We start from the raw sequence: 70,171 nt of genomic DNA on the forward strand, positions 1-70,171 counted from the left end.
GGGATTAGACTGGGTGGGGAGTGAGGGGAGAGTGGGATTAGACTGGGTGGGGAGTGAGAGGGAGAGTGGGAATAGACTGGGTGGGGAGAGTGGGATTTGATTGGGTGGGGAGTGAGGGGGAGAGCAGGATTAGACTGGGTGGGGAGTGAGGGGAGAGTGGAATTAGACTGGGTGGGGAGTGAGGGGAGAGTGGGATTAGACTGGTTGGGGAGTGAGGGGGAAGTGGGATTAGACTGGGGAGTGAGGGGGAAGTGGGATTAGACTGGGTGGGGAGTGAGGGGGAGAGTGGGAGTAGACTGGGTGGGGAGTGATGGGGAGAGCGGGAATAGACTGGGTGGGGAGTGAGGGGGAGAGTGGGATTTGATTGGGTGGGGAGTGAGGGGGAGAGTACGATTAGACTGGGTGGGGAGTGAGGGGAGAGTGGGATTAGACTGGGTGGGGAGTGAGGGGAGAGTGGGATTAGACTGGGGAGTGAGGGGGAAGTGGGATTAGACTGGGGAGTGAGGGGGAAGTGGGATTAGACTGGGTGGGGAGTGAGGGGGAGACTGGGATTAGACTGGTTGGGGAGTGATGGGGAGAGTGAGATTAGACTGGGTGGGGAGTGAGGGGGAGACTGGGATTAGACTGGGTGGGGAGTGAGGGGAGAGTGGTATTTGACTGGGTGCGGAGTGAGGGTAAGAGTGGGTTTACACTGGGTGGGGAGTGAGGGGGAGAGTGGGATTAGACTGGGTGGGGAGTGAGTGAGGGGATGAGTGGGATTAGACTGGGTGGAGAGTGAGCGGGAGAGTGGGAATAGACTGGGTAGGGAGTGAGGGGGAAGAGTGGGATTAGACTGGGTGGGGAGTGAGGGGGAGAGTGGGATTAGACCTGGTGGGGAGTGAGGGGGAGAGTGGGATTAGACTGGGTGGGGAGTGAGGGGACAGTGGGATTAGACTGGGTGGGGAGTGAGTGAGGGGGAGAGTGGGATTAGACTGGGTGGGGAGTGAGGGGGAGAGTGGGAATAGACTGGGTGGGGAGTGAGTGGGATTAGACTGGGTGGGGAGTGAGGGGGAGAGTGGGATTAGACTGGGTGGGGAGTGAGGGGGAGAGTGGGATTAGACTGGGTGGGGCGTGAGGAGGAGAGTGGGAACAGACTGGGTAGGGAGTGAGGGGGAAGAGTGGGATTAGACTGGGTGGGGAGTGAGGGGGAGAGTGGGATGAGACCTGGTGGGGAGTGAGGGGGGAGAGTGGGATCAGACTGGGTGGGGAGTGAGGTTGAGAGTGGGATTAGACTGGGTGGGTAATGAGGGGGAGAGTGGGAATAGACTGGGTGGGGAGTAAGTGAGGGGGAGAGTGGGATTAGACTGGGTGGGGAGTGAGTGACGGGGAGAGTGGGATTAGACTGGGTGGGGAGTGAGGGGGAGTGTGGGATTAGACTGGGTGGGGAGTGAGGGGGAGAGTGGGATTAGACTGGGTGGGGAGTGAGGGGAGAGTGGGATTAGACTGGGTGGGGAGTGAGAGGGAGAGTGGGAATAGACTGGGTGGGGAGAGTGGGATTTGATTGGGTGGGAAGTGAGGGGGAGAGTAGGATTAGACTGGGTGGGGAGTGAGGGGAGAGTGGAATTAGACTGGGTGGGGAGTGAGGGGAGAGTGGGATTAGACTGGTTGGGGAGTGAGGGGGAAGTGGGATTAGACTGGGGAGTGAGGGGGAAGTGGGATTAGACTGGGTGGGGAGTGAGGGGGAGAGTGGGAGTAGACTGGGTGGGGAGTGATGGGGAGAGCGGGAATAGACTGGGTGGGGAGTGAGGGGGAGAGTGGGATTTGATTGGGTGGGGAGTGAGGGGGAGAGTACGATTAGACTGGGTGGGGAGTGAGGGGAGAGTGGGATTAGACTGGGTGGGGAGTGAGGGGAGAGTGGGATTAGACTGGGGAGTGAGGGGGAAGTGGGATTAGACTGGTGAGTGAGGGGGAAGTGGGATTAGACTGGGTGGGGAGTGAGGGGGAGACTGGGATTAGACTGGTTGGGGAGTGAGGGGGAGAGTGAGATTAGACTGGGTGGGGAGTGAGGGGGAGACTGGGATTAGACTGGTTGGAGAGTGAGGGAGGGGAGTGAGATTAGACTGGGTGGGGAGTGAGGGGGAGACTGGGATTAGACTGGGTGGGGAGTGAGGGGAGAGTGGTATTTGACTGGGTGCGGAGTGAGGGTAAGAGTGGGTTTACACTGGGTGGGGAGTGAGGGGGAGAGTGGGATTAGACTCGGTGGGGAGTGAGTGAGGGGGAGAGTGGGATTAGACTGGGTGGAGAGTGAGCGGGAGAGTGGGAATCGACTGGGTAGGGAGTGAGGGGGAAGAGTGGGATTAGACTGGGTGGGGAGTGAGGGGGAGAGTGGGATTAGACCTGGTGGGGAGTGAGGGGGAGAGTGGGATCATACTGGGTGGGGAGTGAGGTTGAGAGTGGGATTAGACTGGGTGGGGAATGAGGGGGAGAGTGGGAATAGACTGGGTGGGGAGTAAGTGAGGGGGAGAGTGGGATTAGACTGGGTGGGGAGTGAGTGAGGGGGAGAGTGGGATTAAACTGTGTGGGGACTGAGTGAGGGGGAGAGTGGGATTTGACTGGGTGGGTAGTGAGGGGGAGAGTGGGATTAGACTGGGTGGGGAGAGTGGGGTTAGACTGGGTGGGGAGTGAGGGGGAGAGTGGGAATAGACTGGGTGGGGAGTGAGGGGGAGAGTGGGATTAGACTGGGTGGGGAGTGAGGGGGAGAGTGGGATTAGACTGGGTGGGGAGTGAGGGGGAGAGTGGGGTGAGACTGGGTGGGGAGTGAGGGGGAGAGTGGGGTTAGACTGGGTGGGGAGTGAGGGGGAGAATGGGATTAGACTGGATGGGGAGTGAGGGGGAGAGTGGGATTAGACTGCGTGGGGAGTGAGGGGGAGAGTGGGATTAGACTGGGTGGGGAGTGAGGGGGAGAGTGGGATTAGACTGGGTGGGGAGTGAGGGGGAGAGTGAGATTAGACTGGGTGGGGAGTGAGGGGGAGAGTGGGATTAGACTGGGTGGGGAGTGAGGGGTGAGAGTGGGATTAGACTGGGTGGGGAGTGACGGGGAGATTGGGATTAGACTGGGTGGGGAGTCAGGGGAGAGTGGGATTAGACTGGGTGGGGTGTGAGGGGGAGAGTGGGATTAGACTGGGTGGGGAGTGAGGGGGAGAGTGGGATTAGACTGGGTGGGGAGTGAGCGGTTAGAGTGGGATGAGACTGGGTGGGGAGTGAGGGGGAGAGTGGGATTAGACTGGGTGGAGAGTGAGCGGGAGAGTGGGAATAGAGTGGGTGGGGAGTGAGTGGGATTAGACTGGGTGGGGCGTGAGGAGGAGAGTGGGAATAGACTGGGTAGGGAGTGAGGGGAAGAGTGGGATTAGACTGGGTGGCGAGTGTGGGGGAGAGTGGGATTAGACTAAGTGGGAGAGTGGGATTAGACTGGGTGGGGAGTGAGAGGGAGAGTGGGATTAGACTGGGTGGGGAGTGAGGGGGAGAGCGGGAATAGACTGGGTGGGGAGTGAGGGGGAGAGTGGGATTTGATTGGGTGGGGAGTGAGGGGGAGAGTAGGATTAGACTGGGTGGGGAGTGAAGGGGAAAATGGGATTAGACTGTGGGGAGTGAGGGGGAGAGTGGGATTAGACTGGTTGGGGAGTGAGGGGGAGAGTGGGATTAGACTGGGTGGGGAGTGAGTGAGGGGGAGAGTGGGATTAGACTGGGTGGGGAGTGAGTGAGGGGGAGAGTGGGATTAGACTGGGTGGGGAATGAGTGAGGGGGAGAGTGGGATTAGACTGGGTGGGGAGTGAGTGAGGGGTAGAGTGGGATTAGACTGGGTGGGGAGTGAGGGGGAGAGCGGGATTAGACTGGGTGCGGAGTGAGGGGGGAGAGTGGGATTAGACTGGGTGGGAGTGAGGGGGAGAGTGGTATTAGACTGGGTGGGGTGTGAGGGGGGAGTGGAATTAGACTGGGTGGGGAGTGAGGGGGAGAGTGGGATTAGACTGGGTGGGGTGTGAGGGGGGACTGGGATTAGACATGGTGGGGTGTGAGGGGGGAGTGGGATTAGACTGGGTGGGGAGTGAGGGGAGAGTGGGATTCGACTGGGTGGGGAGTGAGGGGAGAGTGGGATTAGACTGGGTGGGGAGTGAGGGGAGCGTGGGATTAGGCTGTGTGGGGAGTGAGAGGGAGCGTGGGATTAGACTGGGTGGGGAGTGAGGGGGAGACTGGGAATTGACTGGGTGGGGAGTGAGGGGAGAGTGGAATTAGACTGGGTGGGGAGTGAGTGAGGGGGAGAGTGGGATTAGACTGGGTGGGGAATGAGTGAGGGGGAGAGTGGGATTAGACTGGGTGGGGAGTGAGTGAGGGGTAGAGTGGGATTAGACTGGGTGGGGAGTGAGGGGGAGAGTGGTATTAGACTGGGTGCGGAGTGAGGGGGAAGTGGGATTAGACTGGGGAGTGAGGGGGAGAGTGGGATTAGACTGGGTGGGAATGAGGGGCAAAGGGGGATTAGACTGGGTGCGGAATGAGGGGAGAGTGGGAATAGACTGGCTGGGGACTAAGTGAAGGGGAGAGTGGGATTAGACTGGGTGGGGAGTGAGTGAGGGGGAGAGTGGGATTAGACTGGGTGGGGAGTGAGTGAGGGGGAGAGTGGGATTAGACTTCGTGGGGAGTGAGGGGGAGAGTGGGATTAGACTGGGTGGGGAGTGAGGTGGAGAGTGGGATTAGACTGGGTGGGGAGTGAGGGGGAGAGTGGGATTAGACTGGGTGGGGAGTGAGGGGAGAGTGGGATTAGACAGGGTGGGGAGTGAGGGGAGAGTGGGATTAGACTGGGTGGGGAGTGAGGGGGAAGTGGGATTAGACTGGGGAGTGAGGGGGAGAGAGATTAGACTGGGTGGGGAGTGAGGGGGAAAATGGGATTAGACTGTGGGGAGTGAGGGGGATTAGACTGGGTGGGGAGTGAGGGGGAGACTGGGAATAGACTGGGTGGGGAGTGAGGGGGAGAGTGGGATTAGACTGGGTGGGGAGTGAGTGATGGGGAGAGTGGGATTAGACTGGGTGGGGAGTGAGTGAGGGGGAGAGTGGGATTAGACTGGGTGGGGAATGAGTGAGGGGGAGAGTGGGATTAGACTGGTTGGGGAGTGAGGGGGCGTGTGGGATTAGACTGGGTGGGGAGTGAGTGAGGGGGAGAGTGGGATTAGACTGGGTGGGGAGTGAGTGAGGGGGAGAGTGGGATTAGACTGGGTGGGGAATGAGTGAGGGGGAGAGTGGGATTAGACTGGGTGGGGAGTGAGTGAGGGGTAGAGTGGGATTAGACTGGGTGGGGAGTGAGGGGGAGAGCGGGATTAGACTGGGTGCGGAGTGAGGGGGGAGAGTGGTATTAGACTGGGTGGGGTGTGAGGGGGGAGTGGAGTTAGACTGGGTGGGGAGTGAGGGGGAGAGTGGGATTAGACTGGGTGGGGTGTGAGGGGGGACTGGGATTAGACATGGTGGGGTGTGAGGGGGGAGTGGGATTAGACTGGGTGGGGAGTGAGTGATGGGGAGAGTGGGATTAGACTGGGTGGGGAGTGAGTGAGGGGGAGAGTGGGATTAGACTGGGTGGGGAATGAGTGAGGGGGAGAGTGGGATTAGACTGGGTGGGGAGTGAGGGGGAGAGTGGGATTAGACTGGGTGGGGAGTGAGGGGGAAAGTGGGATTAGACTGGGTGGGGAGTGAGGGGCAGAGTGGGATTAGACTGGGTGGGGAGTGAGGGGGAGAGTGGGATTAGACTGGGTGGGGAGTGAGGGGGAGAGTGGGATTAGACAGGGTGGGGAGTGAGGGGGAGAGTGGGATTAGACAGGGTGGGGAGTGAGGGGGAGAGTGGGATTAGACTGGGTGGGGAGTGAGGGGGAGAGTGGGATTAGACCGGGTGGGGAGTGAGGGGGAGAGTGGGATTGGACTGGGTGGGGGGTGAGGGGGGAGAGTGGGATTAGACTGGGTGGGGAGTGAGGGGGAGTGTGGGATTAGACTGGGTCGGGGGTGAGGGGGAGAGTGGGATTAGACTGGGTGGGGAGTGAGTGAGGGGGAGAGTGGGATTAGACTGGGTGGGGAGTGAGGGGGCGTGTGGGATTAGACAGGGTAGGGAGTGAGGGGGAGACTGGGATTAGACTGGGTGGGGAGTGAGGGGAGAGTGGGATTAGACTGGGTGGGGAGTGAGGGAGAGTGGGATTCGACTGGGTGGGGAGTGAGGGGAGAGTGGGATTAGACTGGGTGGGGAGTGAGGGGGAGAGTGGGATTAGACTGGGTGGGGAGTGAGGGGAGAGTGGGATTAGACTGGGTGGGGAGTGAGTGGGAGCGTGGGATTAGACTGGGTGGGGAGTCGGGGAGAGTGGGATTAGACTGGGTGGGGAGTGAGGGGGAGACTGGGAATTGACTGGGTGGGGAGTGAGGGGAGAGTGGAATTAGACTGGGTGGGGAGAGTGGGATTAGACTGGTTGGGGAGTGAGGGGGAAGTGGGATTAGACTGGGGAGTGAGGGGGAGAGTGAGATTAGACTGGGTGGGAATGAGGGGCAAAGGGGGATTAGACTGTCGGGAGTGAGGGGGAGAGTGGGATTAGACTGGGTGGGGAGTAAGTGAAGGGCAGAGTGGGATTAGACTGGGTGGGGAGTGAGTGAGGGGGAGAGTGGGATTAGACTGTGTGGGGAGTGAGTGAGGGGGAGAGTGGGATTAGACTGGGTGGGGAGTGAGGGGGAGAGCGGGATTAGACTGGGTGGGGAGTGAGGGGGAGAGTGGGATTAGACTGGGTGGGGAGTGAGGGGGAGAGTGGGATTAGACTGGGTGGGGAGTGAGGGGAGAGTGGGATTAGACAGGGTGGGGAGTGAGGGGAGAGTGGGATTAGACTGGGTGGGGAGTGAGGGGGAAAATGGGATTAGACTGTGGCGAGTGAGGGGGAGAGGGGGATTAGACTGGGTCGGGAGTGAGGGGGAGAGTGGGATTAGACTGGGTGGGGAATGAGTGAGGGGGAGAGTGGGATTAGACTGGGTGGGGAGTGAGTGAGGGGGAGAGTGGGATTAGACTTGGTGGGGAGTGAGGGGGAGAGTGGAATTAGACAGGGTGGGGAGTGAGGGGGAGAGTGGGATTAGACAGGGTGGGGAGTGAGGGGTAGAGTGGGATTAGACAGGGTGGGGAGTGAGGGGGAGAGTGGGATTCGACTGGGTGGGGAGTGAGGGGGAGAGTGGGATTAGACTGGGTGGGGAGTGAGGGGGAGAGTGGGATTGGACTGGGTGGGGGGTGAGGGGGAGAGTGGGATTAGATAGGGTGGGGAGTGAGGGGGAGAGTGGGATTAGACTGGGTGGGGAGTGAGGGGGAGAGTGGGATTAGACTGGGTGGGGGGTGAGGGGGAGAGTGGGATTAGACTGGGTGGGGAGTGAGTGAGGGGGAGAGTGGGATTAGACAGGGTGGGGAGTGAGGGGGAGAGTGGGATTAGACTGGATGGGGAGTGAGGGGGAGAGTGGGATTGGACTGGGTGGGGGGTGAGGGGGAGAGTGGGATTGGACTGGGTGGGAAGTGAGGGGGAGAGTGGGATTAGACTGGGTGGGGAGTGAGGGGGAGAGTGGGATTAGACTGGGTGGGGAGTGAGTGAGGGGGAGAGTGGGATTAGACAGGGTGGGGAGTGAGGGGGAGAGTGGGATTAGACTGGGTGGGGAGTGAGGGGGAGAGTGGGATTAGACTGGGTAGGGAGTGAGGGGCAGTGTGGGATTAGACTGGGTGGGGAGTGAGGGGGAGCGTGGGATTAGACTGGATGGGGAGTGAGGGGAGAGTGGGATTAGACTGGGTGGGGACTGAGGGGGAGAGTGGGATTAGACTGGGTGGGAGTGAGGGGGAGAGTGGGAATAGACTGGGTGGGGAGTGAGGCTGAGAGTGGGATTAGACTGGGTCGGGAGCGAGGGGGAGAGTGGGATTCGACTGGGTGGGGAGTGAGTGAGGGGTAGAGTGGGATTCGACTGGGTGGGGAGTGAGGGGGAGAGCGGGATTAGACTGGGTGGGGAGTGAGGGGGGAGAGTGGGATTAGACTGGGTGGGGAGTGAGGGGAGAGTGGGATTAGACTGGGTGGGGAGTGAGGGGGAGACTGGGATTAGACTGGGTGGGGAGTGAGGGGGAGAGTGGGATTAGACTGGGTGGGGAGTGATGGGGAGAGTGGGATTAGACTGGGTGGGGAATGAGGGGGAGAGTGGGATTAGACTGGGCGGGGAGTGAGGGGGAGAGTGGGATTAGACTGGGTGGGGAGTGAGTGAGGGGGAGAGTGGGATTAGACTGGGTGGGGAGTGAGGGGAAGAGTGGGATTAGACTGGGTGGGGAGTGAGTGAGGGGGAGAGTGGGATTAGACTGGGTGGCGAGTGAGGGGAAGAGCGGGATTAGACTGGGTGGGGAGTGAGGGGGAGAGTGGGATTAGACTGGGTGGGAGTGAGGGGGAGAGTGGTATTAGAGTGGGTGGGGAGTGAGGGGGAGAGTGGGATTAGACTGGGTGGGGAGAGAGGGGGAGAGGGGGATCAGACTGGGTGGGGAGTGAGGAGTGAGTGGGATTAGACTGGGTGGGGAGTGAGAGGGAGAGTGGGATTAGACTGGGTGTGGAGTGAGGGGGAGAGCGGGATTAGACTGGGTGGGGAGTGAGGGGGAGAGTGGGATTAGACTGTGGGGAGTGAGGGGGAGAGTGGCATTAGACTGGGTGGGGAGTGAGAGGGAGAGTGGAATTAGACTGGGTGGGGAGTGAGGGGGAGAGTGGGATTAGACTGCGTGGGGAGTGAGGAGGAGAGCGGGATTAGACTGCGTGGGGAGTGAGGGGGAGAGTGGGATTAGACTGTGGGGAGTGAGGGGGGAGAGTGGCATTAGACTGGGTGGGGAGTGAGAGGGAGAGTGGGATTAGACTGGGTGGGGAGTGAGAGGGAGAGTGGGATTAGACTGGGTGGGGAGTGAGGGGGAGAGTGGGATTAGACTGGTTGGGGAGTGAGGGGGAGTGGGATTAGACTGGGGATTGAGGGGGAGAGTGAGATTCGACTGGGTGGGGAGTGAGGGGGAAAATGGTATTAGACTGTGGGGGGTGAGGGGGAGAGTGGAATTAGACTGGGTGAGGAGTGAGGGGGAGAGTGGGAGTAGACTGGGTGGGGAGTGAGGGGGAGAGTGGGATTAGACTGGGTGGGGAGTGAGAGTGGGAATAGACTGGGTGGGGAGTGAGTGGAGAGTGGAATTAGACTGGGTGGGGAGTGAGGGGGAGAGTGGGATTAGACTGGGTGGGGTGTGAGGGGGGACTGGGATTAGACATGGTGGGGTGTGAGGGGGGAGTGGGATTAGACTGGGTGGGGAGTGAGGGGAGAGTGGGATTCGACTGGGTGGGGAGTGAGGGGAGAGTGGGATTAGACTGGGTGGGGAGTGAGGGGAGCGTGGGATTAGACTGTGTGGGGAGTGAGAGGGAGCGTGGGATTAGACTGGGTGGGGAGTGAGGGGGAGACTGGGAATTGACTGGGTGGGGAGTGAGGGGAGAGTGGAATTAGACTGGGTGGGGAGTGAGTGAGGGGGAGAGTGGGATTAGACTGGGTGGGGAATGAGTGAGGGGGAGAGTGGGATTAGACTGGGTGGGGAGTGAGTGAGGGGGTAGAGTGGGATTAGACTGGGTGGGGAGTGAGGGGGAGAGTGGTATTAGACTGGGTGCGGAGTGAGGGGGAAGTGGGATTAGACTGGGGAGTGAGGGGGAGAGTGGGATTAGACTGGGTGGGAATGAGGGGCAAAGGGGGATTAGACTGGGTGCGGAATGAGGGGAGAGTGGGAATAGACTGGCTGGGGACTAAGTGAAGGGGAGAGTGGGATTAGACTGGGTGGGGAGTGAGTGAGGGGGAGAGTGGGATTAGACTGGGTGGGGAGTGAGTGAGGGGGAGAGTGGGATTAGACTTCGTGGGGAGTGAGGGGGAGAGTGGGATTAGACTGGGTGGGGAGTGAGGTGGAGAGTGGGATTAGACTGGGTGGGGAGTGAGGGGGAGAGTGGGATTAGACTGGGTGGGGAGTGAGGGGAGAGTGGGATTAGACAGGGTGGGGAGTGAGGGGAGAGTGGGATTAGACTGGGTGGGGAGTGAGGGGGAAGTGGGATTAGACTGGGGAGTGAGGGGGAGAGAGATTAGACTGGGTGGGGAGTGAGGGGGAAAATGGGATTAGACTGTGGGGAGTGAGGGGGATTAGACTGGGTGGGGAGTGAGGGGGAGACTGGGAATAGACTGGGTGGGGAGTGAGGGGGAGAGTGGGATTAGACTGGGTGGGGAGTGAGTGATGGGGAGAGTGGGATTAGACTGGGTGGGGAGTGAGTGAGGGGGAGAGTGGGATTAGACTGGGTGGGGAATGAGTGAGGGGGAGAGTGGGATTAGACTGGTTGGGGAGTGAGGGGGCGTGTGGGATTAGACTGGGTGGGGAGTGAGTGAGGGGGAGAGTGGGATTAGACTGGGTGGGGAGTGAGTGAGGGGGAGAGTGGGATTAGACTGGGTGGGGAATGAGTGAGGGGGAGAGTGGGATTAGACTGGGTGGGGAGTGAGTGAGGGGTAGAGTGGGATTAGACTGGGTGGGGAGTGAGGGGGAGAGCGGGATTAGACTGGGTGCGGAGTGAGGGGGGAGAGTGGTATTAGACTGGGTGGGGTGTGAGGGGGGAGTGGAGTTAGACTGGGTGGGGAGTGAGGGGGAGAGTGGGATTAGACTGGGTGGGGTGTGAGGGGGGACTGGGATTAGACATGGTGGGGTGTGAGGGGGGAGTGGGATTAGACTGGGTGGGGAGTGAGTGATGGGGAGAGTGGGATTAGACTGGGTGGGGAGTGAGTGAGGGGGAGAGTGGGATTAGACTGGGTGGGGAATGAGTGAGGGGGAGAGTGGGATTAGACTGGGTGGGGAGTGAGGGGGAGAGTGGGATTAGACTGGGTGGGGAGTGAGGGGGAAAGTGGGATTAGACTGGGTGGGGAGTGAGGGGCAGAGTGGGATTAGACTGGGTGGGGAGTGAGGGGGAGAGTGGGATTAGACTGGGTGGGGAGTGAGGGGGAGAGTGGGATTAGACAGGGTGGGGAGTGAGGGGGAGAGTGGGATTAGACAGGGTGGGGAGTGAGGGGGAGAGTGGGATTAGACTGGGTGGGGAGTGAGGGGGAGAGTGGGATTAGACCGGGTGGGGAGTGAGGGGGAGAGTGGGATTGGACTGGGTGGGGGGTGAGGGGGGAGAGTGGGATTAGACTGGGTGGGGAGTGAGGGGGAGTGTGGGATTAGACTGGGTCGGGGGTGAGGGGGAGAGTGGGATTAGACTGGGTGGGGAGTGAGTGAGGGGGAGAGTGGGATTAGACTGGGTGGGGAGTGAGGGGGCGTGTGGGATTAGACAGGGTAGGGAGTGAGGGGGAGACTGGGATTAGACTGGGTGGGGAGTGAGGGGAGAGTGGGATTAGACTGGGTGGGGAGTGAGGGAGAGTGGGATTCGACTGGGTGGGGAGTGAGGGGAGAGTGGGATTAGACTGGGTGGGGAGTGAGGGGGAGAGTGGGATTAGACTGGGTGGGGAGTGAGGGGAGAGTGGGATTAGACTGGGTGGGGAGTGAGTGGGAGCGTGGGATTAGACTGGGTGGGGAGTCGGGGAGAGTGGGATTAGACTGGGTGGGGAGTGAGGGGGACACTGGGAATTGACTGGGTGGGGAGTGAGGGGAGAGTGGAATTAGACTGGGTGGGGAGAGTGGGATTAGACTGGTTGGGGAGTGAGGGGGAAGTGGGATTAGACTGGGGAGTGAGGGGGAGAGTGAGATTAGACTGGGTGGGAATGAGGGGCAAAGGGGGATTAGACTGTCGGGAGAGTGGGATTAGACTGGGTGGGGAGTAAGTGAAGGGGGAGAGTGGGATTAGACTGGGTGGGGAGTGAGTGAGGGGGAGAGTGGGATTAGACTGGGTGGGGAGTGAGTGAGGGGGAGAGTGGGATTAGACTGGGTGGGGAGTGAGGGGGAGAGCGGGATTAGACTGGGTGGGGAGAGGGGGAGAGTGGGATTAGACTGGGTGGGGAGTGAGGGGGAGAGTGGGATTAGACTGGGTGGGGAGTGAGGGGAGAGTGGGATTAGACAGGGTGGGGAGTGAGGGGAGAGTGGGATTAGACTGGGTGGGGAGTGAGGGGGAAAATGGGATTAGACTGTGGCGAGTGAGGGGGAGAGGGGGATTAGACTGGGTCGGGAGTGAGGGGGAGAGTGGGATTAGACTGGGTGGGGAATGAGTGAGGGGGAGAGTGGGATTAGACTGGGTGGGGAGTGAGTGAGGGGGAGAGTGGGATTAGACTTGGTGGGGAGTGAGGGGGAGAGTGGAATTAGACAGGGTGGGGAGTGAGGGGGAGAGTTGGATTAGACAGGGTGGGGAGTGAGGGGTAGAGTGGGATTAGACAGGGTGGGGAGTGAGGGGGAGAGTGGGATTCGACTGGGTGGGGAGTGAGGGGGAGAGTGGGATTAGACTGGGTGGGGAGTGAGGGGGAGAGTGGGATTGGACTGGGTGGGGGGTGAGGGGGAGAGTGGGATTAGATAGGGTGGGGAGTGAGGGGGAGAGTGGGATTAGACTGGGTGGGGAGTGAGGGGGAGAGTGGGATTAGACTGGGTGAGGGGGAGAGTGGGATTAGACTGGGTGGGGAGTGAGTGAGGGGGAGAGTGGGATTAGACAGGGTGGGGAGTGAGGGGGAGAGTGGGATTAGACTGGATGGGGAGTGAGGGGGAGAGTGGGATTGGACTGGGTGGGGGGTGAGGGGGAGAGTGGGATTGGACTGGGTGGGAAGTGAGGGGGAGAGTGGGATTAGACTGGGTGGGGAGTGAGGGGGAGAGTGGGATTAGACTGGGTGGGGAGTGAGTGAGGGGGAGAGTGGGATTAGACAGGGTGGGGAGTGAGGGGGAGAGTGGGATTAGACTGGGTGGGGAGTGAGGGGGAGAGTGGGATTAGACTGGGTAGGGAGTGAGGGGCAGTGTGGGATTAGACTGGGTGGGGAGTGAGGGGGAGCGTGGGATTAGACTGGATGGGGAGTGAGGGGAGAGTGGGATTAGACTGGGTGGGGACTGAGGGGGAGAGTGGGATTAGACTGGGTGGGAGTGAGGGGGAGAGTGGGAATAGACTGGGTGGGGAGTGAGGCTGAGAGTGGGATTAGACTGGGTCGGGAGCGAGGGGGAGAGTGGGATTCGACTGGGTGGGGAGTGAGTGAGGGGTAGAGTGGGATTCGACTGGGTGGGGAGTGAGGGGGAGAGCGGGATTAGACTGGGTGGGGAGTGAGGGGGGAGAGTGGGATTAGACTGGGTGGGGAGTGAGGGGAGAGTGGGATTAGACTGGGTGGGGAGTGAGGGGGAGACTGGGATTAGACTGGGTGGGGAGTGAGGGGGAGAGTGGGATTAGACTGGGTGGGGAGTGATGGGGAGAGTGGGATTAGACTGGGTGGGGAATGAGGGGGAGAGTGGGATTAGACTGGGCGGGGAGTGAGGGGGAGAGTGGGATTAGACTGGGTGGGGAGTGAGTGAGGGGGAGAGTGGGATTAGACTGGGTGGGGAGTGAGGGGAAGAGTGGGATTAGACTGGGTGGGGAGTGAGTGAGGGGGAGAGTGGGATTAGACTGGGTGGCGAGTGAGGGGAAGAGCGGGATTAGACTGGGTGGGGAGTGAGGGGGAGAGTGGGATTAGACTGGGTGGGAGTGAGGGGGAGAGTGGTATTAGAGTGGGTGGGGAGTGAGGGGGAGAGTGGGATTAGACTGGGTGGGGAGAGAGGGGGAGAGTGGGATCAGACTGGGTGGGGAGTGAGGAGTGAGTGGGATTAGACTGGGTGGGGAGTGAGAGGGAGAGTGGGATTAGACTGGGTGTGGAGTGAGGGGGAGAGCGGGATTAGACTGGGTGGGGAGTGAGGGGGAGAGTGGGATTAGACTGTGGGGAGTGAGGGGGAGAGTGGCATTAGACTGGGTGGGGAGTGAGAGGGAGAGTGGAATTAGACTGGGTGGGGAGTGAGGGGGAGAGTGGGATTAGACTGCGTGGGGAGTGAGGAGGAGAGCGGGATTAGACTGCGTGGGGAGTGAGGGGGAGAGTGGGATTAGACTGTGGGGAGTGAGGGGGGAGAGTGGCATTAGACTGGGTGGGGAGTGAGAGGGAGAGTGGGATTAGACTGGGTGGGGAGTGAGGGGGAGAGTGGGATTAGACTGGTTGGGGAGTGAGGGGGAGTGGGATTAGACTGGGGATTGAGGGGGAGAGTGAGATTCGACTGGGTGGGGAGTGAGGGGGAAAATGGTATTAGACTGTGGGGGGTGAGGGGGAGAGTGGAATTAAACTGGGTGAGGAGTGAGGGGGAGAGTGGGAGTAGACTGGGTGGGGAGTGAGGGGGAGAGGGGGATTAGACTGGATGGGGAGTGAGGTGGAGAGTGGGATTAGACTGGGTGGGGAGTGAGGGGGAGAGTGGGATTAGACTGGGTGGGGAGTGAGGGGAGAGTGGGATTAGACTGGGTGGGGAGTGAGGGGGAGAGTGGGATTAGACTGGGTGGGGAGTGAGAGTGAGAGTGGGATTAGACTGGGTGGGGAATGACGGGGAGAGTGGGATTAGACTGGGTGGGGAGTGAGGGGGAGAGTGGGAATAGACTGGGTGTGGAGTGAGTGAGTGGGAGAGTGGGATTAGACTGGGTGGGGAGTGAGGGGAAGAGTGGGAATAGACTGGGTGAGGACCGAGGGGAAGAGTGGGAATAGACTGGGTGGGGAGTGAGGGCGAGAGTGGGATTAGACTGGGTGGGGAGTGAGAGTGGGAATAGACTGGGTGGGGAGTGAGTGGAGAGTGGGATTAGACTGGGTGGGGAGCGAGGGGCGAGTGAGATTAGACTGGGTGGGGAGTGAGGGGGAGACTGGGATTAGACTGGGTGGGGAGTGAGGGGGAGATTGGGATTAGACTGGGTGGGGAGTGCAGGGGGGAGTGGGATTAGACTGGGTGGGGAGTGAGGGGAGAGTGGGATTAGACTGGGTGGGGAGTGAGGGGGTGAGTGGGATTAGACTGGGTGGGGAGTGAGGGGGAGAGTGGGATTAGACTGGGTGGGGAGTGAGTGAGAGGAAGAGTGGGTTTACACTGGGTGGGGAGTGAGGGGGAGAGTGGGATTAGACTGGGTGGGGAGTGAGGGGTAGAGTGGAATTAGACTTGGTGGGGAGTGAGGGGAGAGTGGGATTAGACTAAAATTGAACAAACCACTAACTACACATACTTGGGCTTAAAAATCAGTTCTGCTGGAAATTTTCATCTGGGTGTGAATGAACTGAAAGAGAAAGCAAGAAGGGCTTTCTGTGCCATTTAAAAAATCAATCCAAATAGAAATCCCAATTAGCATTTGGCTCAAAATTTTCAAATCAGTAATTGAACCAATTGCACTCTGTGGCAGTGAGGTGTGGGGACCACTAACACAACAAGAATTTGCAAAATGGGACAAACACCCAATTGAGATCCTACATGCAGAATTCTGTAAATGTATCCTCCGGACTCAAAGGAAAACCGTAAACAATGCATGCAGGGCAGAACTAGGCCAATATCCATTAATAATTACTATCCAAAAAGGAGCCACCAAATTTTGGAAACACCTAAAAATGTGCAACCCCCACTGCTATCATTACGAAGCCCTGAAATGCCAAGAGAGGATCATAAAGAAGAATACCCTCAGTCAACTAGTCCTGGGACTCAGTGAAGTAACTACTAACACTACTAACAATAACCAGCCCCAGGACAGTGACATCGTAGCACAGAGAATTCGACCCAACACAATTGTCACTAAGCAAAAGGAAAAATATCTGTCATATTGGGCAGAAACAACAAAAATCCAAAACAAACTCAATTGCTACTTGGCCCTAAACAGACAATACAACATGGCTGAATACCTGACCACGGTAAAAGATAGCAAATTGAGAAAAACCTTGACTATGTACAGACTTAGTGAGCATAGCCTGGCTATCGAAAAAGGCAGACACAGACAGACCTGGCTGACAAGAGAGGACAGGATATGCTCTCACTGCAGTCAGGAGTGGTGGAGACAGAGATGCACTTCCTCACAGCTTGTGGAAAATATCAGGGCATAAGGGGGAATTTCTACCCAAAATTCACAAAAATATGCCCTGAATTCAGAAATTTGAATGACGACCAAAAACTCCCATACCTATTAGGGAAACAGAGAAATTGTGTAACCTTAGCGGCACACTATGTTACAGCTTGCCATAAACAGAGGGACAACCATTAAATCTAAGATAAGATTATATACACATTATATGAATGTATATTTATACACTCAGGGATATATCTGTTTATACACTGTATGGATAGATCTGCGTTTATGTGTTCAACCATAAATGTTTTTCGATGCTTTGGCAACATAAGATGTACCTTGTCATGCCAATAAAGCAATTTGAATTGAATTGAATTGAGTGAGGGGAAAGTGGGATTAGACTGGGTGGGGAGTGAGGGGGAGAGTGGGAATAGACTGGGTGGGGAGTGAGGGGAAAAGTGGGATTAGACTGGGTGGTGAGTGAGGGGGAGAGTGGGATTAGACTGGGTGGGGAATGAGGGGGAGAGTGGGATTAGACTGGGTGGGGAGTGAGGGGGACAGTGGGATTAGACTGGGTGGGGAGTGAGGGGGAGTGGGATTAGACTGGGTGGGGAGTGAGGGGGAGAGTGGGATTAAACAGTGACAGTTGGGTGGTTTATTTTCACGTGTTCAGCCGAGCCGACGCCCAGCGTGCCGTGAGTTTCTCTGCCAGTTGTAACTCTTTCACATAAAACAGGCCCCAGTGCCCCCTCCAGCTTTTGGTGGGTCATCAAGGCTGACATTTCAGTGTAGTAAGAAGCTGCATTTATACAGCGTCCTGCACTACTCCAGGACTTCCCAAAGCACTTTACAGCCAATGTACTTTTTGAAGTGTAGTCACTGTTGTAATGTGGGAAATGAGGCCGCCAATTTACGCACAGCAAAACCCCACAAACAGCAGTGAGATACATGACGAGATCATCTGTGTTGGTGTTGTTGGCTTAGGGAAAAATATTGGCCCTGGGACACCGGAGAGAACTACCCCACTCTTCCAATAGTGGCCGTGGGATTTTTTACCCACCAGAGAGGGCAGATGGGGCCCTCGATTGTAACGTCTCATCCAAAAGACGGCCCCTCCGGCAGTGCGTCACTCCCTCAGTACGGGCAGCAGCAGTGTCGGACCTGGATTATGGGGCTCGGGTCTCTGGAGTGGGGCTCGAACCCACAACCTCCTACTCAGAGGTGAGAGTGAGACCCACTGAGCCAAGGGAGACACCACTGTTGTAATTTGGGAAATGTGGCTGCCAATTTGCACACAGCAAGATCTCAGAAACAGCAATGTGATAATGACCAAATCATCTGTTTTAGTGGTGTTGGTTGAGAGATAAATATTGGCCCCAGGACACCGGGGATAACTCCCCTATTTCGATACTCATGTACTAACCAGACGAGTCAGCAGAGTGCTGTGAGTTTGGCTAAGTGTGTGAGTTAGGGTAAGTGGGGTGTTAGGTGCTCTTTTCAAACTTTAACTCTGTGGGTTGTAGTTAATAAGGCCTTTCTGGTGCAGAGTGACTGTTGGTAAACCATTTAACTGGTGTAATTAGAGGAATTGATTTAAATTAAATCCAATTAATTAAAGGGGATACTAGCATCTATAATCGGGCAGAGAGTGTCCATAACTAACAATAAAAAATTTAATTAATTACATAGAATGGAGCAGGTGATGTGTTACTGTTGCGAGATGTGGGAGCCGGTGAACCCCATTGAGGCTCACGGTGATTACGTCTGTGACAAGTGTCTGCTGCTACAGGAACTCCAGCTCCGTGTTGATGAGCTGGAGTCTGAGCTTCAGACACTGCGACATATCAGGGAGGGGGAGAAGTACCTGGACTCTGTGTATCAGGAGGTGATCACACCTATGAAGTTAATTAATTCAGATGTAGCCCATGGTCAGGGACAGGACAGTGTAACTACAAGTGAGGCAGGTACGGGGATCCAGGAGGTAGAGCTGGAGGAGCCGCAGCCCTTGCTCTTGTCCAGCAGGTTCGAGGTTCTTACTCCCTGTGGGGACGGGAGCAGGGACTGCAGGGAGGATGAGCAACCTGGCCACAGCACCGTGGAACGGGGGGCCATTCAAGAGGGGGGAGTAACTAGAAATGTTGTAGTGGTAGGGGATAGTATTATTCAGGGGATAGATAGAGTTCTCTGCAGCAGAGAGCGAGAGTCCCGAAGGCTGTGTTGCCTACCCGGTGCCAGGGTTAAGGACATCTCCTCTGGGCTGGAAAGAAACTTGCAGTGGGAGGGGGTGGATCCAGTTGTCATGGTCCATGTTGGTACAAACGACATAGATAAGACTAGGAAGCCGGTTCTGTTAAAGGAGTATGAACAGCTAGGGGTCAAATTAAAAAACAGAACCTCAAGGGTAATAATTACCTGAGCCACGAGCGAATTTGGCTAGGACAAATAAAATTAGAGAGTTAAATGCGTGGCTCAAAGACTGGTGTGGGAGAAATGGGTTTTGCTTCCTGGGACACTGGCACCAGTGCTGGGGCAGGAGGGAGTTGTTCCGTTGGGACGGGCTTCACTTGGCCAGTGCTGGGACTGGAGTCCTGGCGGATCATATAACTAGGGCTGTAGAGAGGGCTTTAAACTAACTAGTGGGGGGGAGGTTCCTAGAGAGCAAATAATAAAAATGACAACAGAGAAGGTCATAGACTTAGGTAGCAGTGGGGAAATTAAAAACCAGAGCGTGTCAGGAAGGGGCAGAAGGTATGGAGTAAAAGGTAAAGTAATAAAAAGGGCAAAAGCAGGAACTAAGTGTCACAAAACATATTTGAAAGTTCTCTATCTGAATGCACGTAGCATTCGTAACAAAATAGACGAGTTCATGGCACAAATAACTACATATGGGTATGATCTTGTGGCCATTACAGAAACATGGCTGCAGGGTGACAATGCCTGGGAATTAAACATACCAGGTTATTTAACGATCAGGAAGGACAGGCAGGAAGGAAGGGGAGGTGGGGTGGCTATGTTAATAAAGGAAGGAATCACTGTAATACAGAGAAATGATATTGGGTCAAAAGATCAGGATAATGTAACAGTTTGGGTGGAGGTAAGGAATAATAAGGGGAAAAAAACACTAGTGGGCGTAGTCTATCGGCCTCCGAACAGTTGCAACTATGTTGGACGGAGTATCAATCAGGAAATAGTTGAGGCTTGTAATAAGGGAACATCTATAATTATGGGGGATTTTAACTATCATATTAATTGGACAAATCAAATTGGGCAGGGCTGCCTTGAGGATGAGTTCATTGAGTGTATTAGGGATGGGTTTCTTGAGCAGTATGTAACTGAGCCGACCAGGGGGCAAGCAACCTTAGATCTGGTCCTGTGTAACGAGACAGGATTAATTAAAAATGTCCTAGTAAAGGATCCCCTTGGAACGAGCGACCATAACATGGTTGAATTCCATATTCAATTAGAGGGTGAGAAGGTTGGATCTCAAACAAGCATGCTAAGCTTGAATAAAGGAGACTATGAAGGTATGAGAGCGGAATTGAGTAGAGTGGATTGGGAAAATAGATTAAAGGGTAAGACGATACATGATCAGTGGTGTACATTTAAGGAGTTATTTTACAACTTTCAAAAAATATATATTCCACTGAGAAGAAAAGGGTGTAAAAGAAAAGACAGCCATCCGTGGCTAAGTAAAGTAATTAAGGATAGTATTCGACTAAAAACAAGGGCATATAAGGTAGCCAAATCTAGTGGGAGGATAGAGGATTGGGAAAACTTTAAAAGACAGCAAAAAATAACAAAAAGATTGATTAAGAAAGGGAAGATAGATTATGAAAGTAAATTAGCAAAAAATATAAAAACAGATAGTAAGAGTTTTTATAGTTATATAAAAAGAAAAAGGGTGGCTAAAGTAAATGTTGGTCCCTTAGAAGATGAGACCGGGAAATTAATGGTGGGAAATATGGAGATGGCAAAAACACTGAATGAATATTTTATATCAGTCTTTACAGTAGAAGACACTAAGAATATCCCAACACTGGACAAACAGGTGGCTAAAGGGGGGGAGGAGCTAAACACGATCAAAATCACTAAGGAAGTGGTACTCGGTAAAATAATGGGACTCAAGGCGGATAAATCACCTGGACCTGAAGACTTACATCCTAGGGTCTTGAGGGAAGTGGCGGTAGGGATTGTGGATGCATTGGTAATAATTTTCCAAAACTCCCTGGACTCAGCAAAGGTCCCGGCAGACTGGAAAACTGCTAATCACAGAAATCACAGAAACCCCACAGTGCAGATAGAGGCCATTTCGGCCCATCGAGCCTGCACCGACACATATCCCACCCGATCCCCGTAACCCCTAGACCAACACATATCCCACCCTATCCCTGTAACCCCACGTATTTAATCCCCCTAACACTAAGGGTCAATTTATCATAGCCAATCAACCTAACCCGCACATCTTTGGACTGTGGGAGGAAACCGGAGCACCCGGAGGAAACCCACGCAAACACGGGGAGAATGTGCAAACTCCACACAGTCACCCGAGGCTGGATTCGAACCCGGGTCCCTGGCGCTGTGAGGCAACAGTGCTAACCACTATGCCACTGTGCTGCCACGTAATGTAACACCCTTATTTAAACGCAATGTAACACCCTTATTTAAAAAGGGCAGTAGACAGAAGGCTGGAAACTATAGACCGGTTAGCCTAACATCTGTGGTAGGTAAAATTTTGGAGTCCATTATTAAGGAGACAGTAACAGGACATTTGGATAATCATCATTTAATAGGACAAAGTCAGCATGGTTTTATGAAGGGGAAGTCATGTTTGACAAATTTGCTGGAGTTCTTTGAGGAAGTAACATATAGGGTGGATAAAGGGGAACCAGTGGACGTAGTGTATTTAGACTTCCAAAAGGCATTTGACAAGGTGCCACACAAAAGATTATTACTTAAAATAAAAAATCACGGGATTGGGGGTAATATTCTGGCATGGATAGAGGATTGGCTATCTACAGAAGGCAGAGAGTTGGGATAAATGGTTCATTCTCAGAATGGCAATTAGTAACTAGTGGTGTTCCGCAGGGGTCAGTGCTGGGTCCCCAACTCTTTACAATCTATATTAACGATTTGGAGGAGGGGACCGAGTGTAACATATCAAAGTTTGCAGATGATACTAAGATGGGAGGGAAAGTAGTGAGTCAGGAGGACATAAAAAACCTGCAAGGGGACATAGACAGGCTAAGTAAGTGGGCAGAGATTTGGCAGATGGAATACAATACTGGAAAGTGTGAGGTTATGCACTTTGGCAGGAAAAATCGTAGAGCAAGTTATTATCTTAATGGCAAGAAACTGGAAAGTACTGAAGTACAAAGGGATCTGGGGGTCCTGGTGCACGAAACTCAAAAGGTTAGTATGCAGGTGCAGCAAGTGATTAAGAAGGCCAATGGAATGTTGGCTTTCATTGCTAGGGGGATAGAATATAAAAATAGGGAGGTATTGCTTCAGTTGTACAAGGTATTGGTGAGACCGCACCTGGAATACTGCGTACAGTTTTGGTGTCCATACTTAAGAAAAGACATACTTGCTCTCGAGTCAGTACAAAGAAGGTTCACTCGGTTAATCCCGGGGATGAGGGGATGGACATATGAGGAGAGGTTGAGTAGATTGGGACTCTACTCATTGGAGTTCAGAAGAATGAGAGGCGATCTTATTGAAACATATGATTGTGAAGGGGTTGGATCGGGTGGATGCGGGGAGGATGTTCCCGATGATGGGTGAAACTAGAACTAGGGGGCATAGTCTTAGAATAAGGGGCTGCTCTTTCAAAACTGAGACGAGGAGGAACTACTTCACGCAGAGGGTGGTAGGTCCATGGAATATGCTGCCCCAAAAAGCTGTAGAAGCTACATCATTACATAAATTTAAAAGAGAAATAGACAGTTTCCTAGAAGTAAAGGGAATTAAGGGTTATGGGGAGCGGGCAGGAATTTGGACTTGAGTCTAGGTTCGGATCGGACATGGCCCTGTGGGGAGCATTTCAGCGGAGCGGGCCCAGGGGCTGTGTAGCCTGATCCTGCTCCTATTTCGTGTGTCTAATTCTGTTAGATTCAGGAGATGGCTCTGTGATAGTAGATTGGCGGTTAGGATCAGATCAGCCATGATCTTATTGAATGGCGGAGCAGGCTCGAGGGGCCGATTGGCCTACTCCTGCTCCTATTTCTTATGTTCTTATGTTCTTACGACCCTTTCTTCTTTCAACAGTTGAATGCCGCGCCACGAACAGCCATCTTCCGACAGCCTTCCATGTAAGTGCTTCTTCACGTGTTGCTTTTATCACGGGGCCAGTTGAACTTCTTGCTGGTGGTAGTGTCCCACTTCACTCCACAACTGTCTCATGTACAGTCCTGTGTAAATCCACAGCTGTGATAATGCCCCACCCTTGTGTAGCACTGAGCCTCACACACACAGCAGGAAGAGCCCAGGTTAGCCGATCCCAGCCGGGGGTGGGCAGTAGCGGGGTACAATTGGTTACTCAGAATTCCCTGGATTAGAGAGGAGGTAAAAATCAGCCCGAGTTCCTGCTCCTGATCACTGTCCTGCTGGGAAGTGTGTGTGTACGTGTGTGACTGTGGAACAGGATCGGGGCTGGCTGTGGCGTCCCTGCCCCATGGTCGAACACACCACCGAGACGCACTGTCTTGGGCGGCGAGTAGAACAATGTGTCACTTGAGCGAGGTAGCAGAGGCCGCCACATGGAACCCGTACCCCAGTAGGTGGCCGGCACCAGTGGTTGAGGTGGGGGTGGGGGTGGGGGGAGAGACTCAGAGCGGCAACAAAATAACCGGGAAATTCCATTCTCTATTGCAGCCCAGCCTCTAGAAACACGATACTGTAGGAGCAGCGGAGCGGGGGCGGGGCACGCCCTAAAGTGAGACGCGGCCGCCACCGGGGAGCACGACCCCCAACCCAAAGGAACCCGAGGGCTTCAGCTATGAAAGGAGCACCGCACAGCAACAACTGGCGCAGGTGGAGATGACAATGGACAGGAGAGGCCGTCGTCTCTCTCTCTCTCTCTCTCTCTCTGTCTTTGCTCCGTTAACACTTTGGGCATAAGTAAGAACCTAATAAAGAAGCTCAGTTAGTGTGATGTCCGGCTGTCCTGGTGCTCTTGGTTGAATGGGCTGAGTGGCTTCTAGGTTGCTGCTGGTCTGGCTCGGCCAGCCCCGTTTCACACACCCACCCCCACCGGTCAGTGGTTTTAAGTCGGGGTAGCGGGAGGGAAGAGGATGAACGACTGGTTTCGGCACCTTATATAATGGGGGTGGCAACAGCAGAGCATGCTGGGAATTTGTACGTCAGAGTCTGGAGCAACAAACTGAGCACGGTTACACATGACAGTCCAGGGGGTTAATATTAGAGGAATGTTAGGATATTACAGTCCAAGGGATAACCGTACAGGGGTGTTAGCATATTACAGTCTAACAGGAATGGTACAAAGAGTGTTACCATATTACAGGGCTATGGGGAGAGAGTGGGCAGTGGGATTAGTTTGGAATTGATACAGGGCTATGGGGGGCGAAAACAGGGCAGTAGGATTAGTTTGGGATTGATACAGGGCTATTCTCTCCCCATAGCCCTGTATCAATCTCAAGCTAACCCCACTGCCCCACTCTCTGTCCATAGCGTGTAGAGGGAGCTTTACTCTGCAAGAAAGATAGATAGATCAGAGGTTTTACTACATGGTGTCAAGCTAGGAACTGTGAATGATCAGAGAGATTTAGGGGTCCAAGTACAGAAATCATGAAAAGCTAGTGAACAGGTACAGACAATAAAAAGGCTAATGGAATGTTGGCCCTGGGAGTGTTTGAGGGGACAGTGTAGAGGGAGCTTTACTCTGTATCTAACCCGTGCTGTACCTGCCCTGGGAGTGTTTGATGGGACTGTGTAGAGGGAGCTTTACTCTGTATCTAACCCATGCTGTACCTGCCCTGGGAATGTTTGATGGGACAGTGTAGAGGGAGCATTACATAGAATTATATAGACTATACAGCGCAGAAACAGGCCATTCAGACCAACTAGTATGTGCTGGTGTTTATACTCACATGACTATGAGTCTCCTCCCATTCTTTCCACCTCCTCTCAGCCTTTCAGCATATCTTTCTATTCTATTTTCTCTCATGTACTCGTCTAGTTTCCTTTTGAAAGCATCTAAGCTATTTGCATCAACCACTTCCTGTGATAGCGAGTTACACATTCTAACCACTCTGAGTAAACAAATTTCTCCTTATTGCCCTATTGGATTTATTAGTAACTACCTTGTATTTATGGCCCCTAGTTATGGATTCTCCCACAGGTCACCTCTAAGTCTTCTCTATTCTAAAGAAAAAAGCACCAACCTGTTCAATCTTTTCCCAATAGCTGTATTATCTAAGTTCTGATACCATCACTGTAAATATTTTTTACACTTTCTCCAGTGGTTCTGTCCATTTGATAGTATGGAGACCAGAACTGTGCACTGTACTCTAAGCGCAGCCTGACCAGGGTCCTATACAAGCTTAAGGTAACTTAACTACTTTTGCATTCTGTAACCCTAGAAATAAATGCCAGTGTTTTGTTAGCATTTTTCATTACTTTGCTGACCTGCGATGCTGCTTTTAATGATTTAGTCACCTGTATCCCTCGATACGTTTGTTCTTCTACACTGATCAGTTTCTTATGTTTAAGGTGTAGGTGATGTTTTTATTTTTCCTACCAAAGTGCATTACCTCACATTTATCTGTATTAAAGTTCATTTGCCACTTAACTGCTCAATCTGCAAGTTATTTAAAGTCTTCTTGTATTATGTTGCAATCTTCCTCAGTGTTAGCTATACCCCGTTTGGTATCATCTGCAAATTTTGATACCAAGTTACATATTCCTAAGTCCAAATGATTAATGTAAGTTATGAATAACAGTGGTCCCAGCACTGATCCTTGTGGAACACCGCTTTCTACCTTACTCCAATCTGAGTAACTACCCTTTACCCCTACTCTCTGCTTTCTATTTTTTAACCAATTTACTATCCATTCAGCTATTGGTCCCCTGACTTAACTTTTGTCGTGAGCCTACCGTGTGGTACTTTATCAAAGGCCTTTTGAAAATGCAAGTATAATACACCTTGCTTCAAAGTATTCTATCAGTTCAGTTAAGCATAACTTAGCATTTCGGAATCATTGCTGACTATATTTTATTATATTTTCTGTCTTCAGATGCTCTTCTATCACTTCTTTTAGTATAGATTCCAGTATCTTGCCTATTGTTGACATTAAGCTGACTGGTCTATGGTTCCCAGGTTTTGTTCTATATCCTGTTTTGTATATAGGAACAACATTAGCTGTCTGCCAGTCCTCTGACACTCTTCTATGGAACTGTTTTTTAAGATAAACTAGTGCCTCTGCTATCTCCTCCCTAGTCTCGTTGAGTATGCATGAGTGCATTCCATCAGGACCTGGGGGTTTATCCTCCTTTAGTTTTGCTAGTTTGTCAATTATTTTCTCCCTTTCGATCCCAACTGTATTAATATTCTTTTTAAGCTCACCCTCTAGTGAAGTGTCTTTCATTATCTTCTTCAGTAAAAGCTGGGGCAATTTCGTTATTCAATACTTCTGCTATTTCTCTGTCATTGCCTGTGAGTTTATCTTGCTCATCCTTTAGTGGCCGTGTCCCTACTTCAATTTTCCTTTTGTTATTTGTGTTGATAGCACACTTTATTATTCCTTTTCACATTCCTTGATAATTTGATTTCATAATTTCTCTTTGCCTTCCTGATGATTTTTAACCTCTCCTAAGTTCTCCGTATTCCCTTTTGTCCTCCTCCTATAGCATCTAAGTACTTCTTGTATGTCTTTTTCTTTAGATTAAATTTCCCCTTTAGTTCTTTGTCCATCCACAGTGCCCCATAATTAGCTTGCTTGTTTTTGGCTTTTAGTGGAATACATTTCTCTTGAACTCTTATCAATTACCTTTTTAAAGATTTCCCACTGTTTCTCTGTCTTTGTTTTCCAAGATTTTCTCCCAGTTTACCTTCTTTAGTTCCACCCTCACTTCCTCACAATTTGCTCTTTTCCAATCTATTACCTTAGTCTTTGTCCTACTGTCACTCTCGATCCTAATCTTGATCCTTACTATGTTGTGATCACTACTACTAAGATGCTCTCCTACTCTTGCTTCTCCTATCTGTTCTGATTCATGACCATTACAGGATCCAGCAGTGATTCTTTTCTTGTTGGACTTCTTACGTACTGAGTGTGAAAGGAGTCCTGTATACACTGTAAAACCACGATTCCTTTTTCTGCTTTCGCTACTTCTTCCTGCCAGTTTATTTGGAGGCAATTGATATCTCCCATGACGATAGCAAAATACTGCAGATGCTGGAAATCCAAAATAACAACAGAAAATGCTGGAAAAACTCAGCAGGCCAGGCAACATCCGTGGAGAGAGAAATAGAGTCAACGTTTTGGGTCAAAACCCTTTATCAAGACTAAAGAGGCACTGGAAATGAAATAGATTAAAAGGCCAGGCTGGGAGAGAACAAGAGAAGGGAAGAGACATTAAGAGGTATTCAAAACGAGACGAGATGGTGATAGGACTAGTGGAGACAAAAGACGGCTCTAGATTAGGTGTGAAATGTTCTGACAGAATGGGAGACAGCTGCCATGTAGGAGAGAGAAAGAAAAGGAAAGTGGGGGAGGGAAAAACCAAAACAAAGGTGTGGATAAAAAATATAAGTAAAAATGTAATGGGGGCCGAGGTTATGATCTGAAATTGTTGAACTCGATATTGAGTCCGGAAGGCTGTAAAGTGCCTAATCGGAAGATGAGGTGCTGTTCCTCGATTTTCTCTCCACGGATGTTGCCTGGCCTGCTGAGTTTTTCCAACATTTTCTGTTGTTATTTTTGATATCTCCCATGGTTATGCCTGCTACTCACCTCGTAGATTTGCCTACATATTTCTTCCGCCAGTTCCCTTTCACTATTTGGTAGTCTATAATATACCCCTATTAGGATGCTGGATCCCTTATCTTTTAACTCATTGCATAGCATATGGATTCTGGATCTATCTTACTGCTAGTTACATCAGCTTGTTCTACTGCCATTATGTTATCTTTAACTAGTACAGCTACTCCACCTCCCCTCCATCCTTCCCTTTCCACCCTAAATGAGTTATATCCTGCAATATTTAATTGCCAATCCTGCTTACTCTGTAGCTAACCCGTGCTGTACGTGCCCTGGGAGTGTTTGATGGGACAGTGTAGAGGGAGCTTTACTCTGTATCTAACCTGTGCTGTACCTGCTCTGGGAGTGTTTGATGGGACAGTGTAGAGGGAGCTTTACTCTGTATCTAACCTGTGCTGTACCTGCCCTGGGAGTGTTTGATGGGACAGTGTAGAGGGAGCTTTACTCTGTATCTAACCTGTGCTGTACCTGCCCTGGGAGTGTTTGATGGGACAGTGTAGAGGGTGCTTTACTCTGTATCTAACCCGTGCTGTACCTGCCCTGGGAGTGTTTGATGGGACAGTGTAGCGGGAACTTTACTCTGTATCTAACCCATGCTGTACCTGCCCTGGGAATGTTTGATGGGACAGTGTAGGTTGGATACAGAATAAAGATCTTTACGTTCCTCCAACTCTAGCCTCTTGCGCATCCCTGATTTTCATTGCTCCACCATTGGCGGCCGTACTTTACAGCTGCCTCGGCCCTATCTGGAATTCCCTTCTTTAAGTTGCTCCTTAAAACGTACCTCTTTGACCAAGCTTTTGGTCACCTGTCCTAATATCTCTTTGGATTTTCAGAAGGCCTTCGATAAGGTCCCATACAAGAGGTTAGTGAACAAAATTAGGGCACATGGAGTTGGGGGTAATATACTAGCATGGATTGAGAATTGGTTAACAGACAGAAAACAAAGAGTAGGGATAAACGGGTCTTTTTCAGGATGGCAGGCTGTGACTAGTGGGGTACCGCAAGGATCGGTGCTTGGGCCCCAGCTATTCACAATCTATATCAATGATTTGGATGAGGGGACTAAATGTAACATTTCCAAATTTGCTGATGACACAAAGCTAGGTGGCAGTGTCAGTTGTGAAGAGAATGTGAAGAGGCTTCAAGGGGATCTCGACAGGCTCAGTGAGTGGGCGAGAACGTGGCAGATGGATTATAATGTGGATAAATGTGAAGTTATCCACTTTGGTAGATAAAACAGAAAGGCAGAGTATTTCCTAAATGGTGAAAGATTGGGGAGTGCAGATGCTCAAAGGGACCTGGGTGTCCTTGTACATGAGTCACTGAAAGTGAATGTGCAGGTGCAGCAAGCCATTAGGAAGGCAAATGATATGCTGGCCTTCATTACAAGAGGATTTGAGTACAGGAGTAAAGAAGTCTTACTCCAATTATATAGGGCCTTGGTGAGACCACACCTGGAGTACTGTGTACAATTTTGGTCTCCTTTCCTAAGGAAGGATATACTTGCCATAGAGGGAGTGCAACGAAGGTTCACGAGATTGATTTCTGGGATGGCGGGACTGTCGTATGATAAGAGATTGAGTAAACTAGGCCTGTATTCTCTTGAATTCAGAAGAATGAGAGGGGATCTCATTGAAGCATACAAAATTATTACAGGGCTTGATAGGATGGATGCTGGGAGAATGTTTCCCTTGGCTGGGGAGTCTAGAACCAGGGGCCACAGCCTCAGGGTAAAGGATAGGCCATTCAGGACTGAGATGAGGAGAAATTTCTTCACACAGAGGGTGGTGAATCTTTGGAACTCTCTACCCCAGAGGGCTGTGGAGGCTCAGCCATTGGGTATATTCAAAACAGAAGTTGATAGATTTCTGACTAGTAAGGGCATCAAGGGATATGGCATTAGGGCCGGTGAATGGAGTTGAGGCAGAAGATCAGCCATGATCTCATTGAATGGTGGAACAGGCACGAAGGGCCAAATGGCCTCCTCCTGCTCCTATTCCTTATGTTCTTATGTGGCTTGCTGTCATATTTTCTTTAACGCTCCTGTGAAGCACCTTTACGATGTTAAAGGCACAGCATAATCGCAAGTTGTTGTTGTAAAGCTCCCTATACACCAAAAAAGTGCAATAACAGGAAGCACACGGACGTGAGATTTTTAAAATGTCGATAAGGAATGGTTGACTTTAAAGCATGCTGAATTTCACCTGCAAGCACTGGCGCAATTATTCCCTTCCAATTAATCTTGATCCCTGTGTCCAATGCAACGGGAGGTGGATTAGTGCTTTTTTTTTGTTTAAAAGAAGCCGGTGACAAGCTAGTCAGTGATCGAGGAACTTCCGAGAAAGAAATGGAGGCACACACGAGGCGGGTTGATTTATAAAAGTTTTTTTTTTGGAAATCACAACACTTTTTCATCAGTCCAAATAATCACTTCGATAAACCCAACGCTAAATGGCTCAGAGACACATCTGGTTGATCGATTTAACTTAACGAAAACAAGGTGGGGGTGGTAAGAAAGCAGATCAGTTCGATGACCAGTCCCGGCGACTGAACGGTGGTGGGGGGTGGTTTAAGTCTCAGTGGTCAGTACGGAACTAGTCCAATTCATATCCGTACGGATGACTCATTTTCCCCAGTGTTCAGTCTGTCGCCGTGTCGGGGGGGAATTACTCTGCCTGGTCGGGGTAGGGTCACCGCTGGAGTGAACTCTGTGACCCATAACCCAGGCCACCGACACTGGTCCCCATTTCCAGGGAGATGGACCTCTGGTGGCCTTTCCCCCCCCCCCCCCGCCTTCCTAACCGCCCCCCCCCCCCCCCTCCACAGGTATGGGTCCCACCAGCGGCGGCCGCTCCTTCCTCCCGAAGATGCTGATCCCTTGCTGGGGTGCGGGTTCCACTGGGCTGCAGTGGTCAACTGATGTGCTCCCCATACCACCGCCCCCCCCCCCCCCCCCCCCCCCGCCAGCTGGGATCAGTAACTCAGCACAGACTGGGAGATGGAACCTAGGCTCCATACCAATTGTAACCCATCTACCGCCCACCTCCGACTAGGATCATCTAACTCGGCACAGAGCGGAGGGGGCAGATGGAACCTGCGCTCTTCCGGCTCGGTGTGGGGCTCAGTTCTACACTAGGCAGTGCATTGACCGGCCTAACCATTGAGGGAGGGGTGCTAGAAAGCTCTGGCCGTTGGGTCCCAGCGAGATCTCAGACCCCTCACCCGAAGGCAAGAACAGGCCGGGGCATCCGTGCACATGGATTGGACGAGGGATTCAACAACATGAAGGCACCCACTGCGCAGGCGGGAAGGGGATACCCCTAGAACGGAGCCTCACACTGGGGAGGGAAGGGGGCAACACACACACGGTGAGAGGGACACCCCCCTAGAACAGTGATGGGGAGACGGGGGTGGGGGGAGAAGGCGAAGGGGGAGGTGACAACAACCTTAGGGAGGGTGGGATGGGGAAGGAGGATGGAAGGCTTCCTGACCAGGTAGAGTTGACCCCCCCCTCCCCCCCCCCTGCAGACTGGGTAGAGTTGACACCCCCCCAAGGGGTTAAAGCAGCACTCTGATGATGTGGCCCCCGTGGTCCAGCTTCTTTTCACTTGACCCGCCGCTCTCCTCCTCTGGCCCGTCCTCCTCGGACCCGCCCTCTTCGCTCACCACAGCCTCCAACTCCAGCTCCAGCGGCCGGGCCCGCCGCCGGAACCACTCAGCCACCTGCTGGGCGCTCATCCGCGTCTCCACGCACAGCTGGTACAGGTCTTCCTGCCTCAGGCGGCCGCGCCGGCTCAGGTACTCCTCCAAGGGCCCGCAGTCCGTCCTGGGCCCCGGCCCAGGCTCCGCGCCCGTCCCGGCCGTGAAGGCCATGGGGCTGCGGTGCACCCACTTCAGCTGCCCGTTCTTTAGGGCGTAGCGGGTGTCACCGAACCACTGGATGATGTCGGCCCGGGCCAGCGCCGTCCGCTCCACCAGCCGCGTGTAGTCGTCGCCGCTCGGCCACTGTGACCGCAGAAAGAAAGTCTTCAGGATGGCCAACTGCTCTTTGGTTTTCCTGGGACGGCCCGGCGAGGGGGCCGGGGCTTGACTTGGGGCCTGGGCGCGGTGGGTCGTCGTTTCCATGGCAACTGAGCTCCCGACGGAGCAGTGGGCCACCGTCTCCATGGCAACCGAGCTCCCGGGCAGGCTTGCGGCCTTGGCCTCTTCCTCCTCCTCGGCCTTTCTTTGGTTCAAATCGCCCTCCTCCACCTTGCACTGGGCCACCGACGCTGGCGTCATCTCGCCGAAGCAGTGAAGTGCGTCTCCAACCATCTCTTGACCTCCCTCCCGGGCAGGCCCAGCTTCAGCCTCGGCCTCAGGTTGGGATGGGGTTCCACCGTTGCCCTGCCAGGCCAGGCTCCCACTGAGGCGGAGCTGGAAGTAGGAGGCGGGCAGGTTGCGCAGCTGGTAGCGGCTGTCGCTGAACCACCTCTTGATCTCCGACTTGCCCAGGCCAGTCCGGGCCTGCAGCCTCCTCGTCTCCGCCTCGTCCGGGTAGCGGTCGCGGGCGAAGCTGCTCTTCAAGGCGGCTAGCTGGTCCTTGGTCTTCCGCCAGCGTCTCTCACCGGGCAGCGGCGGGGCCCCGGGGAGGCAGCTCCAAACCTCGGGAGAGTCAGCGCCGTCAGGTGAGGTGCGGGCCTTCTTGGGACTGCCGGGGAGGAGGCCTCCTCCGCCGCCTCCTTCGGGCCCAGTGACTTGCTCTCGGGCCTCCCCGTTGGCGCCACCGGGGCCTCGGCTCGCCAGGTCCCCATAGGCCCCGGATAAGCCCTGAGATTCAGTTCGGATGGGCACAGGGATGAGGACGAGCGGACGGTGGGGGTTGTCAGTGAACAGAGTCAGCGGCGGCGGGACAGGCAGCCTCAGGGTCCCCGGCTTGCGCCATAGCTTGTCCCGGGCCTCCCGCACCTCCTCGGGGGTCCAGCTGATGCCGTGCCGCAGCCTCTGCACCATGAACCAGACCCTCACCCGCTCGGCCGGCAGCCCCGCCGATAGGCCGCAGCGGGCCAGCTCAGCTGGGCTTGGATATGGGAAGCGGCTGAAGGCCTCAGCCAGAGGCCCGTCGGCATCCTGCTCGAGGCCGGGGCCTAGCTCCCGGGGGGCCCCAGGTTCAGCGGGAGGCCCTGGCCGCTTGAGCGAGGAGGAGGCGGCAGATATGGGCACAGGGACCCTGGTCTCCGGGGCAGGGACAGACGCAGGCCCAACCTCTGCCTCCTCCTGGCCTGGGGTCCGCTCGCTCGCCTCATCCTCACTAGTCAGGTCGATCTGCACGATGTCCGGCTTCCCCCCCTTGGCTTTCTCACCCTCTCTGAGGCCCAGGTTGGTGATAGGGCTTCCAGTTAGGCCCAGGCTGGTGATAGGGCCTCCAGTTAGGCCCAGGCTGGGGATGGGTCCTCCAGCTAGGCCCAGGCCGGGAATGGGGCCTCCCGTTAGGCCCAGGCCGGGAATGGGGCCGCCAATTAAACCCAGGCTGGGGATGGGGCCTCCAGTTAGCCCCAGGCTGGGGATGGGGCCTCCAGTTAGACCCAGGCCAGGGATGGGGCCTCCAGTTAGACCCAGGCCAGGGATGGGGCCACCTGTCAGGCCGGGGATGGGACCTCCTGTCAGGCCGGGGATGGGACCTCCTGTCAGGCCGGGGTAGGGGCCTCCTGTCAGGCCGGGGTAGGGGCCTCCTGTCAGGCCGGAGATGGGGATGGGGCCTCCTGTCAGGCCTAGGCCGGGGATGGGACCTCCTGTCAGGCCTAGGCCAGGGATGGGGCCTCCTGTAAAGCAGGGGCTGAGGCCTCCTGTCAGGCCCAGTCCGGGGATCAGCCCTCCTGTCAAGCCCAGCAGCCCGTAGAGTTCCTGTAGCACCACGGTGGGGTGGGCGGTGTGCAGGTGGACGTTGAAGGGTTGCAACTGGTCAGTGTGGTAGCCGCAGATCTGGCAGTGGTAGCCCTCCGGCCCCTCCTCGTCATCATCTTCATCATCGTCCTCCTCCTCCTCCATCATCCACCGCCGGTTGGCGCCCAGCGCCAGCTCGCGGTCTTGCACCCTGTCGTAGACCACCTCGGGGGCTCCGCCAGCCCTGGCCCAGGCTGCTTCCTCACCCTCGCCTGGTGCCCGTTCTGCCGCGCTCTGCTCGATGGGGCGGGGCGTGCTGGACTTGCGCTTGGCCGCCATGCCGGAGGGAGGGAGGTGGCCAGCGGCTAGCTGTGCTGCATACCTGCTGGTCAAACAGAGAGAACATGGTCAGGGCGTGTGATCTGGGGCAATGCCCCCCTTCTGCCCCCTCTTGTCCTTTGCACCCTCTTGGCCTCCCCCCCCCCCGCCCCCCAACCACCTTCTGCACCTTCTTGCCCTTTCATTCTCCCCTCTTCTGACCTCTCAGCCCTCTTGGCCTCTTCTGCCCATTCCCCGTTTATATCCAACCCTCTTCCCACCGCCCCCCCCCCCCCCCCCAAACAATCGGGGAATGGGTGCCACAGACCGGGGGGGGGGTTGGAACCTGGACTCTTCCTGCTCTGTGTGGGGCTCAGTCTCAACTTTAGCCCTCCCATACCACCCGCCCCGGCTGGGATCAGCGCAGACCGGGGAATTGGGGAGGGCAGCACTAAGGGGGAATACAATTGGCCTTAGAACCACCTGTTGGAGAGGGAGCGATGAAACCAGCTGGGGGGGGTTCCTGCTCCTGATCACTAGAAAGTGTGTGTCTGGATGTCGGGTGAAGACAAGATCCAGCTCAACTGTGATTTGGCCCCACACACAAATAGCCTGTTGATGCTCACTGGGCATACGCTGGGAGAATGGGCACTTGGAGCAGGCACTGGAGGGCAGCAGGAGGAAGGGCGCACAATCTGAGTCAGAAAACAAGGGAGACATGGAGAGGAAGGCACAATGTGAGAGGAAGAGAGACAGAGAGAGAAAAAGGGAGAGAGAGGCAGAGAGAGAAAAGAAAGAAAGACTTGAATTTATATAACACCTTTCACGACCACCAGACGTCTCAAAACGCTTTGCAGCCAATGAAGTACTTTTGTAGTGTAGTCACTGTTGTGATGTGGGAAACGCGGCAGCCAATTTACGCACAGCAAGCTCCCACAAACAGCAATGTGATAATGACCAGATAAACTGCTTTTGTTATGTTGATTGAGGGATAAATATTGGCCAGGCCATCAGGGATAACTCCCCTGCTCTTCTTCGAAATAGGTCCCTGGGATCTTTTACATCCACCTGAGAGAGAGCAGACAGGGCCTCAGTTTAATGTCTCGCGAAAGGGAGAGAGACAGAATGAGACGGAGAAGGGGGAAAAATAGAGAGAGCGACAGTGAGAGATAGAGACAGAGAGAAAAAGATAGAGAGCGAAAAGGAAAGAGAAACACTGAGGCAGACAGAGTGAAAGAGACAGCGAGAGAGAGAAAACAAAGATTGAAATAGGGACAGTGAGAGAGATAGAGAGGGACAGAATGAGAAAGAGAAAAGGATAGAGCGAAAGGGAGAGAGACTGAACGAGACAGAGAGTGAAAGCGATAGAGGGAGAGGGGGAATAGGCCAGCGGCAGAGGGGAGGTGGAGGTGGATGTCCCTGTGTGGAAACTGGGAGAGAGGCTGTCTCTTCGCAGAACCTTGCACTTGGGAAGACTGGAGCGACTACAACACTGCAAGTGGGCCGAGCCCGTCCTCGGGGAGCCTGGACATACTCTGGCCCAGATGCTATTTTCTGCTGACAGCAATTTGTTTCGCACCAAAAACCTTTTGTATTTTCCTTTAACAATATTCCTCGTCGTGAAGACGAATGTCCTGCCTTTTGATGGAGCAGCCAGTGGGGCGAAATTTCAGCCCCAGTCCCTCCTGCTCTCACTAACATGAGCTTCATCCAATCCTCCCAATCCCTCACCCCACACCGCCTACCCTCCCCCCCACCCCCAACCCCAAACCTGCTGGATGGGAATAGAGTAACATTTCAACAGAAATTCTCCCCCTCCATCTTTCTGTCTCTTTCTGTCTCTCTCTGTCTGTCTGCCCCTCTCCCTCTCCCTGTGTCTCTCTGTCTCACTCTATGTGTGTGTGTCTCTCTCTCTCTCTCTCTCCCTTTCTCTGTGTGTCTCGCTCTGTGTGTGTGTGTCTGTCTCTTTGCGTCTCTCTGTCTCTGTGTGTGTGTCTCGCTCTGTGTCTCTCTGTGTATGTGTGTCTCTCTGTCCCTCTCTCGCAGCCTCAGAACTATCTCGTGGCTTCAGTACTTCAACCGTGAGGGGAAAACAACTCAATATTTCAGCTCCCAGCCTCACTGAAATGCTGCAGGGAACCCGAGACACGTGTGCATCTCCTCCCCAAATTCAAACCTGCCCCCTCCCCGTCTCCCTTAGCCTGACGGCACGGATTCCTCACTGGGAGGACGGATCCCACAGGCGCTCTCTGCTAGCCTACCCCAAGCAGTCCTGTTCTTCACCACAGAGCCCAGACAGTTGGCTAGGTGTTCGACTGTGGGAGGCATCACAAATGAGCCTCGTCCTTATCCGTTGTGCACACTCACGTGCACACATAAATCTCTCACATGCCAGGATGGGGAGAGGAGCTCTTAGAGAAACAGTCCTAAAGAAGAAAGACTTGCATTTATACAGCACTTTTCTCAACCTCAGGACGTCCCAAAATGCTTTACAACCAATTAAGTACTTTTTAAAAATTGTAGTTTCTGTTGTAATGTAGGAAATGCAGCAGCCAGTATGCACACAGCAAGATCCCACAAACAGCAATGAGATAATGACCAAATGCTGGTTGGGGGATAAATATTGGCCCCAAGACACTGGGGAGAACCCCCCTGCTCTTCTTCCAATAGTAGCCGTGGCATCTTTAACGTCCGCCTGAGAGGGCAGACGGGGTCTCGGATTAACGTCTCATCCGAAAGACGGCACCTCCAACAGTGCAGCCTTCCCTCAGGGCTGCCCTGGAGTGTCGGCCCTGGATTTTTTGCTCAAGTCTCTGGATTGGGGCTCAGACCCACAGCAGCAGAGGAAGAGGGAGGGGGGAAAGACAAAGGAACGGAGAGAAAATTAAACAGACGGAGGGGGAGAGAGAGAGACGGAGGGGAAGGAAGAGAGGCACGGAGGGGGGAAGAGAGACGGAGTGGGGTGGGGGGGGGAAAGAGTGACCTGTGTTGGGGGGGCACATAGGAGAGAACGGTTGAGGGGGGGGGGGGCGCGGTGGGGAAGAGAGAGACGGAGTGCGGATATGGAGGGGGAGGGAGAGAGACAAGATAAAGAGACAGGAAGGGAGGGATGGAGAAAGATGGGGAGCTGTTGCCAAACTGGTTTTCACAGACAAGTTTGGCTTGAAGCCTCAGATGCAGGAGAAGAGAAGCCAGCGAAGAGCCTGAAGGTCGGAGGCACCTTCAGGCAGTGAGTAACGAGCTCCAAGTTGCATCCTAAGCACCCGAGCCTGTGGAAAGCACGGGGGGAGGGGGGGGGGGCGGTGGCTGGAGCCTGGAGTCAAAGGGTCTCCGTGTCCTGCACACCTGCAGTGTTTAATCAGACATATCACGTACCCAATTCCCACAGACCCCCCACCGCGACCCCTTGCTCGCGTAGGGGTTCCAGGGGCAGTGCTTGCCCTCCGGTACCACGAGGCAGGAGGACGTTCTTCATGGGGTGAGCGGTGGTGGGGTTTTCGTCGTGGGGTGGGGAACGGGGCATCAACCGGCAAGCCTAACATTGCCCTCGCTTTTCAGTATGGCCTGTCCAGATATTGACCTGGAAACCTTCATCGAGCTGTTTACCTTATCCCCAAAACTCATCACCTCAAATCCATCCCACTACTGCCACAACCGGCAACAGGCCTCGACAACAGCAACTTGCATGTATACAGCGCCTTTAATGCAGTAAAACGTCCCAAGGTGCTTCACAGGAGCGATTATCAAACAAGAAAAAGGACACCGACCCACGCAACAAGATATTTGGACAGGTGATCAAAAACTTGGTCAAAGATGTAGGTTTTAAGGAGCGTCTTGAAGGAGGAGGGAGAGGCAGAGAAAGAAAGACTTGCATATTTATAGCGCCTTTCACGACCACCGGATGTCTCAAAGCGCTTTACAGCCAATGAAGTATTTTTTTTTGGAGTGTAGTCACTGCTGTAATGGGGAGAGGTTTATGGAGGGAATTCCAGAGCTTAGGGCCGAGGCAGCTGAAGTCACAGCCGCCAATGGTGGAGCGATTGAAAACGGGGATGAGCAAAGAGCCAGAATTGGAGGAGCGCAGAGATCTCGGAGGGTTGTAAGGCTGGAGGAGGTTACTGCGATAGGGAAGGCCGAGGCCATGGAGGGATTTGAACATGAATATTTTAAAATGGAGGCATTGCCGCACCGGGTGCCAATGTAGGTCAGCGAGCACAGGTGTGATGGGTGAAAGGAACTTAGTGCGAGTTAGGACACGGGCAGCAGACTTTAGGATGGGCTGAGGTTTACGGAGTGTGGAAGATGGGAGGCCGGGCAGGAGAGCATTGAAATAGTCAGGTCTAGAGGTAACAAGGGCATGGATCAGGGTTTTAGCAGCAGATACAGAGTAAAGCTCCCTCTACATTGTCCCATCAAACACTCCCAGGACAGGTACAGCACGGGTTAGATACAGAGTAAAGCTCCCTCTACACTGTCCCATCAAACACTCCCAGGGCAGGTACAGCACAGGTTAGATACAGAGTAAAGCTCCCTCTACACTGTCCCATCAAACATTCCCAGGGCAGGTACAGCACGGGTTAGATACAGAGTAAAGCTCCCTCTACGCTGTCCCATCAAACACTCCCAGGGCAGGTACAGCACGGGTTAGATACAGAGTAAAGCTCCCTCTACTCTGTCCCATCAAACACTCCCAGGGCAGGTACAGCACGGGTTAGATACAGAGTAAAGCTCCCTCTACACAGCACCATCAAACACTCCCAGGACAGGTACAGCACGGGTTAGATACAGAGTAAAGCTCCCTCTACACTGTCCCATCAAACACTCCCAGGGCAGGTACAGCACGGGTTAGATACAGAGTAAAGCTCCCTCTACACTGTCCCATCAAACACTCCCAGGGCAGGTACAGCACGGGTTAGATACAGAGTAAAGCTCCCTCTACACAGCACCATCAAACACTCCCAGGACAGGTACAGCATGGGTCAGATACAGAGTAAAGCTCCCTCTACACTGTCCCATTAAACACTGCCAGGGCAGGTACAGCACGGGTTAGATACAGAGTAAAGCTGCCTCTACACTGTCCCATCAAACACTCCCAGGGCAGGTACAGCACAGGTTAGATACAGAGTAAAGCTCCCTCTACACTGTCCCATCAAACACTCCCAGGGCAGGTACAGCACCACGGGTTAGATACAGAGTAAAGCTTCCTCTACACTGTCCCATCAAACACTCCCAGGGCAGGTACAGCACGAGTTCGCTACAGAGTAAAGCTCCCTCTACACTGTCCCATCAAACACTCCCAGGGCAGGTACAGCACGGGTTAGATACAGAGTAAAGCTCCCTCTACACTGTCCCATCAAACACTCCCAGGGCAGGTACAGCACGGGTTAGATACAGAGTAAAGCTCCCTCTACACTGTCCCATCAAACACTCCCAGGACAGGTACAGCATGGGTTAGATACAGAGTAAAGCTCCCTCTACACTGTCCCATCAAACACTCCCAGGGCAGGTACAGCACGGGTTAGATACAGAGTAAAGCTCCCTCTACACTGTCCCATCAAACACTCCCAGGGCAGGTACAGCACGGGTTAGATACAGAGTAAAACTCCCTCTACACTGTCCCATCAAACACTCCCAGGGCAGGTACAGCACGGGTTAGATACAGAGTAAAGCTCCCTCTACACCGTCCCATCAAACATTCCCAGGGCAGGCACAACACGGGTTAGATACAGAGTAAAGCTCCCTCTACACTGTCCCATCAAACACTCCCAGGGCAGGTACAGCACAGGTTAGATACAGAGTAAAGCTCCCTCTACACTGTCCCATCAAACACTCCCAGGGCAGGTACAGCACGGGTTAGATGCAGAGTAAAGCTGCCTCTACACTGTCCCATCAAACACTCCCAGGGCAGGTACAGCACAGGTTAGATACAGAGTAAAGCTCCCTCTACACTGTCCCATCAAACACTCCCAGGGCAGGTACAGCACCACGGGTTAGATACAGAGTAAAGCTTCCTCTACACTGTCCCATCAAACACTCCCAGGGCAGGTACAGCACGAGTTCGCTACAGAGTAAAGCTCCCTCTACACTGTCCCATCAAACACTCCCAGGGCAGGTACAGCACGGGTTAGATACAGAGTAAAGCTCCCTCTACACTGTCCCATCAAACACTCCCAGGGCAGGTACAGCACGGGTTAGATACAGAGTAAAGCTCCCTCTACACTGTCCCATCAAACACTCCCAGGACAGGTACAGCATAGGTTAGATACAGAGTAAAGCTCCCTCTACACTGTCCCATCAAACACTCCCAGGGCAGGTACAGCACGGGTTAGATACAGAGTAAAGCTCCCTCTACACTGTCCCATCAAACACTCCCAGGGCAGGTACAGCACGGGTTAGATACAGAGTAAAACTCCCTCTACACTGTCCCATCAAACACTCCCAGGGCAGGTACAGCACGGGTTAGATACAGAGTAAAGCTCCCTCTACACCGTCCCATCAAACATTCCCAGGGCAGGCACAACACGGGTTAGATACAGAGTAAAGCTCCCTCTACACTGTCCCATCAAACACTCCCAGGGCAGGTACAGCACAGGTTAGATACAGAGTAAAGCTCCCTCTACACTGTCCCATCAAACACTCCCAGGGCAGGTACAGCACGGGTTAGATACAGAGTAAAGCTCCCTCTACACTGTCCCATCAAACACTCCCAGGGCAGGTACAGCACCACGGGTTAGATACAGAGTAAAGCTGCCTCTACACTGTCCCATCAAACACTCCCAGGGCAGGTAGACCATGGGTTAGATACAGAGTAAAGCTCCCTCTACACTGTCCCATCAAACACTCCCAGGGCAGGTACAGCACCACGGGTTAGATACAGAGTAAAGCTGCCTCTACACTGTCCCATCAAACACTCCCAGGGCAGGTACAGCACGAGTTCGCTACAGAGTAAAGCTCCCTCTACACTGTCCCATCAAACAGTCCCAGGACAGGTACAGCACGGGTTAGATACATCAAAGACCTCCAGGGTAAGTACAGCACAGATTAGATATATGCTAGTGGAGGGGAGTTCTGCAGCCAACATTCCCTCAAACGCAACACCACCAAAAACAGATTAGCTGGTCATCTCATTACACTTGTGGCATCTTACACTGCTCAATATGGCTGAATCATGTGCCTAAGCAATCCATTGGCTGTAGAGCATGTTGGGACGTCCTGAGATTGGGAAAGGTGCTTTATAAATGTATGTGTTTCTTCTTCACCCCTCAACCATCCCAGCTCAGTGAAAAAAAATCCTAATTCTCAAGTGTTCTTTCAACTCCTCATCCCTGGTACCATCCCAATAAATCATCTCTGCTCCTGTTCCATTTTTTTAACATCATTCCTATAATAGGAGGCCCTAAACTTCACACAATATTCCAACTGCGCCTAACTGACTTTGTATAGTTCACCATTACTTCCAACTGCAGCCTAACAGAGGTCTTGTACAGTTCGCCATTACTTCTAACTGAGGCCTTGTACAGTTTGCCATTACTTCCAACTGCGGCCTAACTGAGGCCTTGTACAGTTCACCATTACCTGTTGTATTTCGTGGCTCTCCATAGAAGCCTGAGATATGTGTTTGCCTTCGCCACTTGCCGTTCCCCATTAACAACCTGCTCCATTTAAAATCTTCCCGTCTGGATCTTTCCTCTTCCAAATTCTGCTTCACGTGGTTTCTACATTGAACTACAGCCACTGTCTATCGGCCCATCCACTTTATGCTGTTACCTTTAATGTCCCGTGTATCTGCATAGCAAGCTCCCTTTGCCCCGCCACTACATTTAAAACCTTCACCACTTAAGGTGCCATTTCTTTCCATAATCCAAAAGGCGATTAAAAAGGCTAATGGGATACTGGCCTTTATCTCGAGGACTTGAACACAAAGGAGCAGAAGTGATGCTTCAGTTGTCCAGAGCTCTGGTCAGACCCCATCTGGAGAACTGTGTTCAGTTCTGGGCACTGATCCTCAGGAAGGATAGATTGGCCTTGGAGGGGGAGCAGCGCAGATTCACCAGAATGATCCCGGGGCTAAAAGGGTTAAATTACGAGGACAGGTTGCACAGACTAGACTTGTATTGCCTGGTGTGTAGAAGATTAAGGGGTGATCTAATCGAGGTGTTTAAGATGATTAAAGGAGTCGATAGGGTAGAGAGAGAGAAACTATTTCCTCTGGTGGGAGAGTCCAGAACACGGGGGCATGACCTTAAAATCAGAGCCAGGCCATTCAGGGGTGATGTCGGGAAGCACTTCTTCACACAAAGGGTTGTGGAAATCTGGAACTCTCTACCCCAAGAAAGCTCTGGATGCTGGAGGTCAATTGGAGCTTTCAAGACTGAGATTGATAGATTTTTGTTGGGTAAGATTATCAAGGGACATGGACATACCTTAAAAGCAGGTAAATGGAGTTAAGATACAGATCAGCCATGATCTGATTGAATGGCGGAATAGGCTCGAGGGGCTGAATGGCCTCCTCCTGTTCCTACGTATCACTTCACATTGTTTCTCCAGTACCATCTATGCTGACCTGTTCCTCTCGCACACAATTCCTTTTAGCTGTGGCTCGGTGGGTCACACTCTATGAAATGTTGGTGTTCAGAGAGATTTAGGTGTCCTCGTACAGGAAGCACACAAAGTTAGCATGCGGGTACAGCAAGCAATTAGGAAGGCAAATGGCATGTTGGCCTTTATTGCAAGGGGGTTGGAATACAAGAGTAAGGAAGTCTTGCTACAATTGTACGGGGCTTTGGTGAGACCACACCTGGAGTACTGGGCACAGTTTTGAGCTCCTTTACTGAGAAGGGACATACATGCCTTAGAGGCGGTGCAACAAAGGTTCACTAGATTGATCCCTGGGATGAGAGGGTTGTCCTATGAGGAGAGATTGAATAGACTGGACCAATACTCTCTAGAGTTTAGAAGACTGAGAGGTGAGGAGTTTGGAGGTTAGTGCAAAGGAGGCTGAGGGGTGATTTGATAGAGGTGTACAAGATTATGACGGGTTTGGATAGGCTAGACGGGGAACGGCTGTTCCCACTAGTTGATGGTACAAGGACCAGGGGACATAGATTTAAGGTTTTGGGCAAGAGATACAGGGGGGGAATGTGAGGAAAGATTTTTTTTACGCAGCGAGTGGTGAGGACCTGGAACTCGCTGCCGACGGAAGTGGTGGAAGCGGAGACACTTAATGTTTTCAAGGGGAGACTGGATAGGCACTCGAGGGAAATAAACTTGCAGGACTACGGGGATAGAGCGGGGGAATGGGACTGACTGGATTGTTCTACAGAGAGCAGGCACGGACTCGATGGGCCAAATGGCCTCCTTCTGTGCCCTATGACTCTATGATTCATTGAAACATATAAGATTCTGAAGGGGATTGACCGGGTAGATGATGAGAGGTTGTTTCCCTGGGCTGGAGTGTCTAGAACTAGGGGGCATAGTCTCAGGATAAGGGGTTGGCCATTTAAGACTGAGATGAGGAGGAATTTCTTCATTCAGAGGGTTGTGAATCTTTGGAATTCTCTGCCCCAGAGGGCTGTGAATGCTGAGTCTTTGAGTATATTCAAGGCTGAGATCGATAGATTTTTGGACTCTAGAGGAATCAATGGATATGGGGATCGGGCGGGAAAGTGGAGTTGAGGTGGATGATCAGCCATGATCTTATTGAATGGTGGAGCAGGCTCGAGGGGCCGTATGGCCTACTCCTGCTCCTATTTCTTATGTTCTCATGTCTGAGTCAGAAGGCCATGGGTTCGAGTCCCCACTCCAGAGACTCAAGCGCCATAATCCAGGGCCGACACTCCCAGTGCCCGTACTGAGGGAGTGCTGCACTGTCTTTCAGATGAGACGATAAACCGAGGCCCTGTCTGCCCTCTCAGGTGGACATAAAGGATCCCATGGCAGTATTGGAAGGAGAGCAGGGGGGAGTTCTCCCCGGTATCCTGACCAATATTTATCCCTCAATCAACATCACTGAAAAAACAGATGATCTGGTCATTATCACATTGATGTTTGTGGGAGCTTGCTGTGCGCAAATTGGCCGCCACGTTTCCTACATTACAACAGTGACTACACTTTTTTTTAAAAAGTACCTCATTGGCTGTGAAGCGCTTTGGGATGTCCTGAGGTGGTGAAAGGCGCTATATAAATGCAAGTTCTTTCTGTCTTATACTCTGCTCATGAATTAACTCGGGGTGGGGGCATGTGAGGCTTCGATCTGCGGGGGGAAAGGGGCGTTCTGAAATAAATTGCAATCAAAAAAATTGAAAGCATTCCCCTTTAAAGCACGGCCCCTTTAAGCAGAGTCAGCTCTATTTCTTATTACTGGGAGGAGGCGTTCCCATTAGCTGCAAACACAGGGGTGATCCACTGACTGCATTTGAGCACGGGGGGGGGGTGGGGGCGGAATGGGGGAGAGGGGGGAAATGAGGGGGGGGGAAACATTTGCAAATTTCTCAACACTTCCAAAAAAAAATCCTTCCGGGGGTAGAATATATATGTATATATAAAAAATGTATTTTTCAAGAACCAAAAAATCGAGCTTAAAAATTCCCTCATTTGAGATTAAAATGGCAAGTTTAAAAAGGAGATAGAGAGAAATGGACACTTAAAGAGGAGATATATTGCACAGAGGTAAAGGAAACCGATCTCTCCCAGCACCTCACCTCCCTGTACAGGGAACCAAACCAAACTCCTCCCCTTGAGACGAGACGAAAGAGGCCGGCGAAAACTCGCAAATTAATAACAAAAATATATTTATATATATCAAATGGGAAAGAGGAGGAGGAGGAAACATGTGGGTCAGTTTCAAGCGGAAATTGACGATCCTCAGCCCCTGGGAGTCCCTGGGCAAAAGAGAGAGAGAGAGGGAGAGAAAGAAAGAGAGAGAAGGAAAGAAAGAGGAGAGATGCAAAGAAAGGAGAGAAATGGGAGGAGGAGAGAGAGGAGAGAAAAAGAGAGCGAGAGAGGGACGGAAAGAGAGAGGAGAGGAGAGAAGGAAAGAAAAAGGAGGAAAGAGAGAAGGAACGAAAGAGGAGAGATGCAAAGAAAGGAGAGAGGAATGGGAGGAGGAGAGAAAGAGAGAAGTTATTGAGGGTGCGCACATTGTATCCTGAACAAGCGGACAAGGTGTTTGAGACTGAACGCTGTTTCCGAGCTGCCTTGCTCCAGTTGCACACTATCCTCCTCCTCCTCCTGAGTCCGACACTGACCATCCCCACCCCCCACCAACCCCCCAAAACAGTCGCCATCTTCAGCGGAGATTTATTTATTTTCTTGCTCGCTCTCTCTCTTCCTGAAATGCGCATTTTAACTGAGAAGAGTTTAAAAAGAATATTCCCCAAACACTCCTGGATTGCAACAACATTTTCAAAAGGAAATCAAATCACAAAAAAAAAACCCAGGCTCTTACCTTCTCAGTGCGAGGAGTCTCAGCAGATTTCACACCCAATTAAGTGTCCCCTTTTCTGCCTCTGTCCATTTGACTGAAGATTTAAGGTTGTGGGTTTTTTTAAAAATTCTTGGCTGCTGTTTTTTTTAATTTTGGAAAGGCGCTGGTTTATGTTTTTGCTCCTCTCGCTCTTGTTTTTCTTTCTCTCTCACACACACTGTAGTTTGCTCTCTCTCTCTCTCTTTAAAAAACAAGGAATTGGATGGGGCTGTATTCATGGAAAAGTCAGTCTCTCGGAGGGGTCCCGGGGCGACACGCTCTCCAAGAGAGGGCAGAATTAGCATAGAAAGGCAGAGAGAGAGAGAGAGAGAGAGAGACAGACACAGAAATAAATCTCACACACACAGCAACTCCACTTGGACATTAAAACACCTCTTGTCACTCTTTAGAGGCACGTTTCATTATTTCCACTGATTCCCACTTTATTGATTTATTAAATGTGTTGTGATTGACTGCCTTGCTCAGAGGAGGGGGGAGGGGTGGGTCTGTGTGTAACAGACATTGAAGGAAACCTTACCCTGTGATCAGATATTCGCCTGTGCAGCTTCGTGTTAATAATTCTCTGACATTTCGACCTGGAGACTTACCTCTCCCAGGTTTTTGTTTTATTTTGAGAGTGAGCCCTGGTTTGTTTTTCCTCTCTCTCTCTCTGGGAGGGATCATCTTGAGGTGACTGATTCTGAAATCTTGACCGGTTGCCAAAAAGCGAAATGAGAATCGAGGTGGCGTTTTTTTTTAAAAAGAGATGTTTGTTTTAATAAAGTGTAACGCAGAGTCGGGTCAGTTTCGACTGTGAAATTAACACGGACAGGGAGGAAGGGAAGAGGGAGGGATGGAATAGTGAGGGAGAGGGAGGAAAGAGTGAGGGCAGGAGGGAGGGAAAGGAGAGGGAAAGCGGGAGGGAGGGAAAGAGAGGGAATAGGGAGGGGAGAGAGGGAGGAAGGGGAGATGGAGGGAGCATGGAAAAAGAAAAAAGACTTGCATTTATATAGCGCCTTTCACGACCTCAGGATTTCTCAAGCTAATTTACAGCCAATGACGTACTTTTGAAGTGTAGTCATTGTTGTAATGTTGGATTTTCCAACTTGAGCACAGAAAGATCCCACAAGCAGCAATGTGATAATGACCAGATCATTTATTTTTAGTGATGTTGTTTGAAGGATAAATATTGGCTTCAGGACACTGGGGAGAACTCCCCCCCCCCCCCCGCTCTTCTTCCAGCAGTGGCCATGGGATCTTTTACGCCCACCTGAGAGGGCAGATGGGGCCCTCGATTTAATGCCACCTCCGAAAGATGGCACCTCCCTCAGTACTGGCACCGGGAGTGTCGGCCCTGGATTATGTAGCTCGAGTCTCTGGAGTGGGGGCTCGAACCCACGACCTTCTGACTCAGAGGCGAGAGAGAGACCGACTGAGCCACAGCTAGCACAGAAGGGAAGAGGGAGGTTGAGATGGAGGAAAGGAAGAGGGAGGGAAGGAGAAAGGAAGGGAGGAAGGGAAGAGGGAGGGTGAGAACGAGAGGGAGGGAAGGAGAGTGGGAGGAGAGAGGGACAGAGAGAGGGAAGAAGAAAGAGAAAGGACAGGATGAGGGAGAGAGAGATAGTTAATGGAGAGGGGCAGCACGGTGGCATAGTGGTTAGCCCTGTTGCCTCACAGCGCCAGAGACCCGGGTTCAAATCCGACCTCGGGCGACTGTCTGTGTGGAGTTTGCACATTCTCCCCGTGTTTGCGTGGGTTTTCTCCGGGTGCTCCGGTTTCCTCCCACAGTCCAAAGATGTGCGGGTTAGGTTGATTGGCTATGATAAATTGACCCTTAGTGTTAGGGGGATTAAAATACATGGGGTTACAGGGATAGGGTGGGATATGTGGGGGTTATGGGGATCGGGTGCGATATGTGTCGGTGCAGGCTCGATGGGCCGAAATGGCCTCTATCTGCAATGTGGGGTTTCTGTGATTTCTTCTGTGAAGAGCAGAAATTCCAGGTTTTCCAATGGATGTGTTTCTAAGCTGAGGAAACTGTGCATTTGTGGATCTGTGTGGAACATCATACAGATTTCAAGTCCAAATTCATAGAACTCTTCTCTTCATTTTGGTAAGAAAAATTAGGGAGGTCACATATTACTTGGAAAATAAAAATCTAAATGGGGTAGAGGAGCAAAGGGATCTGGGAGTACAAATTCACAAATCCCTAAAAGTAGCGACACAGGTTAACAAGGCCATATAAAAAGCAAACCAGGCACTAGGGTTTATTTCTAGAGAGAATTGAAAAGTAGTGAAGTTATGCTAAATTTGTATCGAACCTTGGAGTACTGCGTACTCTACTTGGAGAACTGCATACAGTTCTGGTCACCATATTATAAAAAGGATATAGAGGCACTGGAGAGGGTGCAGAGAAGATTTACAAGGATGATACCAGAAATGCGAGGGTATACAGATCAGGAAAGGATGAACAGGCTGGGTCTCTTTTCTCTTGAAAAAAGAAAGCTGAGGGGTGACCTAATAGAGGTCTTTAAAATTATGACAGGTTTTGATAGAGTGGATACAGAGAGAATGTTTCCACTTGTGGGGAAGAGCATAACTAGAGGCCATCAATATAAGATAGTCACCAAGAAATCCAACAGGGAATTCAGGAGAAACTTCTTTACCCAGCGAGTGGTGAGAATGTGGAACTCAGTACCACAGGGAGTGGTTGAGGAGGCAAATAGTATAGATGCATTTAAGAGGAGGCTGGACAAGCCTATGAGGGACAATAGCAAAATACTGCGGATGCTGGAAACCTGAAACAACAACAGAAACAGCGATTTACTTGTACTTCTTGCAATTTAGTATACTGTATTCACTGGTCACGGTGCGGTCTCTACACCGGGGAGACCAAACACAGATTGGGTGACCACTTTGCGGAACATCTCTGTTCAGTCCGTAAGGGGGACCCTGAGCTTCCGGTCGCCTGACACTTTAATTCTCCGCCCCACTCCCACTCAGACCTCACCGTCCTCGGCCTCTTGCATTGTTCCAATGACGCTCAATGTAAGCTCGAGGAACAGCACCTCATCTTTCGATTAGGCAATCTACAGCCTTCTGGACTCAACATAGAGTTCAACAATTTCAGATCATAGCCACAGCCCCCATGTTTTCTCTCTCTCTCACATGGCAGCTGTCAATCATTCTGCCATTGCCATTTACACCTCATCTAGAGTCATCTTTTGTTTCTTAACTTGCCCCATTACCATCTCCTTTTGCCTTGCACCATCTCTTAATGTCTCTTAATCTCTCCTGCCTTCCATCCCATCACAGACCTTCCCTTTTGTTCTTTCCTCCCCTCCCCCCTTTCCCTGCTCCACACTTGCTTAAAAACCTGTTCCATCTCCAACTTTTTCCAGTTCTGACCAAGGGTCATCGACCTGAAACGTTAACTCTGTTTCTCTCTCCACGATGCTGCCTCACCTGCTGAGTGGTTCCAGCATTTTCTGTTGGTGAAGCACATGAGGGAGAAGGGAATAGAGGGTTATGCTGATAGAGTTAGATGAGGAAAGAAGGGAGGAGGTTCAAGTGGAGCATAAACGCCGGCATGGACTGGTTGGGCCGAATGGCCTGTTTCTGTGCCGTATATTCTATGTAATTCTACGTAATTCATCCCACCCCCAGAAGGTGCTGACTCCTCCCCGGGGCACCGACTGTCCCTCCAATACCCCGCAGACAGAAAGCAAAGAGTTGGAATAAACGGGTCGTTTTCCGAGTGGCAGGCAGTGACTAGTGGGGTACCGCAAGGATTGGTCCTAGGACCCCAGCTGTTCACAATATATATTAATGATCTAGACGAGGGAACTAGATGTAATATCTCCAAATTTGCAGTCGACACAAAGCTGGGTGGGCGTGTGTGCTGAGAGGAGGATGTCGAGAAACTCCAGGATGATTTGGACATGTTAGGTGATTGGGCAGAAACATGGTAGATGCAATATAACGTAGATAAATGTGAGGTTATCCACTTTGGTGGCAAAAACAGGAAGGCAGATTATTATCTAAATGGCAATAGATTGGGAGAAGGGGAAGTGCAACGAGACCTGGGTGTTCTTGTGCACCAGTCACTGAAGGTAAGCATGCAGGTGCAGCAGGCGGTTAAGAAGGCAAATGGTATGTTGGCCTTCATAGCGAGAGGGTTTGAGTACAGGAACAAGGATGTCTTGCTGCAGTTGTACAGGGCCTTGGTGGGACCACACCTTGAGTATTGTGTGCAGTTTTGGCCGCCTTATCTGAAGAAGGATGTTCTTGCCATGGAAGGAGTTCAGCGAAGATTCACCAGGCTGATACCTGGGATGGCAGGAATGACGTGTGAGGAGAGATTGGGTCGATTGGGCTTATACTCGCTGGAGTTTAGAAGAATGAGAGGGGACCTCATTGAAACTTATAAAATTCTGACAGGACTAGACAGACTCGATGCAGGAAGGATGTTCCCGATGGTCGGGGAGTCCAGAACCAGGGGACACAGTCTAAGGATAAGGGGTAAGCCATTTAGGACTGAGATGAGGAGGAATTTCTTCACCCAGAGAGAGGTGAACCTGTGGAATTCTCTACCACAGAAGGCAGTTGAGGCCAGTTTATTAAATATATTCAAGAAGGAGTTAGATATATTTCTTAAGGCTAAAGGGATCAAGGGGTATGGAGAGAAAGCAGGGACAGGGTACTGAGTTTGGATGATCAGCCATGATCGCATTGAATGGCGGAGCAGGCGCGAGGGGCCGAATGGCCTATTCCTGCTCCTATCTTCTTTGTTTCTATGTTTCCACCCGAGGGGTCCCATTCTTCATGGGTGAGCCCAAACAGTGAGTGTTGATAGGACTCCAGGCTGTATCACAGCAGAACCTGATCCTGTCCTCAATTGATGTCACTTCCCCACCTCCTCCCACACACACACACATTCCAGCAGCAGGCACTGGACAGCGAACAGGAGCAAAAAAATCCTCGCTGATTTACCCCCTCTCCCAAACTCCAAGGGGTCCTGAGGCCAATAGTAACCCCACCCCCACCCTACCGCCCGCTGGGGTCAGCTCACTCCGCACGGATTTCAGGGGGGGGTGTGATGGAACCTGGGCTCTTCCTGCTCTGTGTGGGGCTCAGTACCACACTGGACAGTGTAATTAAACTCTGAGACACTGGGGGAGAGTGGGGCTGTTGTTTTCTAACCCAGAAAGCTCTGGCCACTGGAGAGCGACTGGTTACTCATCAAAGGGCGGAGCCGTGAATCAGAGAATTCTTTTTATTCATTCTCAGGTTGTGGGCATCAGTGGCAAGGCCCCTGGCATTTATTGTCCATTCCTGGTTGCCCTGAGAAAGTGGTGGTAGGGCTTCCTCCTCCTTGAACCGGTTTTTGAGACGACTGTGTGGCTCGCTCAGCCACTTCAGAGGGCAGTTAAGAGTCAACCACTTTGGTGTGGGACTGGAGTCACGTACAGGCCCCAGACCGAGTAAGGACGGCAGGCTTCCTTCCCCTAAAAGGTATACGAGTCAATCAGTCAGGTTTTTATATTTTACGGCAATCCAACTGCTTCATGGTCACTTTTAACTGAAACCAGCTTTTTAATTTCAAGAATTAAAATTGAATTCAAATTCTCAGACTGCAGCAGTGGTATTTAAACTCACGGCCTCAGGATTATTAGTTCAGTGACGTAAAAAAGACCATGCATTTCTACAGCGCCTTTCACCACCTCAGGACGTCACTAAGCGCTTTACAGCCAATGAAGTACTTTTCAAGTGTAGTCACTGTTGTGATGTAGGAAACGCGGCAGCCAATTTGCACACAGCGAGATCCTACAAACAGCAATGTGATAACGACCAGATTATTTGTTTTAGTGATGTTAGTTGAGGGATAACTATTGGCCCCAAGACACCGGGGAGAACTCCCCCCACCCCCCCCCCCCCCGCTCTTCTTCCAATACCGGCCATGGGATCTTTTATGTCCGCTCGAGAGAGAGAGAGAGAGAGAGAGAAAGCAGACGGGGACCTCGATTTAACGTCTCATCCGAAAGACGGCACCTCCGTCAGTGCAGCGCTCCCTCAGGCCTGCTCTGAAGTACCACTACGCTATCCTATCTATAACAGAACTGTTAGTTTTCTCCCCAACACCAGCCTCTGCTGCACAGGTTGAATCTCTCCAACATAGGGCCTAGCCCTCACAGGCCATTTCTTCAGCTTGCCTTGGTCGGTCCCACTCTCTGCGTCAGAAGATCGCGGGTTCGAAGCCCTTCTCCAGAGACACGAGCCACACAATCCAGGGCCGACACTCCCGGTGCCCCAACAGAGGGAACATAGGAACAGGAGAAGTCTATTCAGCCCCCCAGGCCTGTTACATAGGAACAGGAGGAGCCCTTTGGCCTGTTACATAGGAACAGGAGAAGGCCATTCAGCCCCTCAAGACCGTTACATAGGAACAGGAGGCCATTCAGCCCCTCAAGCCCGTTACATAGGAACAGGAGGCCATTCAGCCCCTCGTACCCGTTACATAGGAACAGGAGGCCATTCAGCCCCTCGTACCCGTTACATAGGAACAGGAGGCCATTCAGCCCCTCGTACCCGTTACATAGGAACAGGAGGCCATTCAGCCCCTCGTACCCGTTACATAGGAACAGGAGGCCATTCAGCCCCTCAAGCCCGTTACATAGGAACAGGAGGCCATTCAGCCCCTCGTACCCGTTACATAGGAACAGGAGGCCATTCAGCCCCCCGAGCCCGTTACATAGGAACAGGACAAGGCCATTCAGCCCCTGGTACCTGTTACATAGGAACAGGAGGAGGCCATTCAGCTCCTCGGGCCTATTACATAGGAACAGGATGAGGTCCTTCAGCCCCTAGAGCCCGTTACACAGGAACAGGGGGAGGCCATTCAGCCCCTAGAGCCTGTTACATAGGAACAGGATGAGGTCATTCAGCCCCTCAGGCCTATTACATAGGAACAGGAAGAGGCTATTGAGCCCCACGAGTCTGTTACATAGGAACAGGATGAGGCCATTCAGCCCCTCAGGACTGTTACATAGGAATGGGAGGCCATTCAGCCCCTCAAGCCTCTTACATAGGAACAGGAGGAGGCCATTCAGCCCCTCAGGACTGTTACATAGGAATGGGAGGCCATTCAGCCCCTAGCACCCATTACATAGGAACAGGAGGCCATTCAGCCCCTTGAGCCAGTTACATAGGAACAGGATGAGGCCATTTAGCCTCTCGAGCCCATTACATAGGAACAGGAAGAGGCCATTCAGCCCCTCGAGCCTGTTGCATAGGAACAGGAGGAGGACAAGCATCCCAATAATTGTGGAATATCAAGGGGCAAAAGGGAGGGAGGAACTTAAAACAATCACTATCACCAGAGAAAAAGTACTAGGCACACTAATGGGACTAAAGGTGGACAAGTCCGCTGGACATGATGGCCTGCATCCTAGAGTCTTAAAAGAAGTGGCTGCAGAGATAGTGAATGCATTGGTTGTAATCTTCCAAAATTCCCTAGACTCTGGAAAGGTCCCAGCGAATTTGAAAACTGCAAATGTAACGCCCATATTCAAGAAAGGAGGGAGACAGAAAGCAGGAAGCTATAGGCACGGTGGCATAGTGGTTAGCACTGTTGCCTCACAGAGCCAGGGACCCGGGTTCAAATCTGGCCTCGGGTGACTGTCTGTGTGGAGTTTGCACATTCTCCCCGTGTTTGCGTGGGTTTCCTCCGGGTGCTCCGGTTTCCTCCCACAGTCCAAAGATGTGCGGGTTAGGTTGATTGGCCATGATAAAAAATTGGCCCTTAGTGTTAGGGGGGGATTAAATACGTGGGGTTACGGGGATAGGGCTTGGGTGGGATGGCTGTCGGTGTAGGGACCGGGTGCTAGGGTTTGGATGATCAGCCATGATCTCGTTGAATGGCGGGGCGGGCTCGGGGGGCCGAGTGGCCTGCTCCTGTCTTCTATGTTTAGCCTAACATCTGTCATTGGGAAAATGCTGGAATCCATTATTAAGGAAGCAGTAGTAGGACATTTAGAGAATCATAATACAGTCGAGCAGAGTCAACATCGTTTTATGAAAGGGAAATCTTGTTTGACAAATTTATTAGAGTTCTTTGAGGATGTAACGAGCAGAGTGGATCAAGGGGAACCAGTAGATGTGGTGTATTTGGATTTCCAGAAGGCATTCGATAAGGTGCCACATAATAGGTTACTGCACAAGATAAGAGCTCATGGTATTGGGGGTAATATATTGGCATGGATAGAGGATTGGCTAACTAACAGAAAACAGAGAGTCTGGATAAATGGGTCATTTTCAGGTTGGCAATTGGTAACTCGTGGGGCGCCGCAGGGATCAGTGCTGGGGCCTCAACTATTTACAATCTATATTAATGACTCGGATGAAGGGACCGAGTGTACTGAAGCCAAGTTTGCTGATGATACAAAGATAGGTGGGAAAGCAAATTGTGAGGAGGACACAGAGTCTGCAAAGGGATACAGACAGGTTAAGTGAGTGGGCGAGAATTTGGCAGATGGAGTGTAATGTGGGAAAATGTGAAGTTATCCACTTTGGTAGGAAGAATAGAAAAGAAAAATATTATTTAAATGGAGACTACAGAATGCTGTGGTACAAAGGGATCTGGGTGTCCTCTTACATGAAACACAGAAAGTGAGCATGCAGGTCCAGCAAGTAATTAGGAAGGCAAATGGAGTGTTGACCTTTATTTCAAGGGGGATGGAGAATAAAAGTAGGGAAGTCTTGTTACAACTGTACAGGGCGTTGGTGAGACCACACCTGGAGTACTGCGTACAGTTTCGGTCACTTTATTTAAGGAAGGATATACTTACATTGGAGGCAGTGCAGAGAAGGTTCATTAGGTTGATTCCTGGATTGAAGGGGTTGTCTTACGAGGAAAGGTTGAGCAGGTTGGGCCTTTACTCATTGGAGTTTAGAAGAATGAGAGGGGATCTTATTGAAACATATAAGATTCTGAGGGGGATTGACAGGGTAGATGCTGAGAGGATGTTTCCCCTCGTGGGGGTATCTAGAACTAGGGGGCATAGTTTCAGAATAAGGGGTCGCCCATTTAAGACAGAGATGAGGAGGAATTTCTTCTCAGAGGGTCGTGAATCTGTGGAATTCTCTGCCCCAGAGAGCTGTGGAGGCGGAGTCACTGAATATATTCAAGGCGGAGATTGACAGACATTTGAACTACAGGGGAGTCGAGGGGTTTGGGGAACAGGCAGGAAAGTGGAGTTGAGGCCAAGATCAGATCAGCCATGATCTTATTGAATGGTGGAGCAGGCTCGAGGGGCCGAATGGCCTACTCCTGCTCCTGTTTCTTATGTTCAGCCCCTCGCACCCATTACATATGAGCAGGAGGGGACCATTCAGCTCCTCAAGCCTGTACCCCCATTCAATGTATTGGCTGATCTGTATCTCAAATCCATCTACCCACTTTTGCTCCATATCCCTTGATAAGCTTACCCTACAAAAATCTATCAATCTCAGTCTTGAATTTTTCAATTGACCCCCCAGCCTCCACATCCTTTTCAGGGGAGAGAGTTCCAGATTTCCACTGCCCTTTGTGTGAAGAAGTGCTTCCTGACATCACCCCTGAACGGCCTGGCTCTAATTTTAAGGTTATACCACCTTGTTCTGGACTCCCCCCCCCCCCCCCACACCAGAGGAAATGGTTTCTCTCTCTCTACCCTATCAAATCCTTTAATTATCTCAAACACCTCCATTAGATCACCCCTTAATCTTCTATACTTAATGGAATACAAGTCTAGTTTATGCAATCTGTGCTGTGAGCGCTGCACTGGCGGAGGTGCCGTCTTTCCGAGGGCTCCGTCTGCCCTTTCAGATTGATGTGAAAGATCCCGCGGCCACTATTTGAGCTTCCCCCCATCCCCCCGGGTGTCCTGGGGCCAAGATTTATCCCTTGAACCAACATCATCGAAGAAAACAGATTGATAACTCATTCATCTCGTTGCTGTTTGTGGGATCTTGCTGTGCAAGATAGGGCTACCTACATACCAACTGTGACTGCACTTCAGATGTACTTCATTGGCTGTAAGGCGTTTTGGGACATCCTGAGGTCGTGATCGGGTGTTGTACAAACACAAGCTCTCTCCTTTATGGTCCTGTCCATTTGTCTTTGCAAAGGATGTCGCCCAAATCTTCTTCAATGGGGGCACGGATTGCTTCAATAGTTGAGGAGTTGCGAATGGCACTGAACACTGTGCAGTCATCAGCGAACATCCCCATTTCTGACCTTATGTTGAAGGGAAGGTCATTGATGAAGCAGCTGAAGATGGTTGGGCCTAGGAAACTGCCCTGAGGAACTCCTGCAGTGATGTCCTGGGGCTGTGATGACTGGCCTCCAGCAACCACAACCATCTTCCTTTGTGCTTGGTATGACTCCAGCCAGTGGAGAGTTTTCCCCTGATTCCCATTGACTTCCGTTGTACTAAGGAACCTTGGTGCCACACTCGGTCAAATGCTGCCCTGATGTCAACTCTCTCCTCACCTCTGGAACGGTATATGTATATGTCGGAGTGTGTTTGTGTGTGTGGGTCTGTGTGTGTGTGTCTGTGTCTTGTATAAATGCAAGTTGTGTGTGTCTGTGTGTATCTTTGTTTGTGTATGTGTGTCTGTGTATGCATGTGTCTGTATGTACGTCTGAGTGTGTCTGTATGTGTGTCTTTGTATTTGTCTGTGTCTAGGTGTGAGTGTATGTGTGTCTGCGTCTTTGTATTTGTCTGTGTGTGTTGTTAGGTCCGTGTATCTTAATGTTGTGTCCTTCAATAATCAGACAATAGACTGCAGGGAACGATTTAACAGGTGTTTACTGAATGAGGGTTACTCTAGAACTAACTCTACAGATCACTACTCAGGGTTTATATACAGGTGTGGTCACTGCCGGTACTACAGTATACAGGAGCTGTAAAAAGTAGTTCTCCCCTTAAAGGTACATACATTACATGTGTGTCTGGGTGTGTGCGAGTGTCTGAGTGTGAGTGTGTGTGTCTACAGGTTTCGGCTCACTACGACGCTTCCAGCGGTCGATTTCCTGCCCATGCTCCCTGTCTGGGCTCACACGAGAAGAATAAGCCACTCATGCGAGCTTCTGGAGGTTGTGCCAGCACCAGTCGAACCGTCCTCCAGCGAGGGGGGGGGGGGGGAAGATGGGAACTGCTAGGGCGAGAGGGAGGATGGGGAACTGCTAGGGTGAGGGAAGGAATAATAAAAAGCTGCAACGATTCATTTTGGAATTAAAAAAACACAACCCGAAGGAGCTGACAGCACAGGAGACCGAGGCCAGGGGTCAAAGGGCAGAGTTCAAGGCCTTTTAAAGAAAAACAATCACGATTCAGCCTCATTAATTTTTATTGGACAAAAATATTTATTCAGCACGTATAAAAAAAAGTTACTACATTTATGCACAACATGCGACTACGAGTGAGACAGAAAAGATAGCGCAGCTTGTCACGGTGGCCATTTTGATTCCTGACTTTGCGCCAAGCTGCATGGAGTGAGCAGCCGTCTGACGGTGAAGAGGCCGCGGGATATTCGCAGCCATCCTCAGAGATCAGGCCACTTCCTGCTGCCATTGTAGGGAAGGAGTGTGTGGCGTTGGTCTAACTGCTGCCCCTCCCAGAGCGTGGGGTGCGTCGATTCCACCGGTCCCCCCAGAGCGTGGGGTGCGTCGATTCCACCGGTCCCCCCAGAGTGTCGGATGCGTCGATTCCACCGGTCCCCCCAGAGCGTGGGGTGCGTCGATTCCACCGGTCCCCCCAGAGTGTGGGGTGCGTCGATTCCACCGGTCCCCCCGGAGCGTGGGGTGCGTCAATTCCACCGGTCCCCCCAGAGCGTGGGGTGCGTCGATTCCACCGGTCCCCCCAGAGCATGGGGTGCGTCGATTCCACCGGTCCCCCCGGAGTGTGGGGTGCGTCGATTCCACCGGTCCCCCCGGAGTGTGGGGTGCGTCGATTCCACCGGTCCCCCCGGAGTGTGGGGTGCATCGATTCCACCGGTCCCCCCGGAGTGTGGGGTGCGTCGATTCCACCGGTCCCCCCAGAGTGTGGGGTACGTCGATTCCACCGGTCCCCCGGAGCGTGGGGTGCGTCGATTCCACCGGTCCCCCCGGAGTGTGGGGTGCATCGATCACACGTTCCCCTCCGGATTGTCGAAGCAGGTTCTTTACTGTCGGCCTCAGGCTTCACTTGGCACTCTGGCATGGAGAATTAAACTGCCTTGAAGGAAGTCTATTGGGAGGAGATAGGAATTTAGTTGGAGGGGCAGAATCTGTATATAATCGGGGTTTGAACTTATAATCTAGGCCAACACCCCCAGTGCAGAAATGAGGGAACGCTGCACTGTCGGAATGAGACGTTAAACTGAGGGCTGTCTGTTCCAGGTGGATGGTAAAGATCCCACGGCCACTATTGAACGAAGAGCAGGAAGTTCTCCCGGTGTCCTGAGGCTGATATTTCCTCCCTCGATCAACACCCCCCACAAAAAAAGTTCTCTCATTGTTGCTGGTGGCAAATCGCTGGGACACAAAATGGCTGCCATGACAAGGCACTGGGACACAAAATGGCTGCCGTCACAAATCGCTGGGCCACAAAATGGCTGCCTTTTTCAACATGGCAACAGTGGCTGCCCAGTGAGACAATTCATTCTACGCAAAGGTTTTCTGAGAGATGGGGGTGAGGGGGCTACATGAACGCAGGGCTTATTCTAGTCAGGAACTCGGTCCCGATCGAGGGGGAACGGGCCGATAAAAGCGATCGCAGGATGCAACAAACCTAACGCACCATCCTAAACAATCCTACGATGACTATAGCCTACCGCTCTACCCTCCCTCCCACCCTCCCGGCACCTACACGGCAACCCCATAACAAAAAAGTCCTCCCCTCACAGGCTCCTGCCTTCCCCTCGCCCTCCCGCCTCAGGTGTCGCAGCGAGCGCACCCGACCTCCTTGCTCCCGTAGCCCCGGCAGTCGGGCCCCACGCACTCGCAGCAGGCGTTGTGGAACCAGCGGTACTTGGCGGCGCCCATCGACTCGCAGGAGTGCTTGCAGCGGTTGATGGACATGCAGGCGTTGAAGTAGACCACAGTGCAGGCGGCCGTCACGTTCCCCCCGGGGGCCGGGCCAGGTGCCACATCTGAAAGAGAGAGAGAGAGAGAGAGAGAAAGAGATTAACGGTCAACAGGGAAAGAACGGCATTGCATTAGCATCAGTAACATTCACGCCAGAACGGCAGGCGCCCATTTCTTGCTCCCGATATTAAAAAATCAAGTCGCCATGGCACAAACACATCGTAGGTACGATCCCCCACCGGCCGACCAAGTCTCTCTTTCCCCCCCCCCCCCACCTCCCTCCGCAAGCTCCACTCCTGAAGGCACTGACCCCACACTAGGAGGAGGATAGCGTGGAGGAGACTGCAGCTGAGGAAGATGGCGGGAAGGAGGATGGAGGGGAGGGGGACGAGGGCGACGGAGGGGCACGGGGGTGACGGAACGGGCCCCCACAGCCCTTACCTTTGCTGGGTCCAAGCACCAGGTGATGTGGGTGGTGACGGTGTTTCAGTTCCTCCTGGACACTAATGCTGACAATGGTCCAATCCATCTGCTGATCGTTCTCCGACACAGTACTCAACGCTCGGAACAGCGACGGGATCGGGAGCGGCAGATCTTCCACGGAGCTGCGAGAAGTTGGCCGGGACTGCTGCCGACTCTTTTCACTGCATAGTCCTGAAGAAAGAATCATGGAATTATAGCAATTTACGGTACAGAAGGCGGCCATTCAACCCATCGTGTCTGTGCCGGCCAAAAAAGAGCTATCCAGCCTAATCTCACTTGAGATGGGGGAGGTGAGGGAATGGGCAAGCGGTACAGTCTGGAAGAGGAGCTAGGGAATGGGCAAGGGGTACAGTCTGGAAATGGGGCTAGGGAACGGGCAAGGTGTACAGACTGGAAGAGGGGCTAGGGAATGGGCAAGGGGTACAGACTGGAAATGGGGCTAGGGAATGGGCAAGGGGTACAGACTGGAAGAGGGGCTAGGGAATGGGCAAGGTGTACAGACTGGAAGAGGGGCTAGGGAATGGGCAAGGGGTACAGACTGGAAATGGGGCTAGGGAATGGGCAAGGGGTACAGACTGGAAGAGGGGCTAGGGAATGGGCAAGGGGTACAGACTGGAAATGGGGCTAGGGAATGGGCAAGGGGTACAGACTGGAAGAGGAGCTAGGGAATGGGCAAGGGGTACAGACTGGAAGAGTAGCTAGGGAACGGGCAAGGGGTACAGACTGGAAGAGGGGCTAGGGAATGGGCAAGGTGTACAAACTGGAAGAGGGGCTAGGGAATGGGGCTAGGGAATGGGCAAGGGGTACAGACTGGAAGAGGGGCTAGAGAATGGGCATGGTGTACAGACTGGAAGAGGGGCTAGGGAATGGGCAAGGGGTACAGACTGGAAATGGGGCTAGGGAATGGGCAAGGTGTACAGACTGGAAATGGGGCTAGGGAATGGGCAAGGGGTACAGACTGGAAATGGGGCTAGGGAATGGGCAAGGGGTACAGACTGGAAATGGGGCTAGGGAACGGGCAAGGGGTACAGACTGGAAGAGGGGCTAGGGAATGGGCAAGGGGTACAGACTGGAAGAGGGGCTAGGGAATGGGCAAGGGGTACAGACTGGAAATGGGGCTAGGGAATGGGCAAGGGGTACAGACTGGAAGAGGGGCTAGGGAATGGGCAAGGGGTACAGACTGGAAATGGGGCTAGGGAATGGGCAAGGGGTACAGACTGGAAGAGGAGCTAGGGAATGGGCAAGGGGTACAGACTGGAAGAGTAGCTAGGGAACGGGCAAGGGGTACAGACTGGAAGAGGGGCTAGGGAATGGGCAAGGTGTACAAACTGGAAGAGGGGCTAGGGAATGGGCAAGGGGTACAGACTGGAAATGGGGCTAGGGAATGGGCAAGGGGTACAGACTGGAAGAGGGGCTAGAGAATGGGCATGGTGTACAGACTGGAAGAGGGGCTAGGGAATGGGCAAGGGGTACAGACTGGAAATGGGGCTAGGGAATGGGCAAGGTGTACAGACTGGAAATGGGGCTAGGGAATGGGCAAGGGGTACAGACTGGAAGAGGGGCTAGGGAATGGGCAAGGTGTACAGACTGGAAGAGGGGCTAGGGAATGGGCAAGGTGTACAGACTGGAAGAGGGGCTAGGGAACGGGCAAGGGGTACAGACTGGAAGAGGGGCTAGGGAACAGGCAAGGGGTACAGACTGGAAGAGGGGCTAGGGAATGGGCAGGGGGCAGGGATTGGGCAGGGGGGTGAAGGAAATAGTGCTGGTGGAGGGAATGGGGGCGGTGGAGGGAATGGGGTGGGGTGTAGGGAATATGGGAATAGGAGGGAGGATGAGGCACCGACTTACCGATACAACCACAGCACTGGTCCCACAAGACCCCAAGGCAGAGCATGCACTCCCGACAGCAGGGACAGTCAGCTCCCATTGGCTGGCACTGGCACAGCTCCTGGCACAAAGAGAGAAATAGAATTAAAACACCTTTGGGACAAAACCTCATCCCCCCTCCCCACCCCAGAACCCCGGCACACTGCTCCTCGCCCACTCATAGGGGCAGAGGAATCGGATGGAGAAGGAGGATGGAGGTGAGGAAGATGAGGAGGCTGGAGATGAGGAACATGATGATGGAGGTGGAGATGAGGAGGATGGAGGTGAGCAAGATGAGGAGGATTGAGATGAGGAACACGATGGTGAGGAAGATGAGGAGGCTGGAGATGAGGAACACGATGAATCAGATGAGGAGGATGGAGATGAGGAGGAGAATGGAGGTGAGTAGGATGAGGCTGGAGTTGAGGAACATGATGATGAAGATGGAGATGAGGAGGAGGAGGATGGAGACGAAGATAGAATGAAGATGAAACATGAAAGGAAGGACAAGGTGACGGGAGATGAGGTGAGGAACAATGGGAAGAGGAGACAATGGGGACAGGAGAATCAGGATGAAGAGTGAGGGTCAGCAGAAGAACAATGTCCTGATGTCCTTTCATTCTACTGTTCTGTTCCAGGTGAAATCCCTCCCCATCCCACCCAGACAATGTCGACAGAGAAAAACAACAGGTCACCATGCAAAATTGCACACACTACTGTGAATCCCAGGACGGAAACTGGGCCTTTCCCACATAGGATCAGGTGGAGGCCATTCAGCCCCTCAGGCCTGTTACATAATAACAGGAGGAGGCCATTCAGCCCCTCGAGCCTGTTACATAGGAACAGGAGGAGGCCATTCAGCCCCTCGCGCCTGTTACACAGGAACAGGAGGGGGCCATTCAGCGCCTCGAGCTTGTTACATAGGAATGATCTAGACGAGGAAACTAGATGTACAGGAAACTTTTTGGTATCCGGCACCGACAGTTTTGGTATCCGGCGTGTTGCCGGTTTATCAAAAATTCCGGATGACTGAGCGGGTTATCTACCCAGGCTATTTTTAACAAAGAAAAATTAAAAAATCAAGAAATGTGCAGTATACAGTAATTGGGTACTCACCTACAGAATGTTGTGTTAAATGGATGGTGGAAGATGCTTGATTAAGTACAGTACTGCCAGTTGAGGGTAATCCATAACTCTTTAATTACTTAACAGTAAAACAAAACTTATAAACGACTGTACAGTACAGTATAAAGTACGGTGGTTGACTGTACACTTATTCCAAGCCAACTGGTTCATGAGGAATATCCATGCCAGCTGGGTCATCAGGATCATGCACTTCAACAGATTCTTCAGGCACTTCCACTGCTTCAACTCTTTTGGAAGCTTTCCTAAACATGTCCTGGATGTCTGCTTGTGTAGTGGACTCTTGCCTTCTTTGTAGAAAGGTGGAATGCAGAATATGGAGGTGCATAACTTCTTGGGCAGAGTAGCAAGAATGCCTTTCAGCAAATTGGAGGATTACAGCAAATCCTTCTGCAGCTTTAGCCCAAGAAATCATCTTCTCTTCAGAAATCTCATCCTCTTCACTTTCCATCTCACTTTCCTTTTCTTTCTTTGGATTTGAAACATTCTCAGTTATTTCATCATCACTTAGCACATGCACAACAGCAACTTCTCTATCTGCATCAACCCACTGCTCAATATCACGTTCACTGAGGTGACGTAGAGGGTTTGCTGGGCCTATATTTTTCACCATGTCAGCCATTTCCATTACTGTAGTCCTCCTCGGACGAACATTGAACCCATGAAATTCCTCCTCTGAAGAAGAACCTTCAGCAAACATTACAGAAGGCCACAATTTTCACCAGGCTTGTCTCAAAGTGTGACCTTTCACCAAGTTCCAGGAACATGCAGCATTAAAGATGGCATCTTTAAGATTGTATTCCTTCTGAAATGCTTGAATATTGTCATCTTGGCTTATCAGTTTACGTAGGAAGTCTTTCTTGTAATGACACTTGAGATTTTGGATAACGCCCTGGTCCATGGGTTGTATGAGAGAAGTTACATTTGGTGGCAAATAAATAGTGAAAATATTTCCCGAAACCAACTCAGATTCATGCGGATGGGCTCTACAATTATCAAGCAATAAAATGCATTTGCTATCTTCAGGTTTCCCTATTCTACGGAAATGTTCCCTCACAGATGGAACAAAAATATGATGGAACCAATTGGAAAAGATTTCCTTATCCATCCAAGCATTTCTTTGAGCTTTGTACTCAACAGGTAAGTGCCTCACATTTTTAAATGCACGGGGATTTTTATACTTCCCAATAACAAGAAGTTTAACCCAGTGTGATCCAGCAGCGTTTGCACGTTAGCACGGTTACACGATCTTTATTTTTCTTGTAACCTGAAGCATTAGCCTCACTAGCCCCAGCAAGCGTTGATTCTGGCAAAAACCTCCAAAATAAGCCAGTTTCATCGGCATTGTATAGCTGTGCTGGCGACAAATCATGTTGCTGCACAATCCGAATGAAATAATCGCAGTATTCTTCTGCGACGTCGTGATCAGCTGATTTCTTCTCCCCGGAAATATCGAGTCGTCGTATCCCGTGCTGTACCTTGAAGCACGTTAGCCATCCATCAGAGAAAGCACACTTGTCAGTGAGCTCCATCTTTGCGTAGAAATCCTTCGCTTTTTCGATTAGCATGGGTCCGGAAATCGGAACACCCTCTGAACGCTTAAGAGAAAACCACTCATAAAGCACGGTATCCAGCTCTTCAAGCTTAGGCTTACGAAGCGTACGCCGTTTCTCTACACTCTTAGATGTCTCCGAGCTTGAATAAAACTTGAGCAGCTTATCCTTCTGGGATTTGATGTCGTAGATTGTTGACGAACCGATTTTGAATTCATTCATAATGTTGATACGCTTCTCTCCCCTTTCTAGTCGTTGGCATACATCAATTTTCTGTTTTAAAGTTAAAACCACTCTCTTCCTTTTGGTTGGACCAACTTTTGGGATTTCCATAATGCAATCCAATGAGTACCAGCAGCGTGGGAGACACACAGTACTGTACCGCCGAAAAATGGCGGATCAGAAGAGACTACCGGCAGCGTGGGAGAGTCAGACTCCTGATGCAGGGTTTTTGAGGTGTTCCGACTTCCGATAGCGCCAAGAGGCCGAGTAGTGGCAGTTTGGAGAACTACCCCCACTGACTAACTCGGCCACCGCTGGAGACTTGGACTCGGCAACATTGCCGGTTATTGAGGTGTTGTTTTCGGAGCGAGAATTTTGCCGGTTAATAGAGGATTCCGGATATTTAGGTGCCGTTTAAACGAAAGTTTCCTGTAATATCTCCAAGTTTGCAGACGACACAAAGCTGGGTGGGTGTGTGTGCTGTGAGGAGGATGCAGAGAAACTCCAGTATGATTTGGACAGGTTGGGTGATTATACTGCATTTGCCATGCATCTGCCCAATGTGGATAAATGCGAGGATATCCACTTTGGTGGCAAAAACAGGAAGACAGATTATTATCTGAACGGCAATAGATTGGGAGAAGGGGAAGTGCAACGAGACCTGGGTGTCCTTGTGCACCAGTCGCTGAAGGTAAGCATGCAGGTGCAGCAGGCGGTTAAGAAGACAAATGCTATATTGGCCTTCGTAGCGAGAGGATTCGAGTACAGGAGCAAGGATGTCTTGCTGCAGTTGTACAGGGCCTTGGTGAGACCACACCTTGAGTATTGTGTGCAGTTTTGGTCACCTTATTTGAGGAAGGATGTTCTTGCCAATGGAGAGAGTGTAGCCAAGATTCACCAGACTGATACCTGGGATGGCAGGAATGACATACGAGGAGAGATTGGGTCGATTAGTCTTATATTCGCTGGAGTTTAGAAGAATGAGAGGGGATCTCATTGAAACTTATAAAATTCTAGCAGGACTAGACAGACTAGATGCAGGAAGGCTGTTCCCGATGGCGGGGAGTCCAGAACCAGGGGTCACAGACTAAGGATAAGGGGTAAGCCATTTAGGACTGAGATGAGGAGGAATTTCTTCACCCAGAGAGTGGTGAACCTGGGAATTCTCTACCATACAAGGCAGTTGAGGCCAATTTATTAAATATATTCAAGAAGGAGTTAGATATATTTCTTAAGGCTAAAGGGATCAAGGGATATGGGGAGAAAGCAGGGACAGGGTACTGAATTTGGATGATCATCCAATATCTCATTAAATGGCGGAACAGGCTCAAGGGGCCGAATGGCCTACTCCTGCTCCTATCTTCTATGTTTCTATGAACAGGAGGAGGCCATTCAGCCCCTCGAGCCTGTTACATAGGAACAGTAGGAGGCCATTCAGCCCCTTGACCCTGTTACATAGGAACAGGAGGAGGCCATTCAGCCCCTCGAGCCTGTTACATAGGAACAGGAGGAGGCCATTCAGCTCCTCAGGCCTGTTGCACCATTCAATTTAGATCATAGCTGAGCTGTATCTTATTCCCATCTACCCGTCTTGGTTCCGTAACCTTTAATACCCCTACCTAACAAAAATCTATCAATCTCAGTTTTCAAATTTTCAGCTGACCCCTCCAGCTTCTTGGGGGAGGGAGTTCCAGATTTCCACTACCCTTTGTTTGCTTCCTGACATCACCCCTGAACGGCCTGGCTCTGATTTTAAGGTTGTGCCTCCTTGTTCTGGACTTCCCAACAGAGGAAATAGTTTTTCTCTGTCAACACTATCAACACCTTTAATCATCTTGAACACCTCGATCAGATCACCCCTTAATCATCTATACTCAACAACTTACATTTATGCAAAGCCTTTAAGGCGCTTCACAGGAGCGATTATCAAACAAAATATGACACCGAGCCACATAAGGAGATATTAGGACAGATAAGCAAAAGCTTGGTCAGAGAGGTAGGTTTTAAGGAGCGTCTTAAAGGAGGAGAGAGGTGGAGGGGGTTTAGAGACGGAATTCCAGAGCTTAGGGCCCAGATGGCTGAAGGCACGGCCACCAATGGTGGAGCAATCAAAATTGGGGTTGCGCAAGAGGCCAGAATTGGAGCAGAGATCTCGGAGGGTTGTGGGGCTGGAGGAGGTTACAGAGATACAAGGAAATGGAGGGATTTGAAAACGAGGATGAGAATTTTATAATCAAGGTGTTGCCAGATCAGGAGCCAATGTCGGTCAGCGAGCACAGGGGTGATGGGTGAACAGGACTTGGTGCGAGTTAGGACACGGGCAGCAGGATTTTGGATGACCTCAAGTTTATGGAGGGCGAGAGATGGGAGGCCGGCCGGCCAGGAGAGCATTGGAATAGTCAAGTCTAGAGGTTACAAAGGCATGGATGAGAGTTTCAGTAGCAGATGAGCTGAGGCAGGGGCAGAGTCGGGCGATGTTACAGAGATGGAAATTGGCGGTCTTAGAGATGGCGTGGATATGTGGTCGGAAACTCATCTCAGGGTCAAATATGACACTAAGGTTGCGAACAGTGTGGTTCAGCCTCAGACAGTTGCCAGGGAGCGGGATGGAGTCAGTGGCTAGGGAACGGAGTTTGTGGTGGGGACCGAAACCAATGGCTTCGGTCTTCCCAATATTTAGTTGGAGGAAATTTCTGCTCATCCAGGACTGGATGTCGGACAAGCAGTCTGACAATTTAGAGACCATGGAGGGGTCGAGAGAGGTGGTGGTGAGGTAGAGCTGGGTATCGTCAGCGTACATGTGGAAACTGACACTGTGTTTTCGGATGATGTCACCAAGGGGCAACATGTAGATGAGAAATAGGAGGGGGCCAAGGATAGATCCTTGGGGGATACTAGAGGTAACGATGCGGGAGCGGGAAGAGAAGCCGTTGCAGGTGATTCTCTAGCCACGATTAGATAGATAAGAATAGAACCAGGCGAGTGCAGTCCCACCCAGCTGGATGACGATGGAGAGGCGTTGGGAGGAGGATGGAGAGGTCGACCGTGTCAAAGGCTGCAGACAAGTCAAGGAGGATGAGGAGAGATAGTTTACCACGGTCACAGTCACAAAGGATGTCATTTGTGAATTTGACAAGAGCCGTTTCGGTTCTGTGACAGGGGCGGTAACCTGATTGGAGAGATTCAAACATGGATCTGCGGGAAAGATGGGCACGGATTTGGGAGGCTACACCTGTAGTTTGCAAGGACAGAGGGGGTCAAGGGTGGGTTTTTTTTGAGGAGAGGGCTGATGACGGCAGATTTGAAAGGGGAATATAAGCCTCGTCTATGCAACCTGTCCTCATTATTTAACCCTTTTAGCCCTGGGATCATTCTGGTGAATCTGCGCTGCTCCCCCTCCATGGACAATCTATCCTTCCTGAGGTGCGATGCCCAGAACTGAACACAGTTCTCCAGATGGGGTCTGACCAGAGCTCTGTACAACTGTATTCACTTGTCGTCCGTGTGGCTCGGTGTGGGGGGGGGGGCGGGGGGGGGTGGACTCTCATAGCTGAAACATCAGGGAGGGGGTTGGGGAGTGAGGGAAGCGCTCAAACCCAAAGCTTACCTGTAACAGGCATTTGCTGACATCACTGGCGCACAGAGCCTTGTTGCAGGCAATGGCGGAGGAGATGAGGACACTCAAGGGCACCAATAGCAGGGTGGGCCGAGCCATTCCTGGGCCTTCCGATGGACGGGAAGGACACTGGAAAAGAGAGAGTGAGCACGACAGCCATTAGTAATGGTAGATCGCAAAGGGAGGCTCCTCCCATCTCCGAGCTCTCCATCCCCCATGGAGCAAGGGGCGGACTGACATACGAGGCCCGATGGACCGGTACCCCTGCACCCGCCTGAACCCCAGTTTCCGCTCTGAGCCGAGTTGTACAGGCAACCTCAGGGGCACCTCTCTCAGGGAGCCACCGCCACCCCCCCCCCCCCCTCACAGTCAGTGACTTACCCACAGGGACCGAGGGGCTCCTGTCTCCAGGGACCCCCCCTCGCAGTCAGTGACTTACCCACGGGGACCGAGGGGCTCCTGTCTCCAGGGACCCCCCCCACAGTCAGTCACTTACCCACAGGGACCGAGGGGCTCCTGTCTCCAGGGACCCCCCCCCCTCACAGTCAGTGACTTACCCACAGGGACCGAGGGGCTCCTGTCTCCAGGGACCCCCCCCTCACAGTCAGTGACTTACCCACAGGGACCGAGGGGCTCCCGTCTCCAGGGACCCCCCCCGCCTCACAGTCAGTCACTCACCCACAGGGACCGAGGGGCTCCTGTCTCCAGGGACCCCCCCCCGCCTCACAGTCAGTCACTCACCCACAGGGACCGAGGGGCTCCTGTCTCCAGGGACCCCCCCTCACAGTCAGTGACTTACCCACAGGGACCGAGGGGCTCCTGTTTCCAGGGACCCCCCCTCCTCACAGTCAGTGACTTACCCACAGGGACCGAGGGGCTCCTGTCTCCAGAGACCCCCCCCCCCCCACACAGTCAGTCACTTACCCACAGGGACCGAGGGGCTCCTGTCTCCAGAGACCCTCGGGAACTAGATGTAATATCTCCAAATTTGCAGACGACACAAAGCTGGGTGGGCGTGTGTGCTGTGAGGAGGATGCCGAGAAACTCCAGGATGATTTGGATAGGTTGGGTGATTGGGCAGAAGCATGGCAGGTGCAATATAACGTGGATAAATGTGAGGTTATCCACTTTGGTGTCAAAAACAGGAAGGCAGATTATTATCTGAATGGCAATAGATTGGGAGAAGGGGAAGTGCAACGAGACCTGGGTGTCCTCGTGCACCAGTCGCTGAAGGTAAGCATGCAGGTGCAGCAGGCGGATAAGAAGGCAAATGGTATGTTGGCCTTCATAGCGAGAGGGTTTGAGTACAAGAACAAGGATGTCTTGCTGCAGTTGTACAGGGCCTTGGTGAGACCACACCTTGAGTATTGTGTGCAGTTTTGGTCGCCTTATCTGAGGAAGGATGTTCTTGCCATGGAAGGAGTTCAGCGAAGATTCACCAGGCTGATACCTGGGATGGCAGGAATGACGTATGAGGAGAGATTGGGTCAATTGGGCTTGTACTCGCTGGAGTTTAGAAGAATGAGAGGGGATCTCATTGAAACTTATAAAATACTGGCAGGACTGGATAGACTAGATGCAGGGAGGATGTTCCAGATGGTCGGGGGAGTCTAGAACCAGGGGTCACAATCTAAGGATAAGGGGTAAGCCATTTAGGACAGAAATGAGGAGGAATTTCTTCACCCAGAGAGTGGTGAACCTGTGGAATTCTCTACCACAGAAGGCAGCAGAGGCCAATTCATTAAATATATTCAAGAAGGAGTTGGATATATTTCTTAAGGCTAAAGGGATCAAGGGATATGGGGAGAAAGCAGGGACAGGGTACTGAACTTGGATGATCAGCCATGATCGCATTGAATGGCAGAGCAGGCTAGAGGGGCCGAATGGCCTACTCCTGCTCCTATCTTCTATGTTTCTATGACCCCCCTCACAGTCAGTGACTTACCAACAGGGACCGAGGGGCTCCTGTCTCCAGAGACCCCCCTCACAGTCAGTGACTTACCCACAGGGACCGAGGGGCTCCCGTCTGTTACTATCCTCCTCACTGATTACTACATTTCTGAGTTTCGTGTCACCTGCAAACTTTGAAATTGTGCCCTGTATACCAAAGTCCAGGTCATTAATATATATCAAAAAGAGCAGTGGTCCTAATACCGAGCCCTGGGGAACAAGCACTGTCCACTTCCCTCCAGTCTGAAAAACAACCGTTCATCACTACTCTGTTTTCTGTCCGAGACAATTTTGTATCTACGCAGCCACTGCCCCTTTAATCCCGCTAACAAGTCTATTTTGTGGCCTTTTGAAAGTCCATATACACAACATCAACCACACCACCCTCATTCTTCCTCTTCCTTAGTTCATCAAATAACTCAATCAAGTTAGTCAAACACGATCTGCCCTTAACAAATAGAAACATAGAAAAATAGGAGCAGGAGTCGGCCATTTGGCCCTTCGAGCCATTCAATATGATCATGGCGGATTCTCTATCTCAATACCATATTCCCGCTCTCTCCCCATACCCCTTGATGCCTTTTGTGTCTGGCTGGCTTTCAATTATTAACCCATATTTTTCCAAGTGCCAACACATGTGTGTGTTTGTTTGTATATGCACGTGTGTTTCTAAGTATCTGTATGCGTGTGTTTGTGTGTATCTGGGTGTGCATTTTTGTGTGTGAGGGGTGTGGGTCTGTGTAAGCATGTGTGTCTGTCTGTATATATGTCTGTGTGTGTGGGGGTTTGTGCCTGTGAGGGTGTGTGTCTCTGTCGGTTCGGTGGGGGGGGGGGGGGGATGTGTGTGTGTGTGTGGGGGGGGAATGTGTGCGTGTGTGGGGGGGGATGTGTGTGTGTGGGGGGGGGAATGTGTGCGTGTGTAGGGGGGGGGATGTGTGCGTGTGTGGGGGGGGGGATGTGTGTGTGTAGGGGGGGGGGAATGTGTGTGTGGGGGGGAATGTGTGCGTGTGTGGGGGGGGATGTGTGTGTGTAGGGGGGGGAATGTGTGTGTGTGTGGGGGGGGATGTGTGTGTGTAGGGGGGGGAATGTGTGCGTGTGTGGGGGGGGGGAATGTGTGCGTGTGTGGGGGGGGGATGTGTGCGTGTGTGGGGGGGGGATGTGTGTGGTTGTGTGTGGGGGGGGATGTGTGTGTTTGTGTGTGGGGTTGTGTGTGTAACTGTGTATCAGTCTGTGTGTGTGGGAGTGTGTGTCTGCATTGGTTAATGAGACTGGGAGAGATGCAGAGTGAGTGAGCGGCTGGGCTGGCCGGGCAGATGTTGTTCAATGTCCCCATTGTTCGTGGGACCAGCTCTGTATCCGAGCCAAACTGGCAAACACCAAACCTCACTGGCACAAAGTCCGAGCATTGCAAGCTACAAAATAAATAAATAGATACAGAATAAATCTCCTACACTGTCTCATCGAACACTCCCACGGCAGGTACAGCACGGGTTAGATACACAGTAAAGCTCCCTCTACACTGTCACATCAAACACTCCCA

The 70,171-nt window shown here is 52.2% G+C and overlaps 2 protein-coding genes and 1 long non-coding RNA gene across 5 annotated transcripts in view; 1 reads left to right on the forward strand and 2 right to left on the reverse strand.

The window, feature by feature from the left end:
* Positions 1–21,692: 21,692 nt before the first annotated feature.
* Positions 21,693–24,852, forward strand: LOC147119546 (uncharacterized). The gene is made up of 2 exons (XR_015077830.1): positions 21,693–22,354; positions 22,917–24,852. It is a non-coding gene; the product is annotated as an uncharacterized LOC147119546 (long non-coding RNA).
* A 5,028-nt stretch (positions 24,853–29,880) lies between these two features.
* On the reverse strand, positions 29,881–45,063 carry homeza (homeobox and leucine zipper encoding a). 2 transcript variants are annotated; one of them, XM_085985121.1, is made up of 2 exons: positions 44,673–45,063; positions 29,881–33,290 (listed from the first exon to the last, which is right to left on the reverse strand). In XM_085985121.1, exon 2 carries the CDS (start codon positions 33,245–33,247, stop codon positions 30,605–30,607), a length of 2,643 nt encoding a protein of 880 aa, XP_085841247.1. In that variant the 5' UTR covers positions 33,248–33,290; positions 44,673–45,063; the 3' UTR covers positions 29,881–30,604. The 2 variants fall into 2 exon arrangements, with proteins under 2 accessions (XP_085841247.1, XP_085841248.1); XM_085985122.1 differs by having other exon boundaries at positions 29,881–33,293.
* Positions 45,064–57,572: 12,509 nt separating this feature from the next.
* The window catches only part of LOC147119548 (twisted gastrulation protein homolog 1-like), a 14,059-nt gene continuing 1,460 nt past the window's right edge, over positions 57,573–70,171 (reverse strand). For both annotated transcript variants that reach the window (XM_085985124.1, XM_085985123.1), the window contains exons 2-5: positions 66,673–66,810; positions 60,130–60,229; positions 58,240–58,452; positions 57,573–57,863 (exon numbers count right to left, since the gene is read on the reverse strand). In XM_085985124.1, the coding sequence (XP_085841250.1) occupies positions 57,646–57,863; positions 58,240–58,452; positions 60,130–60,229; positions 66,673–66,780 (639 nt within the window). In that variant the 5' untranslated portion in view covers positions 66,781–66,810 and the 3' untranslated portion in view covers positions 57,573–57,645. The remainder of the gene's footprint in view (positions 57,864–58,239; positions 58,453–60,129; positions 60,230–66,672; positions 66,811–70,171) is intronic.

This window comes from Somniosus microcephalus, chromosome 4 (genome assembly GCF_052327205.1).
Source record: "Somniosus microcephalus isolate GS21.2 chromosome 4, FLI_Smic_1.0, whole genome shotgun sequence".
NCBI classification, from domain to species: domain Eukaryota; kingdom Metazoa; phylum Chordata; class Chondrichthyes; order Squaliformes; family Somniosidae; genus Somniosus; species Somniosus microcephalus.

What these genes read in the sequence shown, in the direction of transcription:
- homeza (XM_085985121.1), bottom strand. Translation starts at nt 33,247, where the DNA reads ATGGCGGCCAAGCGCAAGTCCAGCACGCCCCGCCCCATCGAGCAGAGC.